The sequence below is a fragment of the Gobius niger genome (genome assembly GCF_951799975.1).
Source record: "Gobius niger genome assembly, chromosome: 11".
Classification (NCBI taxonomy): Eukaryota; Metazoa; Chordata; class Actinopteri; order Gobiiformes; family Gobiidae; genus Gobius; species Gobius niger.
Genome location: NC_136862.1, coordinates 28,203,443 through 28,275,531, shown reverse-complemented (window position 1 = coordinate 28,275,531; position 72,089 = coordinate 28,203,443). Strand labels below are relative to the sequence as shown.

Sequence of the window (72,089 nt, the reverse complement as noted above, 5' to 3'; positions counted from 1 at the left end):
CCAAACAAGTTCAGATCATTCACCTCACCAAGATGTTTCTTTTTTTTTTGCAGTGCACAGACACATATTTAAAGTGGAGGCAGAGATGTTTTCATGACAGAAATAGGACCAGGGTGGAATATTTGACAAATATCAGCTTGTTTTTAGAGGTGAGAGCTGTCACTGCAGCTCTGTGTGTGGAGGTGAAAAGGAATGGCTTTGACTTTCTCTTCAAGGAAGTCAAAGGTTTTGATTCAGGAGTCAATAAAGTGTTCAGACCGGTGCAAAGCTGTGGTCTTTTTGTTTATTTGGTGTTTTATTTTATCTTATCACTTGAGTAAAAGTGAGTTTCCTGGTCAAATATTACTCCGGTATAAGTAAATTGCTCAGTCCCCAGACGTCCCTGTTCGATTTCAGCGGAGACAGTATGGAGACTTTAGTCTTCATGTGGTCTCTGCATGGTCTCAAGCAGATGTGCATATATTTGTTGTCCAAAGAGACTCCATACAACTCAACTAGTCTCCAGATCAGTGAGACAGGTCCTTTGCATGTGCGTTATCAGTCTGAGTTGCACAACTCTATATTAAACTATACCGGAATGAGTTGGTTTGCTATAAACAAACCGGAGTGTGAACAAGCGGCAGCTGTAAAGTTGGTAAATAAGTTGGATTAAAGGGACTTTTCAGGATTTTTGACATAGGGCCTCATTTCCTAGTTATCCAGAGTGTTGCTGGTGCCTGGAGGTTTTTTTTTTGTAATTCATGCAGTTCACAGTTTGAAGAGTTTCGTGGTGCTAGGCTAATGCAAGGCTAGTGCATTTCTATGGTATCAGCTAGCCTGCATTAAAAACAGTCTGACCCGCTCCACAGAGCACCTGAGGAAAATCACTTATAATGCCAGACTAACCATATAAATGTCTGTGTCGATAGAGTAATTTTTGGAATAAAACTGACCTTACATCACATGAATGATCGCATTTTGAGGGACTATTTTCTAGCAGATCACTCCGCCGCTGCGTAGCTTATACAACCACGAAGCTGATGCTGCTCAAATATAAGGGGCCCGATCTTGTGCATCAAAACAGAGATGATAGCGTGACATTTTGCCTCAGTAGGAGCACTTTGCGATCTTACCACTCCAGACTTAGCGCATTTAAGTGGGTGGAGACACACATTTTCCTCCAACCAGATCGACTCCGCGTCCAGGAGAGTGGTTGTGTGGTTGTGTGGGGTGAACATGTGCTTTTGTTTTGCTTCGCGTTCACACCAAGTGCGGGCCGATCCGCGCCACAGCGGACGCTGTAGCTCTTTTTCTCTCTAGACGTGAACATGGTTTAGCTCACGATGGGGTAAATAAAGTTTTTAGTTTGACCTGTGAGAGCCTAAGGCTTAAGAAAGAACGCAAGACAGCGCAATGTAAAGGAGGAAGTGAATGTCAGCCGTGTTTCCATCAGTGCAGTCACCTCCTCTTGTGACGCCCCCTCACAGGTGGCGGAGGTGAATGGCACGATAAGCGCCGCCACTCGGAAAATAATTCGCCAAGAGCCTGTGCCGCCCCGTGCGCCGCCACAAGATCTGGCCCTTAGTCTTTTAAATGCGAAATGGTTAAAATTATCCAAAAACACATATGCATATCTTTACACTCGTATATCTATGATGCACTACCCCAGACACCACCACACAGCGCTGCCGCGTGGCCGACCTGACAAGTCTATCAGATCAGGTTAGCTACGTCTGGGCACAACAGGATACGTCACAGGCATGTCAGGTAACACTTCTGAGGAAGGCGGCAGTGCGACCCCTGAAACATCTACTACTTAAAGTCTTTCTGTAAACAACTAAATTATACTAAACACAAATGTTGTGAATAATCAATCAATCAGATTTAAAAACATAGGGATGGTTCCTGAATTCACCTGCACAGCAGCCCCATGGGAATAAACCTATCGGGCTAATCGGACGCTCCCTCCCTTCTCTCCCCTTCTCTCTCCTGCTTCCTCTGTTGGATAACACTGGGCCAGATTAGTTGCAGATGTTTATATGTTGTGACCCGGCGGAGGATGTTTTCGTTTCGTTCGTTCCGCCTCGTTAGCGCCTCTCAAGGACTCGCCTCCGCTCAGATAAAACCTGCCCTCTCCCTTTAGGTGTCTGGAGCCTGACCCAAGTTTTACCCTCGGTGGCCCGGTGGCTGAACGGCCGGCAGACGTGTGCAGCCCTCGTGTTCGCTGCGCCTCCACAGAATCCAGAATAAACTCTGTCCTCGTCCTGTTCTCTGCCGTTTCCTCTGTTATAAAAGTCTCCCTTTAACAAGCTGCTTCAGGCCAACGCTGCTCGTAATTGTAACGCCGAGATGCTTGGGAGTTCTTTAGTAAAACTTCATCAGCAACATTACCATTAACTGTACCAGATGTGTAGACAATATTATTATGAAGTTCAATCATTCAAACCAGCTGGATTCCTTTGGCTCTGAGCCGACGTTTAGACTCGAACAACGTGGCTACTTCAGAATTCAAAGTCAAAAGTAGCAGTGTTTTGCGAATAATAACTCAACAGCTTCAGAAACGCAAATCTCTGAATCAGCACCTGTGACAATGCAACACAATGAGATAGACCAGGGGTGTCGAACTCCTTTGGGTTGCGGGCTGCATATAATGGCTGTTTCCAATAAATGAATAATAATAAGCTATGATTTGGTCAAAGCCTCAACTTGACTGTAGCTTCATTAACAACAACAGCTTACACTTGTAATGCACTTTACAAGCCTGTGTCACAAGTTCCTCAAAGTACTACATGGTAGTCATTATTCATTCACTCGGTGGTGGTAAGCTGTTATTGAAGCCACAGCCGCCCTGACTGTCCATTTACCACATGGCTATATAATGTGTTGTTCATATCTAACGGCTCTTTTTATGTCAGTGCCCTCTGCTGGACACGTGTGGAACTCAATCCTTTTTTTTAAATTTAAGCTGCCCCCTAGTGGCTGGAAAGAGCATTCTGGTTATTCTTTAAAGAGGGGGTATTATGCTTTTTTCAATCACATAGCACCAGTCTATATCACACTACAATGATGACGGAACCTTCTGTTGGTCTGTAAATGCAGTAAATTAGAATAACTGCCTTGTATAAAACTGCTCTCTCAAAATGGCTGTAGTGAATGTCTTGAAATAGGCCTCTGTCTCTTTAAGAACCTCTGAGCCTTTCAGTCACGCCCCCTCCACACTCTGTCTGTGGCATCAGTGGGGAGGGGGTTCTGCTGAGGAGCAGTGGTTGGTTACTCGGCTGGTGACGAAAGCTCGGAGGCGTCTCCGGGAGGTGGGGGCGTTCCTAGGAGGACTCAGGCAAACCTGTCCCTAAAATGGCCGCCATCAGAGTTTTTACAGATTACTCAAAAATACATGATGTAAAGCTTGAAAAAGTCGATTTTGCATGACACCCCCCCTTTAAAATTCATAACTCCGCACAGGAATGGGCTAGAGACGTACTCTTTTTTTTTTACATACTCTGGAATTTATGCTCTACTGCAAACTGACCAAAGAGTAAATCAAGTTAAGAATTGCTCCCAAGGCCATAGTGCGGCTCGGTGGGCTGCTTGTCCAGAGGAATCGAGGGTCCGTGTTCAGATGGTGATATGCAAACCGTACGTCTTTCTTTTTTGATGCAAGTTCGCTCCGCTTAAGTTAAGTATGTTCCAACATGTGTTTGTGCTTCACCTCACATGAAAATATCAGTTGGACTTGAGTTGTTAGCTGCTACACTAAATAGTTGGTAATCCCCCACTTCACTCAATATACTGATGTTCTCTGGATTATTGTCTCTATCTATCTTGTTAATTTAAACCGCCTTACCATGAGCATTCAACAGTGTCGTCGGATTCTCCTTGGATTGTGCCGCTGGTAGGGTCTCCGATAGCAATCCGGTCCTGAATGACGAGTCTGACAAAGAGCGGTTCAGAAGCCCCTTATGAGAGCCCAACTGAGCAGGTTGTGTAGCCCGAGGATCGTGAGGCCATCCTCCCGTGGGGTCGTCCTCCCATGGACCCACCACCAGCAGGAGGAGCCATAAGGGTGGACAGCTGCCCCACGACCTGGCAACGGGTAAGTGGAAGAAGATGGATGGATGGACAACTGCATCACAAACTGCCATAAGGAAGCTCTCTAGATGAGAAGTGAATCTTTATAAACTCGAGTCCAGTTGTTTTTGTTTTCATTTACTACAAGACTAAATGCAGCATATATTCACCTTATTCCAGAAGTTCACCTGGTCGCTGCCATGAATTGTGTCCGCCCTTTCACTCCTACATAGGACTGGAGAAGTCAAGAAAAAAATCAGTTACTAATCGGACACTGATCCGTTTTTAGGACGCACAGAGAAACCCCACAGAGTCGACTTGTTGGTGCAAATGGACATTCATCCATCCATCCATCCATCCATCCATCTTCTTCCACTTTTCCGTTTCCGGTTCGTGGGGGCAGCTGTTCGAGTTGCCCAAATCACATTGCACCAGCCCCTTATGGCTCCTCTTGCAGGTGGTGGGTCCACAGAAGGACGGCCTCACCATTAACAGGGCCTGTTGGTCTCTCATAAGGGTCTTCTGAACCGCTCTGACCCGTCACCTAGGACCTCTTTGCCATGGGAGACCCTACCAGGGGCACAAAACCCCCGACAACAGAGCTCCCAGGATCATTCGGGTGCTCAAACCCCTCCACCACGTTAAGGTGGCGGTTCCAGGAGGGGGCAAATGGACATTTTACACAAATCACTCTAATAAACATCAGATTTTAGCGGCGAACATTTTCCCGTGTTCTCCGCTTATTGAATGGACTTCGCTCTCTACCGGAAGTGTCAATACAATAGAAGTGCTGATCTGTGGCAAAAAGAGGCGTGATAAGGTGAATACTGTATGTAACTTCACAGTACATATAATCTGAGCATGCCCAATCTCATCTTTTTGTGGAAGCCATAGGGTTGAGCCTGGTTAGGCCTTCGATGGGTTGAGGATGAGCGACCCGGTGCCTGTTTGAGCGGTAGGTGGTCTTCACATGAAGCTTACCACCACAGAATGGAGTGAACCAAAACCTGTCCTTTCGTGAAACGCTTTGAGATGACTTGTGGAAAGTGCTAAATAAAATTCCCTTCCCAACACAGTGCCGTACTGCAGATCAGCCGTGTGCACACTCTGGACGGGCCCGCAGATGGGGGCCTCCTGCGCTGTACACTGCGGTCGGCCACTGCTGCCTTTCCGCATTACTCATTATGTAGAATTGCGTCACTGAACGGGTTCGCTCTCTCTTAAAGGTCAGGTTTATTTGTGTTTGGGGTCAGAAACACTTCCCCCTTTAACCGCGTCCTGTGGTTTTAGATATCACGACTCTCTTCCTCTATCATTCATCACGGCGCTCTGGGCACGGGCTACTTCCTGTGTCTGAGCACCGCGCACAATCCATTCACTCCAGGAATTACACCGCCGTAAATTTGACTGGAACAGCTGAGGGAAAAGAGAGAGAGAGAGTGGAATGATTTTACATAAACAAAAATCTTTGCTCTGTTGAAAGATTCTCTGGTTTTCCCTTCCACTAAAACATGTACAGTAGGCCAGGATGAATGCGATTGTGTGCTCATTAACATGCCTGACCCCAGAGGTTGCCAGTAAAAAAGTAAATTTACTTTAGTACTGTACATTTAGTACTTTCTACTCCTCTACTTTCCTGTAAAGCAGGGGTGGGCACGTTCACTCGGTGGAGGGCCGGTTTCCTTCATCGCCAAAAGACCAAGGGCCGGACCCTCCAATTGAAACAGCATCACTTTCTACATATGCCAGTGTTGTACATCATATACACTGTAAAAATGCCCATCTTAAATCAGATAAAAGACTTAAAATCACTTGAATAAAGGCTTTTTTTTTATATTAAATTTGAGTCGATTTGAACTATTCTAAGATCAGATAAAAACGGTACCCTGCTAACCATGAATGTAAAAAAGAAAAGATGGCCGCCAGCATTGCCATTTGTTCCAACGTATTACTATGTCCTATCCCGAGTTTTATTGTTTATCTTTGGCCACAGATTCACATCAAGGAAGAGGGTTTGTCCCCGTCATGTCGCAATTTCGTGTTTTTGAAGTACAACGCAGTATTGACTTGTATTGGAGTAACAGTCGGTCCCGACGGTGCACACGGGACTCAGGTTAATTGCACACATTGCATTGTAGCCATTCTCATCTGTTGAATAAATTGAATACAGACTTTTAATACTAGTCTTGAATCAAGGGCAGATTAGGTCGCTTTGTCCGTCCATGGTTTAGTCCTTGTTGTTTTCTGGCAAAGATTTGGCTTGAATGGAAAAATGGGCTTCTCTCTGAGTGAGCCGTGTCGGATAAAGCAGCTGTAATCCAACGTCCGAAGCTCTTCCTGCCGTTATCACCGGTGTCTGAGAGGGACTTCCTCCAGCACTGATAATACAGGAGCGTGCACGGGAGCCCCCAGGAGCGCGCACGAGAGCCGGCTGGGGTGTATGTGCTGAACATAGTAAGCTGCGTTAGATAAGGACATTTCCAGAACCTTCTAGTACAAAACGCACAAGCTTCGGAAAGGGTGAGAATTGTATAAACCAGGGGTGTCCAAAGTGCGGCCCGGGGGCCAAATGCGGCCCTCAGACCAATTTATGGTGGCCCTCGGCCTCTTGCTGTATCGGTACACATCACCAGAGATGGACCTTTTTATCTGAAATGTAATAATTCTATACAATTCTAACCGAACAACTAACATTTTACTGTGAGACTGAGCTGGCATGAAGGTTTTAAGCTTAAATAGAGGTGGGGCACAATTTAAACCTCGGCTAGTCGAAGGTTTTGCGGCACTAACTACCGATCTACGGCCCTTCACCCCGTGTACGCTTCAATATGCGGCCCCCCATGAAAAAAGTTTGGACACCCCTGGTATAGAAAGAGTATCAACCCAGTGCAGTCGATGATGCTTGAAAATCTCTACCACAATGGAGTATTTCCAAATGACTGAGAACCTCATTGACCATCAAACTGTCCTTCAGTTGGGTCAAAACAGCCATAGATACAGACGGCATCTCCGGAATCGCCCATGTATGGTCATGTTTGAAGCAATTGAGGGGGAAAACAAAGAGGAGAAATTTTTTTTAACTTTCTATAATTACTCCAAAACTACAATACCAGAATTATGAATATAGTTTTCTACCCAATAAAGATACAAAGTCATGGAGAGGTGCAAAGCTGCTGCGTCATGCACTTATTGAGGTGTGACCCCTGGTGTTGTTACTATGAACACTGACAGACAAATATATTGTTTGTTGTTGACTGACATGGATGTGTATGTTTGCTATGTTCTATTCTTAAAAAGCGGCGGCTGCAAACTCAATTGCCATCTTGGGATAAATAAAGCTTCCTCAATCTGATTCAACAGTCCATAAATAAATAAATAACCGAGAGTTCTAACATGATGCTTCTACTGAACAAAAAACATCCATATGAACCCGATTAGTAAGTTTATATTCCGCCAGAAAACGGCTAAACAGAGTGAAAAACAAAGCTTCCTTCCCCCTCGCCGAGGCCACGCCCCCTTGTTTGACACGATGAGGTCTGTTGGTGTGAACTCAGAATTTAACTGCGCTCTCTTATGACATTATTTATGAGATTTTAAGTAAAACAACACTGTTTGGGTTTATTGAACGAGTAGGTTCGGGCCATATTATGTTGGATTTTTACCAGAATCACAGCTTAAATCATTCTTTTTTCCTTTACTGTCATTAAAATATCCCGCCTGACAACTAGAACACTGAAACTCGGAAAAAAACGACTTTCCTGTCTCCGAGTTTAAGTTTAAGTTTAATGATTTTATATAGCCCAATATCACAACAGAGGTCGCCTCACTGGCTGCACCAAACATTAAAGCAATAAAACAGAGCAATAAATATGACAATTTAAAGTTCAGGTGAATGAAGTATCCTTCCGACCTCCGAGGACAAATGGAATGCAGCACATATTCTATATGTAACTTCTAAGTGAATTCTCAGGCAGTGCTGCTTCTTCTCGTTATTTTCAGTGAGTTATGTTTGATTACATGATAGGCAGTGAGTTACTGATGGACAGTCACTATCAACATGCTAAAAACATTGCGTCGGAGGATACTTCTGTGTTCAGCGCTTTGTGACTAAATGTCTGTGAAAGGCGCTATATAAATAAAGATCTTCTTCTTCTTCTTCTTCTTCAGCATGGTAGATTTATTTTTTTGTCTTGACGGTGATGATAAACACTCAATAAAAAAACAAATGGCACCAATATTTTGAATGAGCTGCTCAAAAGATTATGTGTACAGTCTTCGGTTTAAATACTTTTTAGTCGTTTTTTGGTGTTGTATTTTGATACTAGCCGTTAGCCCTGAGATAAAAACTCTTGTTTTCTCCAGTAACATTAAGTATTTACATCAAATGTAAAGTTTTTTTATGTTGCCAGTGACAAAATCACTGCACACTGCAAGACAACGCTAATCCTTATTGGGGAACTCGTGAAAGAGGAAGGTAAGGCAACTTTATTTATACGGTGCATTTTGTACACAAGGCAACTCAATGTGGAAGGACAGCGGTGTGAGGTCATGTGTCACTCGTGTGCATAGAGCCCATTTGTGTGAAGCCCCGTGAAGCAGCTGCTGTTGTGATAAAAGGTTCAATTTTGGCCATCCAAATCCATAAGACAATATTTAGCTGAAAACACTCCTTATTCTATTTTTTTGTCACTTGAGACAGATGGTAATGGTAAATGGTCTCAACTCACATAGCGCTTTTCCACCTACATTAGGCACTCAAAGCGCTTTACAGCAAGGATCCACTCACCCATTCATACTCTCATTCATACACCAATGTACGCAGACACTGGTGGAGGTCCATGTGAAGCAACTCAATAAAAGCTTTCAATTGCACAGAATTCTGGTGCAGAGGAGAGGGTCAGATGGAGGAACAAAAATGCAAAGTGCCGTGTCAATCCTGAAAAAGATGCCACCAAAAGATTGTCAACGCAGCATTATCGGCGCAGTGGTTAGCGCTTCAGTGTGAAGGTCCCGGGTTCAATCCTTGGCAGGAACGGGGCCTTTCTGTGTGGAGTTTGCATGTTCTCCGCGTAATGATCACGTACAATAGATACAATACAATAGGACAGGATGTATGAGAGTGGGGGACAACAGATGGAAATGAGCACATGGCTACAACCCGGCATAGCCTGTTCACATATGTATTCATTAACATGCACTGTCCCGACCAAAAACACAACAAACAAACTATTTGTGAAATCCTGCATTAATGTCAGACATCCAATTACATAAATCATTGAATTGGGATAAATCAAGGCAGCTGGACATTCAGTGGAGTTTATCACAAAACGTCCAGCCGCCTTGATTGACCACATTTTGTTCATAATCCTTATCGCTGTAATCTTTTAATATTAAATATAGAGTATTTTGCTCATTTCACACATATCCTGATCCTGGCACTGTTCCTCGGGCTCTTTGAGGATGAAAGGCGAAGCGTGGACAGAATCGGGCGAGTGTTGTTGAGATGAAAGACGGCAGGAAAGACCAAAGGTCAGAGGTCAAGAGCTGGGAGGAGAGGTGGTGATCTTACTTTGTCCCTGTGTGGTCTATGGGCCCATTCTGAACTGACATGTCAATCTGTCGAGCTCTGTGTGCACTTGAGTCACTTTTAGAAGTCACTGTACAAACTGTATTTCACAAAGTATTGTTTGGAAATATCAAGGTGTTTACATTTTTCACGTTTTCTTTTTCAGATTTCTTCATTAAAACACTCACAGTACTTATTGTACTTTAGTGCAGGCCTATTAATCTTGCTTGAGTAAATATTTTGTCTACTACCAGAGGTGGGTAGAGATCCACCCCTGGTAGCAGCAGCAGCAGCAGAGGTAGCAAGGAAAATATAGCTGCAAAAGTAATAGTACAGTGAGCAAAGGCAAGAGACCACCAGCAGTAGTGGTAGTGGTGATGGTGGTAGTGAAGGTACTGTGACAGCTACATACTATCTTGAAGCACTATAGGCGTATCCTTAAGCTTGTTACAAAGAGCTCCAGTAGCAAGTGAGGCCACTCTAATATCTTCAGTCAAAGTCCTGCAGTGCCCAACTACTGCTCCTGGATCAGGGCACACTCCTCTTTCTGGGCGACCTTCTTGGACGCTCACAGCTGATGTGGCCCACCGGTTGAACAGTAGCGGCAGCAGTACTAGTACTTCATTAAACACTACAGTGGTGGGTCTCATCAGCAACGGAGATGGGACAAACTACAGGAGTGGGGTGGCCCGCCTGATGCACACAGAACAATCTCTCTCTCAATGTGGAGAAAACCGAGGAGCAGAGTGAGAGCGGCTGAGAAGATCGTCGGCGCCACTCTCCCCTCCATTCAAGACATTCACTCCACCCATCTCAACCACAAAGCCTTCAGTAGAGATCCCATGCACTTATCATAGTCAGTACACAGTCAGTGTACGGCCTTCAGGGAGGAGACTGCGGAGTCTGCTGGCCAGGTCCAAGAACAGCTTCATCCACCAGGCAGTCTGGAAGCTGAACTCTCTCTCCCTTCCCCTGTCCAACTGGAGTCACAAACTGTAGTCAGTTCCAGCCCATTGACAGGAAAATCATCTTAATCTTTCGTAGCAGCATTATAGGCTCATGCTCTCGTTTTTGTGGACGAGGGAGCTCGTTTTCCTGAGATGCGTCTCCAGTTAGTTTGTGTTCATGTGCTTTTTATTGCTTATTTTATTTTTATTGCTTGCAACATGTTAAAAACTTAACACAGGATGTAAAGAGGATACTTCTGTGTCTATAAATTAAGATGTTTTAGCCTTGAAGCAATCATAGTTGTTGTTGTGTTATAGCGCTTGTCTTGATTTAAAATTTCCTTTGTTTTTTTTTGTTTTTATCGTATTTTATGATTCATTCAGAATGTAAACCAAAACCTTCCCCATTCCAAACTGAGGGGGAAAATCAAATACAGTATTAACTTCCATAACTCAATTGTGCCTCTCAAAGTCAAATAACAATGTTGCCACTCACTGCAGAACAGGATGACATCACGTGACAGCAGTCGTTAGTCAGATTTGGGCATTATCTGTATTGTCTTTTTGCACATATTTCTTCCGTCTGGCCTGTAGCGGACAGCTTTCCGCTGCACTGAGCACTAAACAATGACAGAGAAGGATTTGGGGTGTCCAAGATGGCCACCTCTGATTGTGCTAAAGACAGGGGCGTTTCTGGGGGAGACATTATCATAATAAGGCTCTCTCATTTACACACAGTCTCTCTACACTAATGCTGCGCCCCCCATCTCCAGTCCCCCCGCGTCCCTCCCACTCTGAAGGGGCTCTCCTATTCACAAGGGCCTATTGTCCACACCAGCAGGGACCGGCCAGACAAAAGACCAAGCCAGGACTAAACCAGGACTAAACCCAGACCAGACCGGGGCTCTCTCGCTTACATTACAAATACCGCCTTTTCTGATGCGCTGTCCCCAAAACAAGGCCCCACTTCACTGTAAGACGATGACCTCCTTGTGAGAAGCATCCTGCTAAATGACCGAAAACATCCTTCATTATGAGAAAAGACGATGAGTTTTAACTATTTTTTCCCAATTAAAGATTTATATGGAAAATGGTGAATTCAAGTGCCATTGTATGCAATTTTCTCATTGTGGCATGGCAAGAATTTGTTTGTGTGTCTTCAATTTTTCCTTACATTATTGTCAGTAATTTACAGAAAACGTTTAGAGTGACAGCCTGCATTTTCCCTTTTTAAGGGGAGACACTACAGGCAAAACTCAATTTTTTCAGTTTTCAGGTTTTGGGCCAAATTGGTCTCTGAACATATAAGCTTTCACCCGGAAACAGAAAATATGCCTAATCTTCACAATAACATGTTTAAATATTGCGCTGATTCAATGTTCCCCCATAGACTTATATGGGAGAATGCAATTTCAAGGGCCTTTTTCTAAAAAAACATATTTTTCTGTCATTGTGGCGACACTATGTCCACGTCAGTCGGACCTAAAGACTTCACATTTTCCAGCCTTGGACTGAACAATATTTGGAAGATTTTTTCAGAGGGATTTTTTATTATTTAATCCCTAAGTCCCATTTATTGAGTTTTGAATGTCAAAAAATAAGGCGAAAATTAAATTTTTCCACATTTTTCCACTAAAAAACAGCTTATTTTAAAACTAAAAAAGAAATCCAAAATCCCCTCTGAGAAAGTCTTGGCAACTCATTTATCAATAAAATGAAACCATAAGTTTGAATGTAGCTCTATCCATTATTCAGATTTCGTCGCCGAAAAGATGCGAAATTTGGGGCATTTTTAGGCACAAAACACCTTGTTCTTAAATGAAAAGATAAAATGACAGAAAACTTGCAATGTATTTTTTTCTCACATTTATGCCAGTGATCGACAGCAAAAGTTTCAAATTGATATCTGTAAATTAAAAAATGTTCCCTATTCGCCTGCAGTGTCTCGCCCTGTGAAATAAATGTGAACATACCACGGTGTTATTTAAAGATATGTACAATAGTTTATTACTTTAATATTCTATAATATTCACAGGAAATCATCAGGCACTTGGCCGCCTACAGCAACTTCAACACAGAACTCCTGAGTTTATACAGACTCTTCTTAAATAAACAACAGTAAAATAATCTTATATAGAGATTTATAATTAACATCACTTTCTTTTTAACAAAATAAATCTTTATTTAGGTTAAAAAATGTCTCTTTAAAACATCTGTCACAACGGCGTCCTCTTCTGCTCCTCCGGCGGGCTCATAGTGCTGCGTTTACTTTGCAGTGTTTCTTTTCTCCTGACATTGTTGTCCAAAAAAACGTCTTTTTGAGTAAAATCGACAAAAGAGTTTGTGATTCCCATCAATTCAGTGCTGCAGCCGATGGTCCGGGAGTATGGTTCCAAAAATGTGGTCCCAAAACAATTAGGTCCTTTGGCAAATGTCCGTAGCATTGGAAGTAAACAGGAGTTGACCATAACAGGCTAAAAGAAAGGCTAAAAGAAGCTAATTGCTATGTTAGCTAGTTAGCATTTGGAGAATTCGCGGCTAGCAAGAAGCACCATTGCGTTTGGTCCGATTAGCGACATCTTCTAAATAAATAATACCAGCAAATTACAAATACAAAAGTAGCTAAATACGTTTTTTTTTTTGTTGAAAGAGTGTCAATGGGTCTTTTGCATGTCTTCCAAATGCTAACGCTAACGATGCTAACCTTGTCAACTCGTGCGTACTTTTCAATGCAATATCGTGTCGTAAAAAGGCCTCTTGCGATCGAACGTCTGCCGATTCGGAGTTTTATCTTCGCGCCGCCTTGGCCTGGGTCCGCGGAGGCACGTCGTGATAGGCCAGGAGGCAGGGGTCCGTGGACAGGGCGTCGTGGGTGAAAACGGAGTCGTTGTCGGAGGAGCAGGAGCTGGAAGTGTCCTCGCACGAAGGGGAGTACTGCTCGAACGGCGTCGACAGGTCCAAGTACTGAGGAGGAAAAAACACAAGTGTAATTACGACACACGTTAATTGTTTTCTAATAACATTTCTAATGCCTGATACGCTAATGTCAAGTTTAACCAAGCCGAACCAATCCAGCAAAGCCAGTCTCCAAGCAGTTGAAACAATCATCTTGAAATGCGATGTAAAACCTGCCTTCGAGCGCTGTGCGTTTGGCCACTGAGTCTCCGCTCACTAAAATGCTTTATTTGCTCCAGTTTACTAGCCCTCCTGTGCGATCTAATTTACACTGTTTTGACATCTGGGCTGCACATTTCCCTGGCAAACATATGAAGATGGAGAGCTTCGGCTTTTTTTAAAGAAATGTTCCATTAGCTTCAGAACGGGGTGAGCGTCATACAAGTCACTGCGTTTAGCGACATTTTTTAAAGTCTCGTTAGGACCAAAACACAGTCGTCGTTTTATTTTCCTTTCCAATTTCCCTCACATATAAGGGACCAAATTGCGTGATGGAGCATATTGTGAGGTGGTAGTTTAATAGTTGCCCCTCTCTGCTTTACTAATAGGTCGCGTTCATGGGACGCCATTGGAAGCTGAAGAGTTTTTCGTTTAGAAATTGAGACAGTGACCATGTTTTGACGTAGTTGGAGGTTCATTAAAGGGGCTGGATGCAAGTTAGCCATTTTATACTCACTACTGCCACCTCAGGTTATACGTATAACTGCAGCTTCTATATTAAGCTCGTGCATGACGGCAATTTGAACCCGAAGTAACACCTTTCTGAGTGACAGTGCAGGATTTTAGAGGCAGTTGTGGTGGATATGTCTGGGCTCATTCTACACCATAGGACATTGTTGGAACATGTAGGGGGAGGAAAATACATACAAAAATACATACATTTTTAAAGTTTCAGTTAGAATCAAACATTTTTTAACTCCGTATAGTCCCTTTAATGTTGATTAAATGATCTGAAGTAGGCTCTGGTGAAATGTTATCGATTGAATAAATATATCTTGGACATTGGCAACCTGTGTGTGCGATGCTGCTTTTTGGAACTTTTGGTGTGTGTTGCTTCTCTTTTCTCAATTAATGTGATCTAAACACATGTACATGTAAATGCTAAAATATTGTCACTCCTTTAAAAGTTTCCCGGGGGAAGACCTCGAAACCCCCCCTGTATGTTTATATGATGTACAAATCGTTTATGAGTAGAAAGTCGTCCCTCAGTTTTGACCACCGTGGACGGGAAAGTCGCTGCCATTGACATGGAAATATGCAAACATCCTCCCTATAGAGTTTATCCTTTTATGTCCTTCGTTTTGATGAAAATTTAATATTTTATTGCCTATTTGAAATGACGTCATCACGTTCTAAGAAAGTTCTAGAATGCAGCCTGTTTACTGATGATTCTTAGACATTGCACTTGTAGCTTGTATTAAAAAAATACATTTTAATCCAAATGAATTGAATAAAAAATAACTTGTAAAGCTGGAAACGTACCTCGTCAGAGATCGACAGCAGCGTTCGGTCGAGCTCCTCCACCAGCTGTTTAAAAGTCGGCCGTTGCGTTGGAACGGCATGCCAGCACTCGCGCATCAACATGTACCTGCAAACCACAATGGTATTTAATCAAGATTATTCAGATAAATGCTAAATTTGTTAAATATCTTTTTTGTCAATCCCATAAATTATACTGGCCAAAGCCCTCCTCAAATTGTAGACGGTGAACCCGGCCCATTGTGGCTTCCAAACGGATGCTTACAGTTCGTGTGTGCAGTTCGACGGTTTGTCCATGCGATGTCCCTCCTTTAACAGTTTGAAAAGCTCTTCCACGGGAATGCCAGGGTACGGCGAGCCTCCGAGGGTGAAAATCTCCCACATCAGCACGCCAAAAGACCACCTGCAAGTATGAAGATGCTATTAATAAAAGCTAGATTGGATTGAGTGGATTTTCTCTCTCGGCAATTCGAGACAATTTAAGATTTTGGAGAAGAACTTACACGTCGCTTTGGTGAGTGTAGACCCGGTCGAACAAAGCTTCCGGAGCCATCCACTTCACAGGCAAACGACCCTATAAATAAGGAAATTAATACAGGTTTTTTTTTTGGTGGGGAGGATCTGCAAATTTATATTGTTATTGAACTTACGTTGGTTGTTTTCTTGTAGTAGTCGATCTGGTGAACTCCTCGGGCCAAACCGAAGTCGGCGATCTTCATAACGTTGTCTTCGGTCACCAAGACGTTTCTCGCCGCCAAATCTCTGTGAATGCACTGCAGGAAAAGCACACAACATTAAATCATGAATTACTTATCACTATTCTCTACTACTATATTAGAAGCACGTTTGATATTGCTGGCTTTAGGGCTGCACAGTTTTAGTCATGACTTTCCCTAATCTAGTTCAGTTTTAGTCTTGTTTTATGTAATGTAATTTATGCTATTGTAATTTAGTTTATTTTCGACCTGGTTTAGTCCAGATCTGACCTTGATCTACGCCCTGGTGAATATACTTGGACGGTCAAAGATTTTACGAGACTTAACTTGGTGTGAAAAGTTCGAGAATCACTGACCTACAATACGTTGCTTCAAATTTCAACTTGTATTTAAATGAGTCAAACTTGTACATTCAACAAACTGGTTATTCATTTCTAGGGCAAGTTTACTCTTCATGTCTCAACAAACAGGAAGCTAGAAAACGTCTGGCCATATTTGACTTGACGCGCTGCTTCTTAACGGGAGGAAGACTGAAACGTCTTGACCATTCATGGCTCTGCTGCGTCTATGAAAACACTTCTATGGACTGCGGTTCTGGCCCTAAAACACAGCCCTGCTCTGAAAGATTCACGGCCTCGATTCTACAGAAATGAAAAGTCAACAAAAGGAGCGAGGCGTTTTGAGAGAATTACCGCTTCTTTAAATAGAAGGTTTTTTAGCCGTTTGGGGGGGGGGGGGGGGGACCGGAGCCAGGCGGCGTGAGCCCACAGAGAAAACGCATGGATGTCATTAAGTTTATTTTGGTTTTTGTTGGAAATAGACTTTGGGATTTGCGGCGCGGACCATAATGGAGGGTTCGGGACTGAAGGGTGCATTCTTGGAGAAGAGAAAGAGCCCTCGAAATTCAAAGCTACACGCAGGAGCAGAGCGTTGTGAGATTTATGACAACGGAGGGCAATGCATGCTGGGATAATGATCGGAAGTACGCATGAAGCCATGTGCATGGAGAGTCTAATGTTATAATGAGTTTTTGTCACATTTTTGTCTCATTATTTACGCTCTTTTCAAGAAGCTTTAAGGTTTGGGTAAAGCCAAACTGGAGAAGATGTGGTAAAACTTTTATGAACCAGTGGATAACTTTGACATTTGAGGATTAAACTTATTTGAATGTACCAAAGTGAAACGCTGATTGTTGACATAAGTAGTTTGGTGACATATTGGTTACGCAGATTTATTTTCCGAGAGCATTTTGAATATCGTGAATGCTTTAGAGACACATACCCGTTTGGAGGCGAGGTACTCCATGCCGCGGGCCACCTGGTAGGCGCAGGAGAGCAGGTCTTTAAATGTGAGCTGTTCCTCGGGCACTTTGGTGATGTCAAAGGTGTAGTCCATCCCGGGGGGTCGCCTGGCTCGGAGGTACTCCCGGAGGCTGCCTTTGGACGCGTACTCCACCAGCACGTACAGGGGGCCTGGGCGAGGCAAGTGTGTTATAGACAGTGGTATCTGCTGCGTATAATCAATATGAGCAATCAGAAACCGTTAAACGATACTAGTATGGTATCGGAAAAATGTATAGGCAGTATTGGTATGGAAAAAATGAAAGTATCGAAAGCAGGTCCCGAAAAAAATCTTCCCAATTATTGCCTAATTTTCCCCCCCCACATTTATCTTTCTTATTTTTGGTCCATTTTTTTCTAGTTAATCATTTTTAATCATTTTTCATCACCTATTTCCCCCAAATCTCTTCTTTTTTTTTACACAATTTTCCCTCGATATTGTAAAAAAAATTGCATATCTTCCACACCTTATTGTTCTGTTTCCTGGTTCTAGATGACAAATATTTTAGTATAGGTATCGAAAAAAGTATCGTCCAGGTATCAGCATCGTAAACCAAGTATAGAGTTCGGGAAAGTCTACAGTTACCATGGAGATCGGCCATCTTTGCAGCTGTTAGCGTACATTTCCATTGACTAACATTAGTTTAAAACAGTATAAAAAGTGGAGAAAATAGCCGTGGAACAACTCCATTAGCTGCTGAGTTACTGCTGGTAAATACATCGAACACACTGTGGTGTCCAAGTGTTTTAATGTGAACAATAACTCCAGTATTTTAACTTTTAAAATCTCCATCAGTTTACAATTGCTGCTAATCCCATAATGCTTAGCGATATGACGTCACATTCCCGAACTCTATTGGTACCAAAACAAAAAGTAAGCCCTATGTAGCACTGATGCTAAAATGCTAAAACATTGCTGCACTCTGACGACAAACTCATCCCCGCGATCAGGCTTACATATGACAAATAGTATTAGTTAGTATTAGTATAATAGTGTATTTTTACTATTTTATTTCTATCTGTTTAAAAGGATTTTCAATTTCAAACCAATCTCACCGTCTTGTGTGCAGACTCCCAACAGGTTTATGATGTTTTTATGTTTGTCCATGACTTTCATCAGCTCCATTTCGGAAATAAGGTCGGCCAAGTCCTTGTCGGTGGCGTCGTCTGCAAAGAAACATTCAAAACAGTTTAAACATGTCTTGCTGTTGCTATTGGCGATGCGAATTGCTGGATCAGTTTTCCCTGTTCACCTTTGAGCATCTTGACGGCGACCGTGGTGGGCTTGTCCGACAGCTCCTTGTTCAGGCCGTACGCCTCGGCTCGAACCACCTGCCCGAAACAGCCTTCTCCCAGAGGTTTGCCCAGAGTCAGGCTAGAAAGAGGAGAGAAAACAAGCGTTTAAAAATATCCAGTGGGGCAGACGGCTCAAACACTGCTGTAATTTCAGCTTTGCGGTGGTTTTGAAAAAGTGAAACCGCAGGGGACGGACACGAAAGCTGCCGTTTATACAAAAGTAGAGAAGAATACACACAATTACAAAGGACCAGACCAGGGCTAAAAAGTTCATGTAAGGTTATGGTGCAATGTATATGTAGGTTTATGAATATATTTGAATGTGAAAGAAGTAAGATGTATATTATTTTGTAAGGAAGTAGAAATCTCAAAAGGTTTTATTACCAAACAGCTTCTAAATATTTTCAAGTGAACTTAAAGCAGATGTATCCTACATAATTAGGGTTCCAAAGATTCTTTAAAGGTGCATTATGCAACTTTTGATATGAAAAAAAAGTTGAGATTTGTGCGTATTTGAGCTTGTAGTGACCCAGCTGTATGAGTGGTTAACACGGCGCCTTTATTTTACATCACAGTGGTCTCTACAACACGCCAGGCTCAATTGTTTTGTAGGTTTTCTGGTGAGAGCCTGTCAGCAGTGAAAACCTTCCATGCAATTGATCCTGGATACGCACAAATATCAACTCTTTTTCACATAAAAGTCGCATAACGCACCTTTAAATTCATGTAAATGTCAACAAAAGCCAGTAAGGAGTGAGGTACTGCGCTAGTTGGTATTTCGAATTTGCATGGAGCAACTCCTGCAGGCAGTTGTGGGAATGACAAGAAGCTAACACGCTGCTAGCTGATATCAGCTAACAGCGTGTTAGCAAATACATGGTGTTGTGAATAACACACTTTGAGCGCAGAACAGGTTGTGATTGAGAATGCGGTTTAAAAATGTTTTGTGTTCCTTCAATGACCCAATAAAATCGAGGAAATAATGATCTGAGCACTTCAGCAGTTGAAAAAGAAACAGCCAAACCGAACAGGATTACTCAAAACTGTGTGAATGAAGCAAAATACTACTCTGGAATGTTTTGGACAAAAGAGCAAAGTTTTCGAATTTCGAATATAATAGGGGCACCACACTGAGGCCGATGTGAATGGTATTGTACAGTATTCATTAACACAGCTGACATTCAATGAGAACTATGAGAAAGAAGAGTAATGTGTCTCGTACAAACGTTATAAATTCGCTGCAAAGTTAAGTTCAGATCCTGCCAAAACTTTTGCGTCATGTAGTGTTCTCACAGCGGCAAGTGAGAAAGGAAAGAGGGAAAGGCGCAGAGAGGGAAGACACGTCAGACCTGAAGTCTGCAGGGGCAGAGCAGAGAAACTCAGGTCTGGGGGGAGGGGGGCACCAACCAAGGCAAAAACCAGGACTAAACCAGGACTTACTTCTCTCTCTGGAACTCCCACTCAGGATCATAGGGCAGCTCGAACTCCATCACCCCGGCCAACATGGGAGAACAGCTAGAGGACAGGCGCGCCACTCGCATCAAGGAGGCGCTAGACTTTCCAGACGAGTTCGAGTCCACGGAATACTGCGAAGAGAAGAGCAGAGAAATATGTAAGGATTGGATTGATGCGGATGAAATGAAAAGTCCTGTGATTTTGCAAGTTACCTGTCTGCGCAGAGGAAACTTGGACAGTTTTTGGACGGGCAGGGCGTCGAAAGGCTCGTGCCTGGGGTGAACCTGCATCCGGCACAGCACCACAATGACAGCCGCCATGACGAGGGCCACGAAGCCGCACGCGTAGATGATTATATCCGTGTATTTGGTCTCCATCGCCTCCATCGCGTTAGCTTCCTCCTCTGGAAACAAACAATGATCAGGTTGTTTCCGGATAAACAGGATTTTGAACACACCCAGGAGCATCAACCATTGCAGGTCATATACATTGCTTTCAATCTAGGTATAGGCGTCTTTTTCATAGGAGCAGGACAGAGCAATCCGAATAAATGGATTACCTGATAGTACGGTGAGCCACGCAGACTGGTGAGCGAATCCGATGGAGTTTCCCGCCAAACAGGTGTACTCCCCGGAGTCCTCCAGCGTGACCTTAGCCAGATGGAGGACCTCTACTTCGGACATGTTCAAGCTGCCGGTCTAAACAGAGCAAAGAGACGAATGGTTACTTACAAATGAATCAACGCCTTAACTGGACATTTGCTCGTTGCCGTATTGACGTTCAGACTCTGAGACATTGTTCTAAGCCAGTACCACTCTGGCACTCGCTTCATCGTCCGTCTAACCTTGATGACTTGCACGTAGGGCATGCCGTCCGGGCCATAGCGACTGCCGTTTTTGGTGATGTGTTTGAGCCACTGGATGTGCGGCTGGGCGTCGCTGTAGACTTTGCAGAAAAACTGGACGTCCTGGCCCACAATGGCGGTGGTGTTCGCGGGTAGACCGGCCTGGAGGATGGGCCTGTGCGGGGAACGCTCTGGAGGAGGAAGAACAACAACAGGAAAATAAAGCAGCGGGAAATGGGACCAGTGCTAAGCAAAAGCAAAACAAAGACAAAGCTAAAGAAGTCTAGAGAAGGTCCAAACCGAGACCAAACCAGGACCAGGTTGAGCTAAACACACGAGGTTGGAAGGATTGAAGGGTTTAACTTCAGTTCAAAAGTTCAGAGGTGATCACAGAGAGGAGGCATATGAGTGAAATGAGGTGGGTCTAAAGGGATTACACTGTGGAATGCTTCTTCAACATGAAACAGGACTAAACCAGTACCAGAGCTGGGAACGAGGGCTGACCAGCTCTAAACCAGTGCTAAAACCAGTGCTAACAGGAGAAATAAACTGTGAACAAGGTTTCAGCCAAGACTAAACCAATGAGCTATGGGGACAGGTCTTTTCTATTGTGTAGCTTCCGTCAAGTCAGGTGGTAAAAGCTTTTAGTTGCTTACCCAGAACATCCAGGACGTAGCTGTGCGTTATCGACCCATATTTGTTCTCCACGACACAGGTGTAGTTTCCCCGATCAGACGGAACTACGCTTTCCATCACCAAACTCCAGTGCTGATGTCTGAGCTACACATTTTAAGAAGACAAAGTCAAAAATTTAAACCTTCACAAACCACCATTTTTGTCTTGTTTGTTGTGATGCCACCGCCTGCTTACTTTAATGCCTCCGATGCGATGCTCTCCCCGGAATTCACGGCCGTTTTTAAGCCAGCGTATCGTGGGCATCGGGCTCCCCATGGCGGGGCATCTGAACTTGACGGTGTTACCAGCAGGGACGGCATAAAGGCGTTTCTCCATTCGCTGCATGTGTGTCCAGTACGGGCCTATTCAGATACAGAGGAGGTGGCAGTTGTGATCAGAATGGGAAGGTCTATTTTGAAGAGCTACGAGAAGAAAACTGTAGCAATACTATGTGCTGCATAGGGTCCAAGTGTACCTCGTGAAATGTAAACTTGGTCGTTCTCGATTTCCGCTGACGTATCGTCCAAACCGTTGTCTTCGTCATCGTCACCTGAGCCAAGAGCGTCTGGGGGAGAAAATGTCGCAAAGGCTCAACACCAGAACTGATAAATCTACGACTGAAATGGACTTAACCAGGCCCAAACCAGGTCCTCACCCGTGACAGTGATGGTGAAGTTCCTCAGCGGCGTCTTGGTTCCTCGAAGGACGCACACGTAGACCCCTGAGTCGTCGTAGTTGACGTCCGAGATCTCCACGGACGTCCCTCTCATCTGGACCCGGGGCGTGGGCGAGACCCTCTGTCCGTCTTTGTACCAGGACACGGCCATCCCGGGACGAGAGCTGAGGTCACACCGGAGCTTCAGCACGTTCCCCGGCTCCAACAGCAGGTGCTCCGTGGTGTCCTCAACCAGGTCCTCCAGAACGTCTGTGGACAGGAGGACACATTACTGCAACTAATCCACTACCACTTGCACCACAGCCACTACAACTAGTTAATACAACTAATATAGTACAACTTTGTTTTTATTAGGCATATTCAAATTTTAAACTAACCTGAAGACGTTTCGGCAACTGTCCGGTCCACTGTTTTAGAGGCAATGGTCCCTAATAAAAATAGATCTTACAGTTATCCACAAATAGGCCAAAAAGATTAATAAAAACATTACAAACAGGTTAAGGTAGGCCTGATTTACCTGGCAGCACTTTTAGCCACGCGGACTCCATGGCCTGAACAGTCTGCCCCTGGTGGACACTTTGGGCCAAGCAGATGTACTCCCCGCCATCTTCCGTCGTGATGTTCGTCAGATGTAGTGAGTACAATTTAGAGCCATTATTCTGTAAAGGCTACAAGAAGAACACATTTTTGGTTAAAAGTATAAATGACATTGTACTCCTTTTTAATGTTTTTCGTGTACAGCTGTTTCTGAAGGCTATGCTAAATTTGCTTAGTGACGGTCACGCCGGCTATATACTCAAGTGAAAACCCTATTGAACAATAATGAAAGGGGCAACTTAAAATTAGCCTTGCTTTTATCACGGTTAGCTTAGCATTGCTACCAGAAATGCTAGGCTAATCAGAAATCTATGGTGGCCTAGCCTAGCATTCAAAAATCCCTGAAAAAGGAGAGCTTAAAATATAAATAAAAATAATTAGCCTAGTTTTGAAATGTAGGTAGCTTAAATGCATTAGCCTTGCTTTTGCCACGGCATCAGTTAGCTTAGCATTGCTACCAGAAATGCTAGGCTAATCAGAAATCTATGGTAGCCTATCCTAGCATTCAAAAATCTCTGAAAAAGGACAGCTTAAAATGTAAATAATAATAATTAGCTTTGAAGTGTGGATAGCTTAAATACATTAGCCTTGCTTTTATCACGGCATCAGTTAGCTTTGAATTGCTACCAAAAAAATGCTAGGCTAATCAGAAATGGATCCCTGATAAAGGACAGTTTAAAATGTAAATAAGAATTAGCCTTCCTTTTTTTAGGAAGGCTATGTCAATTAGCCTAGCATCATCTATTAACCTAGCATTGAGGTGTAGGTAGCCTTTGATGCTAGCCTATTAGCCATTAAGTCTACACTGGTCAAACCCTGCTTTAAAAATCAAATCTTTTGTAGGTTTGTCTCACCGTCAGAGCTCGAAGATGGAAGCGTTCGCCCCGGTTTTTCTCCAAGCTGCTGCTGGCCTCCGCTTTGAGCCACTGCACCTGGGTTTTGTCCGGCCGGTGGACCTTACAGAGCAGCTTGGCCTGTCCGCCCGCCACCGCGGTGCCATTCTCAGGGAACCCGGGCAAGATGAGGGGCCTGGTGACCCGCAAACCTGGAGAAACATGGAGGCAAAGAGCAGACATGGTGAGATATTGTCAATATTAAAAGCATTTGCAGTGCGTTTGATGTATTTAGAACATATTGACTCCATGCAGTGTTCACCTGTAGTTTAGACCTCATATTCTGCAATGCATGAGATTGTGGTGTTTGTAAATTAATTCAGTCTTCACTTGCAGTCCCAAGTTTAAAATCCAATTATAATTGCAGCTTTTACTTATAATAGAGAGAGACATCATTACATTCTGCAATCTCAACCACCTATTACATTTAATTGAATAACTAACGTCACTAAAACATAATAATAATGCTCATTCAGCGCACGCAGCATTGTTTTGAGCGAATCCCGGTACTCCCGTGTTGACTTTGGCCGCCGAGTGAATTTGTCTGCAGTCAGATGAGGTGCTGCTTGTAGCGACAGGCCGCGTGGGTGTCATTCGGCGTGTAATTATTTTGGGAGCACGCACAGATTTACGATCTCTGGAGACATGACAGGAAACGCCCGCACGACTCGTTGAAAACCATTTAATCACAACAGACTTTAAAGAGACCCGGGGCGCATTCCTTCCATGAAATGCTCCAGAGGGATTCACGCGGAGACGAATGCCCGCCAGGGTTTGGACCTGGATCAGTCCCTGCATTCTGCCCTTCCGTTACAGATCTAGGTGAAATAAAGCGCCGGAGCCGGTTTAATCTCGACTTTAGTTCTGGAGTAAATGCTTGGGTGATGATTTGCGGTTTAGTTATTCTTTGCCAAGTCCTGTTTTCTCGTTATGTTGTTATGATATTACGGGTTTTACAAAGCAATATGTCAAAGCATCGCAGTTCAACATGCAGTTTGACTATTACATATCACGAGTGCCATTTTGAGGATTTCCCCCATTCAAAAGCTATACAATTTAGTTCTGGTTCGCCATACTCCATCATTGTGAACCCAATGTCCAAATGCATCAAAGCCTATACGCTTTATTTCTTAATGTTAGTCGGCTGTCACAGCACTTTCCATTGCTTAACGTTGACAATAAAAACAAAATGTCTGTCCTACCTAAAAGTAGGAATGACGTAAATTCTTACTTCATGATTGTATCGAATTGAATGAGTGTTCATGTTTTTCGGTGCTTTTGACTCAGCCTTCACCCAGTGCTCAGGGCGACAACCTGTGTCTGGAACCGTGGGCATCAACAGTGGAGTACCCGGGGGGGGGGGGGGAACTCATCTCCCTGTCCTGTACCAGAATCTTGGTCAGGAGCACCTTGAATCGCTCGAATCATTTCGAACTGCACAACAGCCTGGGGACCATGGCCGAAATTTTCGCATGGATTTGGAAACCAATCACAGAGCGAGGAGGGACGGCGAGACGATGACGCGCTATTCGATATACGGAAGCTTGTAGTTTATTTACGGATATAAATATGTTTTATTTACGGATCCAACATGACAGCAGCAGACACAATGGTATTTTTCGATCAAGCTTTAGACCTTGTTCTAAATAGTTTAGCTCAAAAGTTTACAGCGTGTACGTCATACGTCATCTCATACAATGATACGATTGGCTGTGGCCTCGTGCAGACGCATGAGAGACTCTTTTTCTTTTTCGTATCGCCCAATAAACGACTATGGACGATCGTAAACCACACCTCTCCTACGAGAAAATGAATTGGTGGTCCCCAGACTAAATATCACTTGTGATTTTAGTCTGGTGTTAGCCAGGCTACCTTGCTGATGGGTTTGGGTCAAAACTGTGTAAATGTAGTGATACACAATATTTCTGATTAACTATCGATAAAAGCCCAAATGAATGACTTTTGAGAACACTCATATTTGAACAGTTGCTCCTTGGTGCGACATTTTGAGTTTCATATGGAATTTGTTGTCATTTTTGTCCACAGGGCCCCCGGCGTTACCTCTTGCCCTTGGCTCCTGTAGTGTCTAGACTCACCTCTGGCGGGAAGAACATGCAAACTCCACACATTAAGCTTACTGTGAGGCAAACGTGCAAAACCGCTCAGCAAAATCTTGTCTTGTTTGTCTCGTTTGTCCCAAAAGTAACGTATGCACAAAGATAGTCGACTCCCAGTTTAAGTCCCTCCGGCCCCGCTCCTTCTCCCTCCTCTCCCTCCCGGCGAGCTCACTTCAAAGTCGGGCGTTTCTCCTTGAAGCTGCCTCTCCTTTCTTTGATAGCGTTCGCTCTTTCTTTCCTTTCCTCTCCGGGGCTTTTCCATCGGCACTCCAAACGGTAGCGCTGCCTTTAAACTGGCTCCTCCAGCCCTCAGATACTCAAGCGCAGACGGGGACCGAGCCAAGGCCCTCAGGGAAGATTTATCTCGCATCTAAATATCCCTCAAATTCAAGTAACAACCTCCTTTTCACTCTCGCAAAAGATAGTGGAGTTTAGTGAGTTTTCCTTCAGCATTTCTGATACAAAAACGCCCGATATTAGTGACTTTTGGGCTTTTATAGACAATGGCAGGTTTGAAATTCTTGCTGTATTTTGTTGTCATATTGGAATAAATGAGCTATTACTACAACTCCTATCGTAGCGTTTCCATCCGGTCTTTTAGCTGGTGTATCCTCTGTGTGCCTTCGCCGATGAACTCGCGGAGACCTTGGGGTGGCCTGCCCTGGAATTGAACCCGCGGCGGAGTGTGAATTGTCACCCAAAGGCGATAGGGCAAACGCAACACAAACCAAACAAAGGCTGCGCGGCCAAAACTACGGCAACGCTCCGCGCTATTTATAAACCGTGTCCCGCGGAGGAATCCTCGCAGTCAGCGCTTCTCGCAAATGAACCTCCATTCAAAACGGGAGGTACAGGGAGGTACAGGCCGCTACTGTGCGACGTGGAGGTGTATAAGAGGGAGCTGAAACTGGGGCCACGAAATCAGGGACTGAACCAGGGCTCAGTGCGCATTGGACCAGGGTCACTTTTAGCATCGAACTAATGATTTCAAACGATATTACAAGCTGGTTTGGTAGTTAAAGTGATAGTCTGGAAGTCTAAATGTGTAACAAAGGTCAGAAAATGTGCAAAATTGAGCACCGGGTCTTGCATTTTGATGTAAAGTCCCTACTTCACAGATCTCAGCAACTAGTCAGAGTCTGGAATCCTGCCCCGTTGACCAATGAGACGAGCTTTTCCTGTGAACCAGCCTGTCAGGTCCAATCAGGAGGCAGGGGGAGGAGCTTACTTTGGAAAATTCTCGTATTGCAAACTGAGAAGAGCTTTCTGGTTAAAGAGGGGAGGAATTTGATTGTTTGCTTTAAAATTTCACTCTTGCCTCACTTTGCAAACTTACAGACTATCACTTTAAACTCGCTGTTTAAATGGAGGAAACTAACTTGATCCGTGTGTCAACCATTGTCGTTATAACTTTGCTAAACATACGCTGTGTTGTACATGTTTGTGATCGAGTCCTGAACTCTGAACTGTAGTGTAGCTGTTTTTTGGTCACATGATGTCTGAGCTTTGTGTGTGTGTGTGTGTGCGTGTGCGTGTGTGTGTGTGCGTGTGCGTGTGCGTGTGCGTGTGTGTGTGTGTGTGTGTGTGTGTGTGTGTGTGTGTGTGTGTGTGTGTGTGTGTGTGTGTGTGTGTGTGTGCGCGTGGACTGTCTCATGTGATTTTTTTAATTGTCTGCTTTTGTACCTGTCCTGGATTGTCTAATCTGGACTGGATAAGGACTAAACCTTTGCTCAGAGCAGGACTGAGCCAAGCCTGGACTGAAAAATGAAGACGAGACACTACAGGCGAAAAGATATAAATTTAGAGATATTAATTTGAATGTAGTGCACTATCGGCTGAAGATCCCCCTGCAGACTTTCGTGGTTAGTATCTTCCACAAAGGAAATGACCCTATTTTGGATTACAAGATGTTTATTTTTTACTTTAAAGGGCGAAAACTAACCAAACATCTCAAAATTGACCACTAGGGCTGGGTAAGGTTAAACAATTTTTCCCGATACCAGTACTTTAACAATACTTGGTTTTCTATACTGATACCAGAATGATACTTTTCCCGATACCTATAGATACAGACGGCATCTCTGGAATCGCCCAGAGATGCATTTTTGAAAACAGTTAAGGGGGAAAACAATTTGGAGAAAAATGTATATTTTCTCTAATTATTCAAAACTACTTTAACAAATGCTGAAATATGAAGATAGTTTCTACTAAATAAAGATCTAAAGACATGGGGAGGAGCCAAGTGGTTAAACATCCCATAAATGCATGAATAACGGAGAATGCTAACTTGATGCTACATGTTAGCATCGGGCTAATGCTAACGGTTAGCAAGCGCTAGCTACAACTGCCATTTTTTCACTTCTACTGAACAATCTGCTGAGAAAATATCCATATGGGCCTGATTTACACTTGAACCTATTTGTATGAGATAAATAAGTTCATATTCCACCAGAAAATGGCAAAAAAGAGTAAAAAATTGTGTTTCTCTAAAGATTCTATTTTCCCCCTCGGCGAAGCCCCGCCCCCTTCTATGACGAGATGCCGTCTGTATCTATACTAAAATATTTGGCATCTTGAACAAGAAAACTGAACAAAAAGGTGTGGAAGATGCAAATGTACAAGTTCATTTGAAAAAAATTGGGGGAAAATAATCATCTGAAGCAACCAAGTCACTTCACTCCACTCTCTCTGGACCCAACAGGCATCAATACTTGGATCTCTTTTCTGTATAGTTCACCTACTATGTTGTTTTTTGTCCCTCTCACCGCCGCTCGAACCCCACAGACCTGCCCTTTTCACTGAACGCACCCGGCAGGAAGCAATCGCACAGAAAATTGCCCCCCAAAAGCACGGCTCATTTCCCCCAGCGGCTGCGAGGAACGGCCCGGTGAATAGATCCCACTGTGGGGGCTATCGGAGCTCTCTATCAGCGACTCGCACCGCATTGAGTGTCACCGTTTGTGCAAAAAAAAAAGAAAAAACATGCAGGGTGACTGCCTGTCTCCGGACCTTTTTGAGCGAGAAACACGAAACTTTTGAGAGGTTTGAGTCGTTTTTTTTTACTTCTTCTTACAATTAAAACAGTGCCGGGTTAAATCTCAATGTCCTGATGTGCAAATCCTGCAGATGCATAAACCACAAAGGGAATCGCGATTTTGGAAGGAGAAAAAAAGATCTTATTGCGAGTATTGAGGTTAGATTTGCGATCTAAACTGATCTTTTTCCTTGAGTTGTTGCTGTTGTTGCTTTTTTGACTTGTTTTTTTGCATTTTTTGCCACTTTTTCGGTCACTTTTCTGTGGCTTTTTTGCTGCGCTTTCAACCTCATTTTTGACGCTGTTTAAGCACTTTTTTCTAGAAGCTTTTAAGACTTGGGTAAAGCCGAATGGGAGAAAATGTGTTACAGCTGGGGTTAAGAGTTTAAGCAAAACGACCCAAACGGAACTGGATATTCTGTTGTTTGTCTGCTTCAAAATACACTCAAATCTAACTAACTTTCAATCCACAGTTTTTACCTTTGGACTTGTGCTCCAGGGCCCTGCAGCTCACTGAGGAGAAGAGGCAGAACGGGAGGACGATCGACACCAGGACTGGGATCAGGTTTGGTCCGGACATGGTTCTAGAGAAGCACCGACGAAAGTCTACTTAAACCAGGACTGGACCCAAGGCTGGAGACCGCCTCAGAACCGCCGCCCTGACACTGGCATCGGATGGACCTCGGAAAAGACCTGCACAGAAAAAGAGGTGAGGAAAATTAGAGCTTAGGTTTAAGACGAAGGGACGGATATCCGGCTGCTTCTAAATCTCTTCTTTGAATATGTTAATGATAGAGAACCCACAGAGATGATATAAGTCCTGGAAGCTCATGGTATGCATTTAAAGGAACAGGCTCAGAGGGCTACACCCGTTTCTCCGAGTTCAATGGTGAAAAGTCTTAAATCCCACACAGAAACTAAAGAAACCAAAGAAACCAGTGCAAGAACTTCAATTTGAGAACATCTTGCTCCAAAACCAGGACTGAACCAGGTCAAACCGAGTCGCCAACTAACCCCAAAATTAGACAAACCAAGAGCAAACAGGCAGATGTATAGATGGCAGTTACTATCACCACACACTGGGGGAACACGGCGTCCATCTCACCTGTCCCACACGCGCTCAGGTGAGCGTTCAACTCAAACTGCCCTCAATGAGCCGTGAACAATGTGCATTAGGAGGCTGTTCGGACCAAAACACTCCACTGCCGCCTAGGAGCAGACATCCCCTAGTGGGCAACGTGGCTAAACACAGGCCATGGAGAAATACACTGTGCAGTAATCACAATCGGATCTGAATCTTTATTTCAGTGGTCGCTAATAGTAACTGGTGGTAGTATAGGGCTGGATACAGTTAGTGTGGTATCAGGGATCGGAAAATTGGGTTGGGAATGGGGAGAAAAAATTGACAAAATACATAAATATACATAAAATAATTATAATAAATAAAAAAAGAGTGACACGCAGGGTGAAAAAATTGGGGGGAAATTGGGAAAAATGTAGGAATTAAGTGGAAAGTGTTTTTTTTTTTACCCATTTGTAGTTGAAGTAAGTTTTTTGGTTGTTTCACCTCAAATAAGTGATTTAATGTAAAAGAAATTCAATGGAAGGAAAAGGCATGAATTAATAATATTAATCTGCTTGATGTATATATGTATATATTTTAGTATAGGTATTGAAAAAGTATCATTCAGGCATTGGTAACAGTACCCAGTGTATACATTGGACACCCCATATCACAATAGTTTAATGATATAATGTAGAATGAGGCTGCTTTTACCGTCAATAGGGTTTACACATACATCAGTTTCATCCTAAATGGAGCCCATATCGTTCCAGATTGAAATAACAACTCCACAGTGTCACTCAGACAGACTTTGCCGCTCACTACGGAATGTGACGACATCACGACATGCACAACACTGAAAGTGGAAAAGAATTCTCTCCTGGCAGGGCTGTACACTACTGCACGAGACCTGCAAACCACTACAGCACAAATAAAATATTTCTAAAATGGTTTTTCGTGCTCTTTTATGTCCCGGAGTTTATGACTTAAGGGCTGTGTCTCAGGAGTCCTCCATTTGACACATGAGATCGACACATTTTTAATACTTCAACCTAAAATTAAAAGTGCATGGAACTTATAACTGTGCAAAAGCTCAGTTTTAGTTATTGTTTTCCTGATTTACTTCCATCCTAGGCTTGTGCTTTTGGAAGTTGACACTGTTTGCCCGACATGATTTATAACTTTCGGAAATTCAGCTCTTTCTATTTATTCTAACCCAAGTACTACACTTCCTTGTTCAACTTTCTGTTTTGCACAATGTATTTCATCAGCACGGACATGGAGTGAGAATTGTTTGACGACCACTGACAGGCTACCGCGTATCCGATCTCGAGGGAAGTTACTTGACATCAGCTGCCCAATGAAACCAACAAACATGCACTTGAAAAATGCTATTAAAATGTGACTGAAGCAGATAAAGGGCAATATCACACCCAAGGGTTTTGAAACGCACAAAATACGGAGCCAACGAGTTCGACTTTTCACAATGAGATCTTTCCTACGGCTGGAAAAGTGGCCCGTTTGTAGCCGAGGGTCCGAGAGACTGAGGAGCGTTGTGTTTTGTGCGCGTGTGTTTTTTGGGGAGGTCCCGTCGTGGAAAAACCAACATGTGGCGAGAGGCAGGCGCCAGCTCGGAGCAGCGGTGCACTTTTAATGAACAACTCTCCAATGAATGGGCCTATTCTCTGCCAATTAAAGCCGGGAAACGTCCTATACCCAAACGGAATCCTCTCCACAAATGCTGCTCAGAAATTAGTGAGGGCCGCCAGTTAGCAAAGTCCTCAACGACTTCAGAAATGTATCGAGTATTGTGACGAAAAGGTTTGTAGAGGTGTAAACGACAGGGTTTGAAGCTTTTCAACAAAGTCAGATCCTATGAAGCCCAGGTGAGTGAACATCTCCTGCATAACTGAGGCTTAAAAAACATTCTTTTGGGAACCGCGGCAACGATATTGTACGTTTTAAAAATGTAAATAATCTCTACATGCGGAAATTTGTAACAGAACGGGCTGGTCATGATTTCAAATTGGCCTGGAGCTCCCTCTGCAGGCAGTAGTGGGAAAGACACGTTATAAAACAGCCAAAAAATAAAACATTCAGCTAACGGCATGCCAGTCAATCCATGGCACCGTGACGAACACATCTTTGGGCGCAGAACTGTCGAGAGGTGCCGACGAAACAACCTCAGATTACTCAAAACTGCGTGAATGAAGCAAAATGCTACTCTCTTTTTTATCTGTTTACATCATGACAAAGTTGATGACCAGAACGATGTCGACAAATAGTGCCATCGTAATCCAACAAGTGGACATTTTGGGGGGAAAAGTTAATCAATCTAAAACGACTGGTTATTCAACACAACAAGTATTGAGCTATAGAACAAATCTGCCAGGAACAAATTGCCAGATCCTAAAGGTGGCCCGGACTGACCCAAGAACTAACCCAGTACCAAGGACGGAATGGAGTGAGCCAGAACTTAACCAAACTCGGACTGAACCAAGTGCTCTCACCGGGACTTCTATCCAGCCCATTTGCCTGGACAGCTTTTCCTCTCCCGTTGCTGTGACCTCGTGGGATTCGTGGTCAGAGTCCAGTCCTGCGCACGAAGTCCAATGTCTAACCCCAACCTCTGTGCGTCTCTCCCGGGCCGGAGCTGGCCAACACAATGTGGAATTGACATGTAAAAAAAAAAAAGGCTGTGGCGCGGCTGCTCTAGTTTACAATGCAAATGACAAGTCAATACAAGGAGCTACATTCTAGCCCCCCCTCCCCAAAAAAAACCCCTCCTCCTCCTCCTTCCCCCCCCCCCCCCCTGTCTCCCCTCTGTACAAACTAACCCATCTGCTTCACTAAATAGCCGAGCCTAACGCTGCATGTAGCAATTAATACGAGGTAAACCTGTGTTATTTTGACAGACGGCTGAAGTTAAACGACAAATCAAAAGTGGACATTTCCAACAGGCTTTCGCGTCCGGTAAGCGATCGAGCAACCTCTTAAAATAAGATCCCATGGAAGTTTGTGAGCAATAATAAAACATTTGAGCAGGTGAGTTTTCTAATAAGGCTGGACTTTTGACTTGCAACTGCATGGACCGAACCACAATGAGACTGAAGGGTGCACTAACTGGTGGAATAATAAAAAGCTCACTTAAAGGAACAAGGAGCTGCATTAAGATAGTAAGTAGGCTATTTTATAACAAGGTAGAAGGGGCAGGGCTTGACGCAAAGCCAACTAGCCACTGGAAGGTCTATATTTTTGTTTTTCGCTTGTAGGCTAATCATTTCATTTAGCCTTTGGACAGCTGAGTGTAGTAAAACATTACCTGGATCTGATTGTAAAGTCTACATCAAAATAAAAATAAACATGCCATCCTGTTCTGTTTTTGTTACACTTTTATATTTTAGAGGTTTGCGGCTGCAGAGTTTGATTGAAAAGCCTGTAATAAATGAGCAAAAACTCAAATTCCTTGACTACCAGCCACACTAATCTGTAATCGATTCCGAATTTATGTGAACGATAACTGAACTGCAATATTTTTCATTTTAATATCTTGAATGACCTATTGTTATGGAATGTACCAGGAATCCCAGAAATCTTAGCGGTTTTGACGATGCCAATGACCAAAACCATCAATGAACTTCTTTTATAAGCTAAAAAAATTATAGTCGTACCAACTTGAATCACTGGGAAATGGGCTACGTTAAGTGAATGGCAACTTTTGAAGAAGACCACAGTGGCGAGTGGGCAAAAAAAAAAAAGTGAACGTCAATAAGCGCTGAATGGCTAAATTGTAAATGCCTTAGATTCGAGACGTGAGTGAGTGATCCCCGACGCTGACTCTTGCCACTTAATGGGACAACGAGCCTGTCCCAGAACAACACGCAGCGGTTCCAAGTGTGAAAAGCTCATTTTGTTTAGGTTTAATCAGAGCTGGAGCTCCCGGGGCGCAGCAGCTGTCCCCACTCACTCGCACCCCGCGCACCCACCTCGTCCCTTGGGCTACTCCGCGTCCACGCGCCTCGGTCTTAAAGTCCACATTTGTACCGGCTGGCCTGGCTCGTATCCGTCACAAAAAACAACACCAAACAAAAACAAAAAAAGTCTCTGTATTTCATGTATCGCTTCTTATCCAATTGAATCGATGCGAGTTCCTTTGAGAAATGTTATAGATCCATTGAAGACGAGCACCAGGAGGCAAAAGGGGCAAAGTCCGGGGCTCGTATTGCCCCAAAACACGGAACAACAATAGCAAAAAACAATGTTGCAGAACTATAAAAACATCCACTTTCTGCGCTCGGGAACTCGCCAAGAAGATCCCGGGAATGAATGAGTCTCTCCGGAGATCGCCGTGCGCGACTTTCACTAGCGCTGGTGTCCCGTGCGCCTTTACGCGGCACGTCCTCAAAACAGTCTGCTCCAGAGCTGCGCGAGGCTGGTGTGTAAGTGGAGAGCTCGTGCAGCGGCAGAGAGGGAGAGAGAGAGAGAGAGAAGGAGAGAGGGAATGAATGACGCCGACGCACACACCGCTGAGCGCGCGCACGGAATCCACGCACACGCTGCCTAAGTGCCGCTGCTGCGCGGACAACAATGGTCTGGAATGAAATGGGCAAGAGGGAGAGAAGAGGAGCACGAGGAGCAGAGGGAGGGACACAGAGACCCCCCCACCACCACCACCCCCCTTTTCTATGATAAGAGCCGCGGACACTCAGCCACATGTCCCGCTGGAACGCTGTTTTCGATCGGCTCTGTGAAGCGGAAGAATAAGTTACTCATGAAAGCATTTCAATGATAATTTCTTGAAAATGTAACTTTAAAAAAAATATTACAACTGACCCCTGTAGCTTCTGTAGACACGCACAGCTGGCTTTATGGGGGCCAAATCTGACCCTATGTGAGAAATTATGACCATATAGGCCTAATAATTGTTGTTGTTGTGACCATCTTGGGATTGCATGATTATAGCCAAATGCTAAAAAAAAAAGAGGAATATCAATTGGATACAAGTTTTCCTAAATGAGATAATTGTGGAGTCCTAATAACACACCGAAGTCCATCTGTCACATTATTGGCTGAATTTTCGAAGACATTTTCACAAGGGTCTGTTTGAACATGGGCATTAGATTGGGGACATACAGTACATATAATTCAACCTGGATAGACTCAAACAGACAAAAGCGGTGATTAGGAAGATTTATTGACATGTATATTAGTTTTGGCGATCAGACCCTGGTGGTAACATCGATGCATGAAAGTCAGTTTGGATGAACAGCTTGGAGTTAGGGATGTCTTCCCCCGGAGCCTGGACACTGGTGCTGGTATGGAAGACCCGTGAAGCTGCAGCAGGTAGAAGCCGTGGATGGAAGAGGCGGAGATGGGGTGGAGGCGGGTCGCAGCACAGCTGGGAAGCGTATGATCCATGATTGCTGGGGCTTAAAAGCGGGACCGAGGGCGAGGATTGGCTTCTATGGAGGTGCGGCTCTTACCCTGATGGGCTGAGGTGGAGGTGTGGCCGTCTCAGAAGCGACCATTGGCTGGAGGTATGTGATGCTGAAAATCGTCTCCCAGGTTGAATTAACGCCTAGGCTTCATAAGACAAATTATCAAAGAAACTTAAAGATAAAGAAGACTTAAAGTTTTTGTCAAAAGCTGGATGTTGTCCTACGTTCCAAGCAACTAACTATTACATTTCCGACCTCGGCTATGGGAGAATGCCGTGAAACAAGGCTCAAAGTCAAAATTACAACTTGCGAACTCGGAGATGATCAGAGTGGTTCGACTTCAGATACGAGCTGAAGAAAGACTGCACCTTCGAGAAAGTGTATCTCAATGATGAAACTCAACCACCTTAACAGAATAATAAATAAGTAAATGATTATTTTAGCGGGTTTTGAATCATACTCTTGTTAACAAATATTCGTATAACGTCAGCATCGTATTAGCTAACTGTTAAAGCGTTAGCCCTGTTGTTTACATCTGTGTTTATCTTGGAATTTCCGAGCTCCGACCTGGACAAAGTGCTTCATACACAGCCTGATCTTGGACTATTGAATGAATGCCTTTTATTACCACTGCATAAACAATGACAACAAATAACAATCTCTTTTTCAAATGTTTTGTGTTAGCTATGCGTGTTTGCATCCTTTTGTTAATTGTCATCACACGACTTCGCAGACATGCCTTATCATTTGAAAACTCCCGCCGTCTTCAGCCCCTCTGTGACGCTCCTCAGATGTCGCATGTATCTCCTGCTCCATGCTAATACCGGGAGTGTTTTGTCTGCTAATTGCAGCCAGTGTAAACAGAGCGTTAGGCAAGTCATCTTAAAGCTGCCGGTCCCAACACCTCCGCCAACGACCCCCCCCCAAACACTCCTAATTACATCAATAAAACGGAATGAGGAAATCACATTAACGCCCGCAAAACAAAACTCGCCTCCTTCTGACAGGCCGTAAATCTGCCTTAAACATGTTCCGGGGCGACCGGGTGAATCCAAATTGTAGTAGTCGCAATTAGGAAATCACAGAGAACTAAATGTCTTCATTTGGGTTGTTTTTATTATGTTTAAAGTTTTAGGGCTGTGACAAAAACAGTCCAGACTCCCCGAATTTGCCGTCTCTTTATGATAAAAAGTGCCCAGTAGCCAAGGGTTTGCAGGGGTTTTCTTTGACAAAACATGTTGCTTTAAATCAGCGCTCCAACAAGGACCGGATGTTCTGCGATGGTAAATGGTCTCAACTTCTATAGCGCTTTTCCACCTACATTAGGCATTCAAAGCACTTTACAGCAAGGATCCACTCACCCATTCACACTCTCATTCATACACCAAGGTACGCAGACACTGGAGGCAAGGTGGGTGAAGTGTCTTGCCCATGGACCCAATGGAAGTGCACCTTCAGGAAGCGGGATTCGATCCCCCGACCTTCCGATCATGAGACGACCTGCTCTACCATCTGTCGCCCCAGTGTCTTGGCCCATCGGGGGCTCCCATCGGAGGTGGATCTCCATAGCCTGTCCGTCCATGGGAGTGGATCCTTCTGTGGTTCTCCCCGGGGTTTCTCTTTTCTCCTCCTGGGTTTTTGAGGACGGGGGAAAACCCACACGGCTCGTCTCCACCTACTGCTGACACTTATTTGACTTTATGTTTGCCTGGAGACTTCATTTGCCTGAACTTTAAATTGTCATATACTATTCTGATTTATTGCCTTCATGTATAGTGCAGCCCTGTGAGGCAACTCACTTGTGATATTGGGCTATACAAAACCATTGATTGATTGACTAGTTTGTTTGTTTGAAATGTAAGAATTAGTTGTTTTACACATTTGATTTTAGACTTACATTATAACACTGATGCCTCAGACCATTTCCCCAGCGTTAATTAATCATGTCCCTGTTCCTAAACTGAACCATTAAAGGGACTAGATGCAAGTTGGTCATTTTTATACTCACTACTGCCACCTCAGGTCTTATGTGTAACTGCATGTTCTTTATTAAGCTCGTGCATGACGGCACTTCAGACCCGGTTTCGGTTTATTCCGGTTCGGTTTCAGACTTGAATTAACACCTTTTTGAGTGACAGTGCAGGATTTTAGAGGCAATTGTGGTGAACAGGTCTGGGCTTATTCTACACATTAGGACATGGCTGGTTCATGTAGGGGGAAGAAAATACATAATTTTAACTTTTTAACTTTAAAGTCCCTTTAACCAGACACTGTGGTCGGTATTACACTGGGGGGGCCCTAGTGCATATGTTTTTGTTTGTAGGAAACATCGAAGTACCTGAAGGAATCTTGCGCAGGCATCGAAGAGCACACGAACTTGACACAAGAAAGGCCTCCCTCGGCACGAGAAGAATCGAGCCATGCTGGTGAGGTGACTAACCGCTGTGCCACCGCGTCCTCACCTCTCTCTCAGCAGTATCTAGCGGTAGAGCTGTGCGGCGCAGGGCAGCCCGTTATCAGCAGCTGTTTCCGTTTTGAGATAAAGTCCACAGTTTTATGGCTCTGGACCCAGATCTGGCCGTTCACGCTGCGTTACACAACCAAACAACTGGGACACGCACAAGTGACGGCCCCGAACGTGCAAAACCAGATGTGTGGACGCCAGCAGCTCCCATTAACAGCTCCCATTTACTTTACTTATTCATTCATGCAACGTTGTTTGAGGCCTGAAAGATGCAAAAAGTGTTAGAGTACTTTGAGTAAAAGTAAAGACACTTCAGGTCCCATATTATCTTATCAATCGTAGCCCAGTCAAATTTTTTACTTAAGTGAAAGTACTTGTGCTGTAGAAAATACTTGCGTATCCCAAGATGGCAACAAGTCGGTTTAAATAAGTGTAATAAGTAATAACTCTAAAGCATGAACACATTGTCCACCAAATCAATGATTAGAAAGAAATTACAACCTGTCATGTGCGCTTTAAGATCTGTGTGCGCGACGTTTATTATATATGACGGCCGCTTTGGCGATTTGCTCCTCGTGACCTTTTTAAAATAGTAGATTTGTGTCCATTTGTTCCCTTGTGCGTTCCGCTCTGACAAACAACCCTTATCTCGCTATAACTTCCACCAGGACTCTATGAACTTTGACTCATGCTGTAAAACTCCACACGGCCACATCCAAGTAAATAAAACACAACACTGAGACACTCACGCTGCAAAACTATAGTAAAGAAAGAAAAACACTTTACTCAAAGACAAAAAATAATAATATAAATCCAAATTTGTTGACAAAGCAGTTTCCGGTGCTTCTCCGTGGCCTAGTCGATCTCTGTTACTGTCTGCTGTCTGATGGCGTCCATGTTTACCATTGACTTTAATGCAATCAGTTCATTCTTATGGAGATGCCCCACAGGTGAGACAGGAGACACCTCTGATTCACAAACATGAGCTCTATATCTTGGGCTAAGAAAACTCTGCATCTCTAATCATTTACATGGGATTACAGTGTTATGGTCCTTCCACTTAGGTTATTACCTATAGACATTGGGTTTTACATTGGTCTAATTGACAGAACACCTTACATGAAACACACACATACATCTTAAAGTCGACTTCTTTTCTTTATGTATTAATTACTGTGAAACTGCAATGTGTGGGGTTGGTTGTCATCAATGTTGTTAATGAGTTTTTTTGTACTTAACATGAATTAAAAAAGAAAATGAAAATACTTTTTTTGTTTCTTGAAATAAAATAAACAATTTTAGTTTTTCAGTCAAAGCTTACGCATGTTCTTCCCACGAATGTGTTATTTTTTTTGCGTACTGCATGAGTTGTAAAATGTTTGAAAACAATGCACGGAAATGGCCTCTACAAAAGGTACTGTTAAAATGCATATAGTCATAAAAACATATGGACACATCAACAAAATCAGCCATTTATACCCCATGTGACAAACCAACGTAAAAGATATTTCAAAAAGATATAATCCGTTAAAAATCATCCCGTTATTTAATTTCTTTTGAGTGATTGAAAACATTTTATTGCAGGAGAAGCAGGATTTTAAACTTTAACAATATCAAGTCACATTTTCACCTAAATAAAAGTAAAATGGAACAAGACAAGCATACCCAGTTTCCCCTGTTGTATTTTCGCTAAAACTGGACTTAGCTTGGACTGAGTGGCGGGAGCACAAACGACTAAAAGCAAGGTATCCTAACCTGAGTCCCATCTCTGGGTTGCTCACCTGGGTCGCTGGTGACGTATGGAGCCTGTGTTATCAGATGAGGCCCAGAACAGTGGGGGGTGTGAGAGGGGGGGTCGTCCCGGGGGCAGGTATAGGGTCACTCCCGGAGCCCCCTGGTCCTGATGGGCTGATAGCGCAGGCTACAGCTAATCAAGCTAATGATGCTTAAACCTGATATGAAATGTAAATGGGTGGCTGGAGCCTGTCAGCGGCTAACAGACGGCAGAGGGGTGGGGCGGAGTGGGGTCGGGAAGGGATTGCTGGGGTCAGGATCGGGGGGCACAGGGGGGAAAGTGACACGGGACAGAGGTCACAGTGGGTCCAATGATACTCAGAACACTCCAAAGTTCGGAGGCGGCAGGAGAACATCCACAGAGGCAAAATTAAGACACTTATGCTGTTGATAAAACTGATACTGCTCTGGTGGCTACTACTACTACTACTACTACTACCCTACTACTACTACTACTACCACTACTACTACTACTACTACTACTACTACTACTACTACTACTACTACTACTACTAATACTACTACTACTACTACTACTACTACCACTTCTGCTACTACTACTACTACTACTACCCTACTACTACTACTACCACTACTACTACTACTACTACTACCACTTCTGCTACTACTACTACTACTACTACTACTACTACTACTACTACTACTACTACTACTACTACTACCACTACCGCTACTACTGCTACTACTACTACTCCTACCACTACCGCTACTACTACTACTACTACTACTACTACCACTACCGCTACTACTACTACTACTACTACTACTACTACTACTACTATTACTACTACTACTACTACTACTCAATTGCGCCAAAATGAAGACCTCAAATGTCATTATGATAAAGCATTACATTTTATTTGAGGCATTTTTTTCCAGTTGTATCAGTATAGAAGCAGCAGTAGAAGTAGTATCATGCAAATATTTAACTTTTATAAATATGATGGATTATTATGCAGAAGTAGTAGTTGTATTAAAAGTAGTCACAGTAGTTTGCGTAGTAGCAGTAGGGAGTAGTGAGTACCATCACTTTTATTTTACAAACACATTGTGGATAATTAAAATTTGAATCAATTTTCAGGTTAAATTCCTGGGTAGGTCTTTTTTAAAATTTTAAACTAAAACTCACACTGCATGCTCTATCAGTGCTCAAGTACATTTTTTTTCTTTGACCAGTAACTATTTAGATCACTACCTGTTTTCAACACAAGTGAAGCTTTTCTCACAAAGGATTGGGTAAAATTCCGTCCCATTGTAATTTTGGATCATTTGAATGAATCGGTGCCCATCATCAGGTCTTAGGTAAAGTGTACGTTTTTGGTTAGCGTCATAGAAATATCGATATGAAAAATGAGTCTTTGAAATGAACAGATCCCACAGAATCGGCTCCCGGTAAAAAAGAGCCATAAATCTCATGACTAACATCAGGTCTGACCCGGGCCTTGGCTGTTGTGGAGACTTTAGCGTTGCTGTGTGAAGTTGTTAATGATTATGTGATTGTTTGCATCAGAATGAGACCAGCTCACTTTGGTCTTTGTCATAGACCTGGAGGAAGGGGGTCCTGAGGGGGTTACACGGGGGGCCTCAGATCTGGACTACAGTAGGCCTCAGAACAGCCCGGTTAAATATTAAAGAGAGGCCCAGTCAGATGTCGCAGGCCACTTGACAAAACGGAATAAAGGAAAAGTAATGATGAATAATTACAATGAGTGGGTTTTTTTGTGAACAACTTTCTGTATCAGACAAATGATACCTGAGCTTTCACTGAGGTTCTCTGAATAAAACTATACATATTTTTCATTTCGTAATTTACTGACAATTAAACTCTTGACCCCCAATTCATGCTTATAAACATTTCAAAAACATTTGATCAAAACCATACACTCAAAATATATGAAGAAGACAATATGCTCACAACCCCCACCTCAGGGTCCCCCAGAAGATCCCGACCCCCACTTTGGGAATCCCTGATTTAGGGAAATGTAGATATAATTTTGGACATCTTTTTAGTTTATTAATTAACTAGTTCTAACTTTTTTTTTTTTTTTTTTAAATCAAACTCAAATTAGGTATATTGGGAAAATCAACAACAAAAAACGTCAACATGTGTACAAAACTACAGATATGGCCATATTATGTGAAAAAAATGTATTTTGAAAAAAGAAATTACAGTTTCCCATTCAGTGACACTGCAATAAGTGAACTTTTTGGTAGAAAATGATGCGATAATTTGTTTCCAAGTGGAAGGTTTATGCGTTAGCGAGCAAACTGGCCCTCAGTAAATGGGGCAAAAGGGTTTTCCGACAGTGTCTCCTTCTGCAAGTTTATGTAAAAAAGAACTGGACAAAAAAAAAAAAAGTTCATATCAGTGCGTATTTGACCTTTCAGTGACCCAGCAGCTGTACGAGTAGCTAGCTTAGCGCCTTTACTTTCCATCTCGTGGCTCTTATGATGCTTCACAATCAATTTTAATTCAGGTTTTTTAGGATTCATGGCAGGTTTTCAGAATGGAAAGTATATGTAACCATGGATGCGGTTCAATCAGCAGTGAAAACCTCCTACAACGTCCCACAGGCCATCGGGATGGTAAGTAAAGGCGCTATGGTAACCACACAAGCATCCGCTGGGTCAGTGAAAGGTCAAATATGTATTAATATCAACTTTTCTTCTGTTACATAACAAGTTGCATAGTGCACCTACATAATGAAAAGTCATTGGAGCTTTCACCTTGGATTATTCTTATGCTGTTTGAGCTATTCTCAGTTATAGAGGTAGTTCGAGCACTGAAATGATCAGAATTAGTTCAAGCAGTGATGGTGTCTAAGCTAAAGCACTTTATGACATCAGCTGGTGTAATACAATGTCTTAAGCTCTAGAGGAAGCTATTTAGGGAAAACATCTGTACCTTTACTTAAGTAGGCCTATTCATTTGACAGAGCAACTTTTACTTGTAATTGAGTAATATTTTACCTGTATATCTGTACTTTTGCACAAGTAATGACATACTTTGACCATTACTGAATATTATCCAGTGGCTTTAAGTAACACACAAACCCTCTGTGGCTCCTCATTTTTTTTCAACATGGACCCTTGCTGAAAATATTCTTGATGTTGCTGTTTAAAGTTTAAAACCTGTCAGAAAATGTTCTCTTTCATGTCTGACAAAGTAAATCTGAAGAACAAAAACCTAATGATCAGGATGAAAACTTAAGCCCAGAGTCAGATCATGCTCTATTATGGGTCTTTGAAGTGCCACATGATTTCTAAAGGTCACATGACACAAGTTCTTTTCACTCTTGCTACAATGCTCCATCACCAGGTCCCCGTATGACGCAGTGAGTGGATGAAAGTGCCGGTGGTGCCTCCGTTTGAACCCGGCCTGCCCTCTCTGTCGTGGACTCCCTCCTCGACCTCGGTCAAAAGTCCCCTGCGGAGGAGAGGGAGTAACAAGCTTCATTGACTTCAATATGGTTTTAAACTAATACCACAACCTCCTCTGTTTCTAACGGTCATCTGCAATTTTACTCTTTTTAATTAAAGTGTTAGTGATGTAATTAAGTTTCTTTCTAGTTTAGACATGGTTTACACAGAGTTAAAATGTTATTTAGTTCAGTTTAGGTGTTTATTAGACCCACTTTGGTCTTGACTTTATCTTGGTCCACACTGCAAAAAGTAATCTAGAAATAAGTAAAAAGCTTTTGAAATAAGTGCATTTAAAATTGATTTGAGCAGGTAAAAATCACTTGAAATAGATGATAATTCTAAGATGTTTTTTATAAATGCACAAAAATAATTGCGCAAATGACTCAATATTTTCTGACGCTATTCTTGGTGTGACAAATCTGAACCACCTGCCTGTTGTGCTTATTTTAGGATGATGTGGGAAACCAGAGCGCCGGAAAGAAGCCTCCGCAAACAAGGAGAGAGCATGCGAGCTCCATGGAGAAAGGCCGACGTGGTCCGGGGAAGCAAACCTGCGACCTTCTTACTGTGAGTTAAGAGCACAAAACCACCAGTCAGCCACACCTACAAGATCCCACAAGGTTCAATACTAGGGCCCAAATTGTTTGTAGGTCATCAAGCGCCCTCACCGGTTTAAAAACTCGATGCCAACCCAGCTCAACCTGACTAACCTTTATCTGCTTAATTTCAGCAATACATTAACAACAATTAACTATGTGCGAGCGTTCCTTCCCTCATTTGAAAGCTCAGAACCTCCCGAGTTCAGTGTACTCTGGAGGTTTAACAAATGGAAGCTTGTACTGGCCCTAATTAGGACTTGATTGCGAACAGTTCTTTTAGGTTCACTGCAAGCTGGTTTAGGAGCTTGCAACCCAAACTGTGGTACTATTTTTTCTTTCTGATTGAATGAAAAACAACACAAAAATGTCAGGACCCAAAAGTTGGCTGTGGAACCATTTTCAATGAGTTGTATGTTTTAGTTGAGACACACAGTTGCACCGATGTTAATGTTTTCATGTAAATCTATCAAATAATGAATAAAGAACTTTTGGATTCCTGCAATAGGGGGATGTCATTTGGCGTTGAATGCTCGTCTGAACAAGTTCAAGCTGGTAGAGTCCAATCTAGCGGCTTTACACAACAGAGGAGTCATAAGTAGACAGAAAGTAACACGGACTGTGTTATGCAAATAAGATGTACCCCATTTGCATAACACAGTCTGCTGTCTGTGGAGATAAATGGCATCAAGCAGGTGCGCTCTCACATGACTATCCAGGTAAGCTAATACTCTAACTGTAAAAAGGTAAAAGGGCCGCTCCCAAGTTGATACTTTAGGTGTTTTCAATGTTTAGATCAGCAGTGAGTGTTGGACAGTATAGTATGAAAGTATCAAAAGTGTGATTCTGTTTCGACAAGATCTCTAACAGGTCTACTTTTTATATCTAAGAACAATAGTCCGTACTTTTCAGAATTTTCAAAAGTTTCAGTGTTTTTCGTCTTGTAGTGTCCCTGTGGTCCCGTTTCATCCCAGCAGGCTGGTTCGTATCTCTGTCCTCTCTACATTCTTTGTTTGATCCTTATCCGATGGGGAGGTCCCGTGGTCGCCCTCTCTCCAACCCCCCTGTGCTCTCCCTGTGTCCCAGCTGTTTACACCGGGACGTCCCATATCAGAACACCCCCGCACCCCCGCAACGTTACCCACTCAAGCGCGAACCCTCTCTGACCCTGTACCCGCCGACGCACCCACCTGGCTCGGTTAATTATTCCTCTGGCCGTGAGGCAGCGGCTGGAGTAACCGTGTGTAGATAACGTTTACATTCACTTCCATGTCGGATTACAATGGGGAGTGATGTAGGATCACGTAGAAAGTAGTGCTTGAGGTAGTCGTAGTAGTAGTAGTTGTAGTAGTACAGGTAGTAGAAGAAAGTAGCTCCTCAAAATGTCACCTTTACAAACATTACCTTCAATATTACAACGGGGAGTGATTGACTATTAGTATTTGTAGAAAATGTAGAAGCAAGTACAATAAATATATTTCACTTTTGCAGAGACAATGGGGAGAGGTGGATTATGCTCTGGATTATGTTCTAAAAGTGGTCGTAAGGCTAGTACTGTATATGTTTTTCCAGATGGAATCCGTGAGTTTTGACAGACGCCGCAGAGACAGAGGTGGCTCCATGTTTTTCAATGGGATTAACCTGTTTGGACAGCGGTAATGACACGAGGGAGGGGCCGGCCGATCCGGGCTAGAATGCGAGGCGTGAAAGTTAGCGCTCCTAAAACCAATGAGTTAAAGGCCAGATCTCATTAGAACAACAGTCTTTGTCTGTGCGTTAGCGCCGAGCTCAACGACCACCGTAAAACTCTTTCAGAGGAAACGGTCAAGTCCAAGTGACACGGATTCGGCTGGAGTTCAGGCCAAACACTGAGGGGGAGGAAAAAAATCTGATTTTGGGCCATTCTCTTAACACGTAAACCAGTGTTAATTTCGTCTACTAAAATATTTTGTCTTAATTTTAGTCAAAGTGATTTTTTTGCCGACTAAAATTGGACTAAAACTAAATTAAAACTTTCTCATGAGACAAAAAATATGACTAAAATGTCCAGATATTTTAGTCGACGAAAATCAGACTAAATAAAAATGAAAAGGAGAGACTAAAATCATCCAAACTTCTATTGACCGTCTGAAAGAGCCTCAGATCATTTAAATTCACTGCCAAATAAGCGGGTCTGCGCTTTAAATATAAGTCGACTAAATTAGTCTTCATTTTAGTCGACTAAATTGACATGCAATTTTAGTCGACTAAAACTAGATTAAAATTGAAAAGTTTTTTTGGACTAAATCTTGACTAAAATTAAATTACATTTTAGTCAAAAGACTAAGACTAAAACTAAAATAAAACATGTTGTCAAAATTAACACTGACGTAAACTTTCACCGGGAAATAAACTGAATCGACAGATCTTTTCATTTCATTGGGTTTCTCAAAAATGTTCTTTCTCACGATCAAGGCACAACATCACTCTATAATTGATTTATTAAGGTTTTTAATCCAAGAAAACAAGACAAAATTACGATTTTAACTGATTTTTTTTAGCATGGAATGGTCAAAAATACAGTAGAAAACTCACAAAAGCATTCTTTTTTGCATATTTATATTAATGATCAGTAATCTGCAGCAAAATATTTGAAGGGAATAATAAATAATTAATGTAATTTTGTGCATATGCATATTTCAATAATGTTCTGAACTGCACCTTTATCATCTCATCTCAACTGCTACTTCAGCGCTATCTATTTTTGAGTGTTTGTTGGGTTTTAGCAACTTCGACTGTAGTATTTTTATTCCATGTTAATTTATCATCAATTGTTGTAGCATTTGAGTATCATTTAAAGCGACCGGTGCAATTGCAGGTTTTCCCCCTAAAATCTAATGCATCATCTTTTTAGTTTTTAAGATCAAGGTGTTTTTCGGTGCACCGGTTACAAAAACAAATTTCAGTCTTATTAATTTTTTTCCTGGCAGTTCTACCCTCAGCATCCTCCTGCCCCTACATTCACTGTCTGTCCTCTGCATCAGCACCTCACCCTCGTTCTACTCCTTGCCTCAATAGTTTCTGTATTTGAAAGCACAGCGCGGGACCCCCACTATGAAGACATCAAAGTGCCATAGTGGCTGCTGCTAATGTCCCCGCCCCGCACTGTGGGGGTGTGGAGGTCTGTGTGTGTGCATGTCGGATGGGGGGGCTGCAGCCTCAAAAGAGCAGCTCCTCCTCTACACTCAGTTCTGACTAAAAGCTCTATGATACAAACAGGAAGAGCACTCATATGCACACAGTCAGAGGATGGGGTTCCACAAGGGTCAATGCAAGGGCCCCACGTGTTTGCTATATTCAAGAACAATAGTCAATTCTTTTTTTATCTTGAGGGAGGTATAAGAAAGGCTAAACTGGTGCTTGGCAGGAGCTACAATATGATGGAAGGAAAATCACATGGTCAGACGAATGGGGTTCCACAGGGGTCAACACAGGGACCCCACACCTTTACTATATTAACATCATTATGAACAATATATATGTTTTGTTCAGCTTAGTTGAAGTGTAAATTATTCTACTAATAAAAGTGTTGTGGGGTACCATTTCCATTCAATCGATGGAGTGTAGGTGGCGCTCCTTCTGGTCTCGTCCTTCTTGGATGCCACGAGTACACACAGTTGTTAGTCATTTATCTTGTGTTGGAATGTTATGCAAATCATGAGGGCATATATTATCTCACATGTCATTTCCCGGGTCCTGCAGTATCACCATGCCTCCACTCTGCTTTGTTTGACATTGCTTTTGCTGCCACTATCAGCTGCTGCTTTTGACGGACTCACTGAATGGACTCGGTTGGTTTGCTCTACAAGTAAACAATGCGGAAGTCTTTTTAAATGAATAATGAAACTTTTGTTAATTATTTACTTTTGACCAGGCATCTGTCCCACCAACCTTTGAGGTGATATAACTTGTATGTTAACTTTATTCTCCAGGGGAAATTAAAGATTTTTTTTTTAAGTCAACCTCCCCATGTGGATCCGTGTTCCTTTTGGGGTGGAAAGTCATTTGATTCTTTTTTTTCTTTTCAGATTTTTTGAAAGATGTTTAGGGGTCGCCCAGTGCAGAGGGAGTTTTACAATGTTAAAGAATATGAATACATATGCTCATTTTTACTCAAATGCAACTTTTATTTGCAAAAAATGAACCATTTTATTTTAGAAATACTTAATTATTATTATATTATTGCATCTATTTGCAAGCTGACAAGAGATGAAGCCCATCATGAGAACATCCTCTATGTTCGTAGCGATCATCGTGGGACGGGAACAAGGCAGGAAGGCTGATCTCCAAAATGTAAAGACAAAGTTTGAAGTGTACTGAGTTTATCGTCTTTACCTTGAAGCACTTTGGTCAACCTGACTGTTTTATAAGTTAAATAAAGTTGCAGTTCCTCAGCAGTCCATGTGTCCAGGTCATATCAAACTGATCTGAACAGGCGCTGAAACTGTCCAGTCCCTGAAACATAATGAAAACCATTAGAATACATATAGATGCTATAAACGGAGTAAATTGTGTTGATTGGGTTAATGAAGAATTTGTAAAAGTTTCATATAAGTTAAAATAACCACATCCATTCATATACTTTAGCATAGTAAAACTTCCTCTGCGCTGTGCAACCCCTGAACATCCTTAATAAAATCTGAAAAAAAGAAATCACATGACTTTCCACTCCAAAAAGAACACGGATTCACATGGGGAGGTTGACTTAAAAAAAACATAAAACATAATAACTAGACTAATATGGCATGTTTGTAGATCCAATCATTTCTATTTAATGATCAGGTTCAACACTCATCAGCTTTCTTTATGGAGATTTCTTTTAACAACTGCTTCTTTGCCATATCTGAGATCATGACATCACATTCAAGAACGTGAACGCAACCTATTCTAAATCCCTTTTGAGCGGTGGGCTCAGGAGTGTGAACTAGGCTAACTGACAGCCCCACTGCCCCGTCTGTCGATCAGTCTAAGAAAGCTGTGTTTTGTACAGCTGTTTACATTTGGTCTTATGGTGGATGGTCCCTGTGCATTCTGTTGGCCTGGTTTAGTCCTTTTTCTTGCATTCACACCTGCTGCTCGGCCTCTGGGATCAGGCTCAGTCCCGGATTAATCCCGGGGAGAATGCAAAGAGAGCTAAACTGGTGTGAAAACGGAACTGCTGTTTGAAGAAGAAAACATGAGAGTTATAGAAGGTAAATCTGAGAGATGTAAATTGTAAAAACAGAAGAGAAACTGATTTTTCCACTCCACACAGAAGACAACTCACAAACGGGGGCAATGCCTGAATCTCCGTTGTCAACAGTTTTGCACGCCTTTTTTTTAAAAAGTTGACCTGATGCTGGTCCAGGGTGGTTTCAGAAGAAGTATGAAGGATCCACATGGTTCTGTCTGCTGTCAACCTGTTGATTATATTGAAGTCACGTTAAAGCCAGGTTAAAAGTCATAAAGACACTGAAACTCAAACTATAGGGAATACCTTTGCATGGAACTTTCAAGCCCTGGTGTCGACTATTTTATCTCATCCCCCGAAATGCTTTGAATTTTCTCCTCCTCTTATCACTTCTCCCGTTTCTTCTCCATCCCTGCCCCTGGCGTCCAGCTCTCCACCCCCCCCCATCTCTCTCCAAGCTCCTCTCCTGGGCTTGATCCTCACCCTAATCCCCACCTCCACCCCCCTACTCTCCTCCTGGTCCTCCCAAGTCCAGTCCTCTTATTAGATCAGCTCCAGGCCCTCAGCGCGGATTCGGCGGGCCCCTATTGTGCGGCCCCTGATGAAGAGGTTCTCACTGGGAGGATCAGGCCAGGGGAGGGGCCGGGGCCAAGCCTGGATACTGCTATTTTCCCCCGCTTTGTTTGAGCAGGTCTTATGGGGTCACATTGTTGGGGAGCTAAAGGAGGGATTCTTTTTTTCTTCTTCTTCTTCTTCTTTTTTTTTTAGGTGGACTGGATTTGCTGCACAATGGGATGTTAGTCTATGAGGGGTTTAAGACTAGACCTTATACTTTTTTGTGAAGCAGAGGGGCGGCGCGTTCGGGGCCCCCACTTCAGGTCAGGACGCGGGAGTGAGATGTTGTGACAGGCAGCGAGGGCAACATCTCAATAGGAGCCAGATAAAGGCGTCAAAAAAAAAAAAAAACAGCTTAATTAAAAACATGCTAATTTTCTGACAAGTATTTCAGGAATTTGGTCATTTCTCCAAAAGATGTTTGTCCAGTGAGATTTCATCAGATGTTCCCTAATTAAGTCATTGTTGCTACGATAGATGCTCTGTTGCTTGATGCAGGCATTTCTCACTTCAGGGATGGGATTTACAAGTCGAACGGGAGCCCAAACTCCGGGATCCGTTCAAAATGACATGCTGTATCTATATGTAAAGAGAGCTATTGTTCATTTAAGGGGAGACACTACAGGCAAAACTCAATTTTTTCAGTTTTCAGGTTTTGGGCCAAATTGGTCTCTGAACATATAAGCTTTCACCCGGAAACAGAAAATATACCAAATCTTCACAATAACATGTTTAAATATTGCGCTGATTCAATGTTCCCCCATAGACTTATATGGGAGAACACAATTTCAAGGGCCTTTTTCTCAAAACACATTTTTCTGTCATTGTGGCGACACTATGTCCACGTCAGTCGGACCTAAAGACTTCACATTTTCCAGCCTTGGACTGAACAATATTTGGAAGATTTTTTCAGAGGGATTTTTTATTATCTAATCCCTAAGCCCCATTTATTGAGTTTTGAATGTCAAAAAAATAAGGCGAAAATTACATTTTTACAAATGTTTCCACTTATTTCCACTTATTTTAAAACTAAACAAGAAATCCAGAAAGTCTTGGTAACTCCATCAATAAAATGAAACCATAAATTTGAATGAAGCTCTATCCATTATTCAGATTTTGTCGCTGAAAAGATGGGAAATTTGGGGCATTTTTAGGCATAAAACACCTTGTTCTTATATGAAAAGATAAAATGACAGAAAACTTGCAATGTATTTTTTTCTCACATTTATGCCAGTGATCGACAGCAAAAGTTTCAAATTGATATCTGGAAATATACATTTTTTTCCCTATTCACCTGCAGTGTCTCGCCTTAATATCTACACTTGTGCAGAGCCACGGCTTCCCTGGGCAGACTGACGGAAGCAGGACAATCCGTCTGACCACCTCTCACTCATACTCCACATTCATACAGAGGCAAGGTGGGTTAAGTATCCCAAGGACACAATGACAGTCCACACTGATCCAATTGGGATTCACAATAGCAGCCGACACAAGCAGGCGAGGAGAGTTTATAGAGCACGATTCCGAGGCGATCCAGAGGGCTTCACTGTTACACAGGGGCGGACTAGCCATGTGTCCATTCTGGAAGAGCATAGAAGGGCCACTGGCTCTAGGGCCACCGGTCCGGCCACTCACTTTACCTTACCCTCGCCCCCGGGCGTGACCGAGCTTTACCCGAATTTAAAAGCTTCAAAGAAAAGCATCAAAAAACAAAAAAATGTGCTGGAAAAGCAACAAAAAAGTGACAAAAAAGTGACAAAAGCACAACAAAATGTGACGAAAACGTGACGACAAAGCAATGAAAAAAGCGATGAAAAAACAACAGTAACATGAAAAAACCTCTCGAAAAACAAGAGACGAAAAACACAACGAAAAAGTGACAAAAAAGTGACAAAAATGCGCCAAAAAGCCACAAAAAAAGTAATGAAAAAGCAACAAAAACATGACAAAAATGCAGCGACAACGTGACAAAAAGTTACAGTCATTTTTCTAGATTTTAGCTTTCAAATGAGGCGTTACAGAGTTGCTCTCCAGTCAAGAAGCCTTTTGATTTGGGTAAAGCCAAACTGGAGAAAATGCTCTCGGTTAAGGCAGGGGGTAAGGGGTTAACATATGTATTTGTGGAAGTGTCGCATCTACGCTTATTTGGGCCAGGCTGACCAGAGTCCAGGGCTGTTTTTCAGTCCCAGTCCGCCCCTGCTGTTACACAACAAAACAAGAAGGTCGACATAATCAATAAACACAACCACAAAACATAGATACAGTGAGAGGAAAAGTATGCCATCATCAATGGAAAAATGAATGAAGTGTATCAAGAAATTTAGCAGCAGAAAAGCTTGAGGCCATCTGTCCAACAGTTGAAGCTCTAAATGGTGCTGCAGCAAGACAATGACCCAAAGCACAAAAGCAAATCAACTTCAGAATAGTTTCAGAAGAATAAATACGCGTTCTGGAATGGCCCAGTCAAAGTCCTGGCCTAAACCCGATTGAGATGCTGTGGCATGACCTCAAGAAAACTACTCACACCAGACATCCCAGGAATCTCAATGAACTGCGGTGGTTTTGTTCCGAAGAATGGTCCGAGATTCATCCTACAACTGCAGGAAACGTCTGGATGAAGTTATTTCTGCCAAACAAGGGTTAACCAGCTATTGAATCCAAGGGTTCACTTACTTTTTCCTCCCTGTCCTGTGAATGTTTTACATGTTATGGCCAATAAGAATATGACAACATGTAATTGTTTGGGTGGTGTTTGTTCAAGCAGACGCTGTTTATTCATTCTTGTGATTTTAGTAAAGATCAAACCACATTTTATGACCAATTTAGGCAGAAATGTGAGGAATTCCAAACGGTGTATAGTCACTTTTCCTCCCACTGTGTAAAGCAATGAAATGATCGCATGATGCTGATATTGCATTATCTATATATGTTTGTGATATATTGTGCAGTCTTTTATCTATCTTTGGAGCCTGATGTTAACCCCTTGAGCGCCGACCCGGTGGAAGTGTTAATCTGCGGCTGGGATTAGCACTGGGATGATCCTGTTTGCCTTTCTCACATTGGCCTGAGGAATGCCGCACTGTCCCCCTATCTTTGTCCAAGCCAGGACTTCGTTACAGGACGGACCCCACTCAGAGCCGGGATTAGAACTGGGACCGGGATTATCCCGTTAGAACACACCAGCTGTAAGACCCGGTCCATGGCAGGATCACGTCAAACGGCAATTGTCTTTCTTAATCCTTTTCACTGCGCAGAAAAGTCGGGCTCGCATTTGAATGAGTGCTTTCAGATGTATCGAATAGTGATACAGTCGGTAATCAACAGCTGCTCCACAGGCTAATCCTCCAGCGAGGTACTCCGTCGCTCACGCCTGGAGAAGTCATGATGTTACGCGAGAGGCAAGGAGAGTTTATTGTAGAGCACAATTCATACACAAGGCAATTCAAAGTGCTTCACTGTTGCATAAACTTACAAGATTGAATCAATTAATAAAACATCAAGATTAAAATGTCTTACTAGGCGGCGTTCACGATTTAGAATGTGATGATGTCATAATGTCAGGTAGAGGGCGGGGCCAATCAACTATAAGATAAGATAAGATGATACTTTATTGATCTCACAGATGGAGAAATTGCATTCGATGAGAGAGCATCCGACAGCAGCACCCATTCAGTGCGCACCAGTCTTTTTCCACTCTTTTTTTTCTTTGGTGAAAGATGGTTGTGTCGCGGCCGCCATCGTCACTGTTTTGGTCACAGGAGGAGCACTGGTTGATGGGAAATCCGTAGACGATGACCACGGCGGTGGAGCTCTTGCGCTTGGCCACGATGTTCTTGGCCACACAGGTGTAGTTGGCCATGTGGGACAGACGCGCCTGCTTGATGATCAGGTTGTGGTCCACGGTGATGTAGAAGTTCCTGTCCTCGGCCGGGTCGATGATCTCGTTGTCCTTCAGCCACTCCACCCGCATGACTTTGGAGGATGGAGAAACTGTAGCTACCCTCTGTCTCCTCTGATCATCTGAAACGGTGCACTTATGCATTTATGGGATAAATACAGTTTTTGTAAGAAATGGTTGGATTCTCAAACCTGTGATATTATTTTTATGTCTGAAAGTCCTTTCTATTGGACAACATCACACTCATGTTTTTGCATATTGTCACCACTTTTTCACGTTCTTCAGAGAAAATAATTGGACATTAGAACTTTGAACTAATGACAGTTTTTGTTTCACGTGGATTCCTCCAGTAATGACTGAGATATGAGCCAAAACACAAAGACATAAAAATATGCATTTTGTCATCTACCACAGTTACCATAGTTACCGTCAGTTGCCCCCACCTCAGTTCTAAACTATTGCTGGGTTTCAGGTGACATCACAGCGTTCTAAAGGCCTATACTATTATATAGAGGAACAATTCTTTTGTTTTAGAGGAAAGTTTTGGTCTTGTACAGAGAGATCATGGACCCAGTGACAGATATTAATGATATTTTTTAAAATTCGTATATTTTCTTTTTAGTTACGACTTGTGAACGTGTAATGCTGTTAATAGGAAAAACTGGCCCCTGCCCCCCACTGGGTCCGATGACATCAGCAATTGGCTCTTTAGAATGTTGTGATGTCACATGAACGCTACCTATTACAGTAAAAAGCAAGAGTGCAGATAAAACACTTTCAGTTGTCATATGCACGAATAAAGAGAACAGTTTTCAGCCTGGATTTGAACATTGTCAGAGTTTAGTCTCACATCCTCCTCATGAAGACGGTTCCAGATTTTAATCCTGACTTTGGGAACCACCAGGAGACCCCTTCCTGAAGTTCTCAGGGCCTTCGATGGTTCATATGGCTCAAACATGTCAGAAATGTACTTTGGTGCTAAACCATGAAAAGACTTGTACACAATATTTTCTATTTATAATAATAATATTCTCTTGAGTGACAGGAAGCCAGTGCAGAGACCGGAGCACTGGACTAATATGTAGTGTAGTGTGTGCAGCGTTCTGGATGTACTGCAGCTGTCTGACAGTGAGCAGCCGTTACTATTCCTTTGATCTTAGCCATGTTTTTCAGATGGTAAAAAGCTGCTGATGTTATTGCTTTGATGTGGCTGTTTCCTCCTAGATATTGAACCAGATATTTTGGTTTTAGAGAGAGAGAGACTCAAGGTGACTGATAACACTCTCTCTTTGTGACTGTGGGCCAAAAACAATTATCTCGGTTATGTTTGAGAAAGTTGATTTGCATCCACAAACGAATCTGTTTGATGCAGTGACAACTATATTCCCTTCCTCTGCTACTCGGACCACTAAGGGAAGTCAGAGTAGCAATAGTACACTCATAGTACACTCATAGTACACTCATAGTACACTCATAGTACACTCATAGTACACTCATAGTACACTCATAGTACACTCACAGTAATCTGCTGAGGTGGGTAGCCAAAATATTTACTTGAATAATGTTAGTTTGAACGTTTTTTTTTACTGTAAATAGCGCTTTTTGAGCATAAAGTTCTAGTTTATGTTTGAGAGTTGTTGTAATCTGACAAAACAAAACATAGAATGGTGCAATAATCCATCACACACTTGAAAACTTGAAATCAGACCCTAAAAAAGACATGTACCTCCTCATTCCTCATCTTGAGTGAATAAAAACATACAGTACTGAAAGAAAAGCTCCACTTCACACTGTCCCTTGTCATTTTCCATGACCACGTCCCTGCATTATCATTATTGTTATAAACGCCCCCCCATTCAAAGACCCAACTGTCCCGTGTCGCCCAGGGCGCGGCGTGTCCCGTCCCCCGCCGCCGCGTCATAATGTCTCTATGTGAATTTGACAGCTCGAGTCCGGCCCATTCGTCGCGGCGGTCACTTTTTTTTTCAGACGTTTTGACAGTTTTACCGGGGGGAGGGGGGGGGGGGGGGGGGGGGGCGGTGGTCTCACCCCTTTGTGGCGGGGGCGGCCCAGAGCGGGGATGATTTTACGGACCCGAGCTTGTCCTCTGCTCTGAGCCATTTGCACAACAATGCCCCTCTGTAGAATGGGGCGAGGGGACGCTCAAATCACAGGGACAAAGATGCCGTGATGTGGTGATGACAATGTTTGTCTTGGGGAGGGGGAAAGAATCACTGACTATTTTTTATTATGTATTGCTATATTTGGTCGGGACAGTCCATTTTAATGAACACATAAGAGAATCGTGCATGTAAACACACCACAAATCGGATTACAGCCCTAAAACTCTCTTGGTTCTTATTCTGACTATTGTACATGTTTTTAGTGGTGGAGGAAATTCATATTGTATAGTATTTGAAGAAGACAGGGCATATCAATGAACACATCCAGTAGCTAACATATCCAGTAGTAGTCATTAGTGTTTTATTTTGACTTGTCTGTTCTGTCCTTGTGATTTTGCTTTGCTTCCCCTTTGTTGATCACCTGCCCCGCCCTAATGTGCTTCACCTGTTCCCCGCTCCTTGAGTATTTAGACCCCTCTGGCTGATTGCTAAGAGCTCTTACGCCAAACCGGATGTGCGTCAGCGTCCGCCATGGCAAGTTGCTTCCGAATTGGTCTGTCAGTTAGGAAGGAGTTAGGAAAAGGAGCCTCGATGCTAACTATCATGGCCACTTTAGCATAGGGACCTCTGGTGCTAACTAACCAGTGATTAGGAGCTATGTGCCATCCCACAAGCCACTGCGCCAAATCCCCCCTCGGCCCCACCCTCGAGTGATTGATGCGCAACCACTGTTGATTGACAGGAGCACATTTAATAATAAAAATAATAATAATTAAAAATTAAGATTCTGCACAAGCCAAACTTTATAAAAGTGATAAATCCATGTTGTCTCCACAGCTCAGTCACATGTCAGTGTTAAAGAGTAAACTCAGGAAACGGATTAAATGCTTTTGTTTTCATTTAGTAGAAACTTAAGCCACATGGATCATTTGCATAATGTAGCTTTAAGAAACAGCTGTTCAGATAAAATAACACTAAAGGGAAATGTATGGATCATTTGGATTTATTTTTCTCCTTAAATGTCTTTGTTTGGACACTATGTTGTTGTTGGACACTGTACAGTAGGGGGCGACATGCACGTTTGTTTGGCCTGCACTCCACCAATAACTTTAAAGAAGAAGAAAAACAGCTGTTGGTGATGTCACTTCCCTTTCCCCTGTTTAAGGATGGACGGATTGTGCAAATGCAGCTGAAGGTCTAGTTCACTAACTGCATAGAGGTCTAACAGTCGACCCCATGAAAGGTTAAGGAGTTAGTTGCTAGTGTTAGAGCTTAGAGGCTACAATTTAATGGTTTCAGACACAGCCTCTGTTTTCCCTTGTCTTTGTTGGATCATCGTCGTTCATGTGTCTGTGTCCTGGTTCAGTTTTGTGTTTTTGGTTTTTGCATTTTGTCCTTGGAATCGTCCATTAAATTTATTTTCAGTACTTTGGTTGGCTGATTGCATCTGGGTCCTCATTCCACCTCCAAACCACAACACTTCAATAGGAAAACATTATTAAAGGCACAGCAAATGACCATCACAAGCTTAAAGGAACAGGCCACCGTTTTTAGATACCGAGATGTGCTTACCTGAGATTAGACGAGTTGATGTGTCCCTGTCTGGTCTTTGTACGTGCCCTCAGTCACTCAAAACGACCAAAGATGTTGTTAGCATTTGGCCTCTCCCAGTATATTCCTATAGCTCCAAACGGGGGTGAAGTTAAAAGCAACCAAGCTCTTTGCATCAACTCGTCTAAGCTCAGGTAAGAACACATCTCAGTATGGAAAAACGATGATTGATTGTTTGGGACCTTCTTGCTGTGAGGCCAGGACCGCCCTGTTTGTGGTTGTTGACTCTTGGCTGATTTTCAGTTGTCGCTGAACAGCCTTGTCAACAGTTTAGTGGATGTCTGAAGTTAAAACAGCGGCCATAGTCCATTAGAAGTAGCTAACAAAATGCTATGTTTACATTGTGTTGTTGTCTTTGGGTTTCACAGCCTGATAGTTTTCGGGGCAGGCAGAGCCGGTGCTGGGGCCCTAAGCAAAAATCCACACGGGGGCCCTACAGTAGCCCATGGTTATTCAAACAGTTCCCCTGCGCAGTTGTGCAGGACAGAACATAATGACCTCAATTCAGGCCCTGCCCCTCTGTGTGAGAACCACTAACCACTAAGTCGGTGTCAAATTTGACAACATATTTTAATTTAGTTTTAGTCTTAGTCTTTTGACGAAAATGTAATTAGATTTTAGTCTAGTTTTAGTCAAAAAAAAATATCTTCAATTTGAGTCTAGTTTTAGTCGACTAAAATTGCATGTAAATAGAGTCGACTAAATTTAAGACTAATTTAGTCGACTTTGCATTGATAATATTCACTATAATCATATTTAATCTTGTTCCTCTGCTTCATGGAGCTGCTCCACATGAACAAAGCTCAGAGCTGATCCTTTGGCAGAGAATTTACATGATCTGAGGCTCTTTCAGACGCTCAATAGAAGTCTGGATGATTTTAGTCTCTCCTTTTCATTTTTATTTAGTCTTATTTTAGTCGACTAAAATATCTGGACATTTTACTCATAGTTTTAGTCTCATGAAAAACTTTTAATTTAGCTTTAGTCCAATTTACCATAAATAACACTTTGACTAAAATTAAGACTAAATATTTTAGTCGACGAAATTAACGCTGCACTAAGCCACTGAGAATGGGATCTAGGACTACACTCGTCTATTTCCCAACTTTTTAAAATGGTAAATGGCAAATGGTCCCATTCTCTCACTGCTGGTCCCTGACCCACAGTTTGGGAACCGCTGATTTCAAACTAGCTGAAACCTGCACCTGACGGTTATTTCTCTCTGACCACTGAGAATTAGCCTGTGAGTCGCCCAATTTGTTTTAGACCGTGCACATTCACACATCCGCACATCCACACTGAGCACCTCGATCCTGGGCTCTCCTTGTACTAGATCCAGTGTGATCCAGTTGCTAGTTGTAATGAGTTCAAAAACTGAAACGAGTTAAAATGCAAAGGACACATTATTCCCCCACAGCGACAGATGCCATTTCTGCGCCTCCACTTCGGCTTCATTTTTCATGTGAACTTGGAAGCTCATCTGTGGATACTTTCTGCGGTCGCCATCTCAAAGTAAAAGTTCTCCAAACAAAAACGAAGCGGCCTCGCGCCCCCGCAGCAAAATGACAGAGCGGAGCCTGTTCCAGCTTCTCATTTTGTCATCTTTGTTTTTGTGGCGCGTAATCATGAGAAAGCTCTTCCATGTGCCGGGCCTGTTGTTACTCACAGGGCCACCTCAGTCTGCAGCCGGGAGGTCAATAAATAAAGCAGTCAATCACATCTGAGAGGGAGAGGAGAGAACCAGCTCTGTTTGCTCGCTGTTGTTTTGTTAGCGTCTCACAACAAGGTGCTGTGGGGAAAAACAGAGGAAAATGAGGGGAAATATAGGGAAAATATTAGTAATAAAAAATCTGCAAAACAAAGGCGAAAAATGAGAAGAAATTGTGGCAAAAATAAGAAAAAGTTGGTAAAATTGGGAAAATGGGGCAAACATTGAGCAATAAATAGGGATAAAAAGGGGGAAGAAATTGGCTAAAATTGTTTGTCTCTGGACCAAGCATCAAAACTTTGATCTAAAACAGTTATGTCCAAACTATGGCCCGCGGGCCAACTGCGGCCCTGGCCCACTTTTAATAAGTAGCGTTCACGTGACATCACAACCTTCTAAAAAGCCATAGTTTAAAATTGAGGTGGAGCAACTGACAGTAACTATGGTAACTGTGGTAACTGACAAAATGCATACTTTTATGTCTTTGTTTTTTGGCTCATATCTCAGTCATTACTGGAGGAATCCACATGAAACAAAGTTCATCGTCTCCTCTGTCGGCACATATGAACTAATGTACAATTATTTTCTCAGAAAAACGTGAAAAAGTGGTGACAATATGTGAAAACATGACCGTGATGTTGTCCAATAGAAAGGACTTTCAGACATAAAAATAATATCACAGGTTTGAGAATCCAATCACGATCAAATACTGAAGAGGAAAAACATTTGTCAATTTTTGTTTTGGAGATTTCTTCCAAAAACTGCATTTCTCCCATAGAGTTGTATTGGCCCCGCCCTCCACCTGACATTATGACATCATCACATTCTATATCGTGAACGTCACCTATTGGCCTGCTGCCATTTCTAAAAATATAATTTATACATATACTGTATATATATTTGCAAGATGCAAGTTGGTCATTTGAATACTCACTACTGCCACCTCAGGTCTTACACGTAACAGCAGTTTCTATATTAAGCTCGTGCATGACGCTCCTCAGACCCGAAGTAACAACTTTTTGAGTGACAGTGCAGGATTTCAGAGGCAGTTGTGATGAACAGGTCTGAGCTCATTCTACACATTAGGACATGGCTGGAACATGTAGAGGGAGAACATTTTTAAACACCGTATAGTCCCTTTAATTCAATATATATAAAACAAAAATGAAAATCCATTAATATAAAGCTGTGATGAAGGCTGTTATTTTTAACTTTGCGCATATTCAATAAAAAATGTGCTAACTTTAATACAATAGAGGTGAAGTTATGTGTCTGACTCAGTGCGGCCCAGTTGTTTGTATATTTTTCTATGTGGCCCTCGGTGAAAAAAGTTTGGAAACCCCTGATTTAAAGATATAATTCAGTACCGGCAGCACCTAGACTTTTTTTTCGTTACCAGACTGGTGTCGTATCTCAAACACTAAAAGCAAAAAAAATAAAAATAAATACAAATATATGTGCCCCATATACATGTTCAGTCTTATTATTTGCCGATCTACTGTTTTTGTTTCTGTCTAGTAGGAAGCGGCGGCGTTACCCTGTTGCACATTCCTCGACCACAACCCTGACCTCCCCGGCTCTAAAAAACATCCCGTTGACTGAGATTTACGGCCCGCACTTGTGTTTCCGCAGACAAAGGCCAAAGTCAACGCTGCCCGCCGTAAAAAGCAACGTTACCGTAATTCTGGGGCGTTTACGGGCGCAGCGTTAGCCAAATGAGGCGCTGTCCCTCCCCCCCGCGGACCGTAAAAGGCTGAGTAACGGTAGCAGCAGCAGACAGACCGGGCCGAGTCCAAGGGGGGGCTGGTTTATGAGGCCATTTTAGCCGCGGCGTTAAAACCTGCCATTAGGAGCTGAGTACAGGAGACACTCTGCTAAACAGCTAAGGAAGGGAAAGGGTTAAAACGAAACACTGCTTGTTTGTACTTATTTCATTTTTACTAGTAGTGAAATTAAACTAGTTTTTTGAATATGCAGTGGTTTGTGAAAAAACAAGAAACTGAACATTTTTATAAGCGTTCGGTTTATAGGGCCTCTAACTTAAAAAACTTCTGTCTTGAAAGCTTTCATAATACCTCCTTAGTGCCCGGTACTAAGGGACTGGATGCACTTCGGGCTAATCGGGGCTAATCGGGGCTAACTGGGCTAGCTGTTTGCTAATGATAACAAACACAAACAAGGGTCAAACGGAAATGGTGCACATCATTTAGTCATCAACTGAGAAAATGAGAAGCGAAACAAAAATGAGACTGGTTTGACAGGTCTTGTTGAAAAACGGATCAGAGTCGAATCTTTAGCCTAGTCGGACTAGAGTTCACATGTAAACGTAGCGCCTGTCCGGCCCCGGATATTGAGCCTGGGACCTTCTTGCTGTCAGGCACAAACACTAACCACTGTGCCACCGCGCCGCAAAGAAAATCATTACATTATCTTAGATCAGTGTTTTACAACCACTGTGCCGTGGCACACTAGTGTGCCATGAGATATTGTCTGGTGTGCCTTGGGAAATTATCCAATTTAACCTATAGATGTTTTTTTTTTTAAACAAATGCATTATTATCCACAAATAATGTACTGCTTTTGAGTGTCTATGCTGTCTAGTGATCGGCAGAGTAATATTATACTCTTCCATATCATGTAGTTAGTGAGACTATACAGCGTTCCTAGCCAAGACACTTTGATGAGAACATTTTCTGCTGGTGGTGTGCCTCAAGATTTTTTCAATGAAAAAATGTGCCTCGGCTCAACAAAGGTTGAAAAACACTGCCTTAGATAAAATAATATAAATAAATCCATACAATAATTTAACTACACTAACACACAACAAGGTATGAGTTAATCCCAACACTTGGTTAAATAAGTCCTGGTTCTATCCTTGTTTGGTCCTGGTTTAGTCCTGGTTTAGTCCTGGTTTGGTCCTGGTTTGGCCCTTGTTTGGTCCTTGTTTAGACCTGGTTTGGTCCTGGTTTGGCCCTTGTTTGGTCCTTGTTTAGACCTGGTTTGGTCCTGGTTTAGACCTGGTTTGGTCCTGGTTTAGTCCTGGTTTAGTCCTGGTTTAGACCTGGTTTGGTCCTGGTTTAGTCCTGGTTTAGTCCTGGTTTAGACCTTGTTTCGTCCTGGTTTAGTCCTGGTTTAGACCTGGTTTGGCCCTTGTTTGGTCCTGGTTTAGACCTGGTTTGGTCCTGGTTTGGCCCTTGTTTGGTCCTGGTTTAGTCCTGGTTTAGACCTGGTTTAGCCCTGGTTTAGACCTGGTTTAGCCCTGGTTTAGACCTGGTCTAGTCCTGGTTCGTCTCCAGGCTGCACATCAGTTTTGTTCAAATATTTTAACAATGCAGTTTTTCGGGGAAAGGTCTTATCACAGCCGACCTCTGACCTCCTCTGGATCTGGTCACATGATCCGGCCGCTCCAGGCAGGAATGGGACGCACCCGACGGGGAACTGTCCTGTGTCCATCACAAAAACCCTTAAGGGGGAGACACTGTAGGTGAAACCATTATTTTTTGGACTTTTCATTGACCCAGTGGCTGCATGAGTGTTTTGCTCATACATCAGGCACTGGAGGCGAGGGGGGTGAAGTGTCTTGCCCAAGGAAACAATACATTTCTCCCTCATATTCATGTCAGTCATAAAGCAACGTTTTCTAATTGTCTATTTTTCTTTCTTTTTTTTTCCTGCAGAGCCTTAAGGGGGGGATAATGAGAGGCCTAATGTAACAAATATACAGTAATACTCTGTAGCAGTGGTTTAGGTATAAGAAAAAAAGAGGATTTTACCTGAATTGGCTGAATCTGATCCAGTTGCATGGTGGGCTTTTCTGTCCCTTATTTGACAATTACCTTCAATTAGAATTTGGCTAAAACAAAAATATACATTTTCACAGCAATAGTTGGAATGTCCAACTGTGGAAGCAAAAATATCTTATTCATTCCAAAATGGTGTCGAGCTTCGTTAGTGCACGAAATGAGCATTTGTTTATGAGATAAGATAAGATAATCTTATATTGATCTCGTTACAGTCGGCGTTCAAGAAGATCACTCAGAGTGTGCAAAAACAGACAGGAAAATGTGCCACCAATTAAATAGAAGAACACGAGGCATCTTATGTACAATAAGTAAGCAAAAATCTTAGGGGGCAGAGTTACAACAATAGGGGAATAATAATGAATAAAAATTGGATAAAAATTAGAACAGGTTATATAATATCTGGGTGTAAAGTTATTTTAGCATTTATTTATAGTCATCACTTATTGATTGTGTCAGTGTCCGATTTTCCCTGTTTCTGCGCAGGTTTCCCCTTCCACTACAAACATGTGCAATAGGTTGATCCTCCAGCCGGGATATCCCGTCCATATCGATATCTGAAGAGAAGTCCCGGGCGCTGGGTGGTGGTGTGCATTTTGTATAACGCAGCTCTAACAAATGACACTGTCTTGGAGTGAATAGGACAACATGAAGGGGATAACCCAAAAAAAAGATCAAGTTGAAGGTGAATCATTTTGAGCTAAAACAGCAGTTAGAGCATTTATTTATTTTTGCATTAATCATTTTAGTGTCTATTGTGTAAGTCTAAACCCAAGGCTGAACCTTCATTTTACTGTTGATGAACCTCCACACAGACGTGGCCTGGAGATGGTTGTTTGGTTTATCCTTCACTCAGCCCAGGATCCGGCCCGGTCCAGGTGGGCTCTTCTGGGACTCTGTTGGGGGGGGGGTGTCTCGGGGTCAGAGGTCAAAAGGTCGAAATGTCGCGGTGCACATGGGGCCGACCTGAAGGGTCCCTCTGTTTGAGAGAGCCACAGTCCTGTTCACTACAGCCCAAAGCAAATGACCATAATGCACTAAAATGGCCTCCGCGGAATCGCCACACCTGTTTTATGCTAGAGGAAAGGGGGTGCTCATGGGGTCACAGAGAGTGGTGGTCAGTTATTTCTCCATTACAAGTAAAAGTAGAGCGTTTGCTTAAAGAGGGGGTATTATGCAAAATCAACTTTTTCAAGCTTTACATCATGTTATTATGTCACTCCCTCATTAAAAACATGCCTGAAGTGTTGCCTTGGCACATTCACGTATTTTTGAGTAATCTGTAAAAACTCTGATGGCGGCCATTTTAGGGAAAGCTTTGCCTGAGTCCTCCTAGGAACGCCCCCACCTCCTGGAGACGCCTCCGAGCTTTCGTCACCAGCCGAGTAACCAACCACTGCTCCTCAGCAGAACCCCCTCCCCACTGATGCCACAGACAGCGTGTGGAGGGGGCGTGTCGGAAAGGGTCTGAGGTTCTTAAAGAGACAGAGGCCTATTTCAAGACATTCGCTACACCCATTTTTAGAGAGCAATTTTATACAAGGCAGTTATTCTAATTTACTGCATTTACAGACCAACAGAAGGTTTGGTCATCATTGTAGTGTGATATAGACTGATGCTATGTGACTGAAAAAGCATCATACCCCCTCTTTAAGGGTGCGTTATGTAACTTTTTATGCAAAAAAAAAAAGTTGATATTTGTGTGTATCTGACCTTGTAGTGACCCAGCGGCTGTACGAGTGGCCATTGTGCTTGACCTTTCTGTTCAAAAGAAGAACCGTCTGGACACAGCTGCTTGCAACCAATCATTTTACCAATATCAGGCCAATCACGGACCGAAAGGCACCAAGAGAAGGAAGTGGTAATGTTTGTTCCTGCGTCATATCCAGCGTTTCTCTACTTCGTTGATGCCGTCTGTCAATTCGGCCCACCGTGAAATCGCTGAGATCACGCTCGCTCCCAGACAACATATCTTTGAAAAGGCATCTCAGTTTGGCAGGACAGGCAAAGCGGTCAGCGTGGAGCCTTCACTGTCCATCACAGTGGTCTCTACAACGCTCCAGGATCTATTGTTTTGTAGGTTTTCTGAGGGGGTCCGTCAGCGGTGAAAACCTTCCAAACAATTGATCCTGGAGCGTCCTCGAGACCACTGGAAAGTAAAGGTGCCATGCTGACCGGTCATGCAGCCAGTGGGTCACTACAAGGTCAAACACGCACACATAAGACGCTGCCTACCTTTAAGGGGCGTTGTGTGAGTGCACTACAAAATGGCGTGACGATGCGAAACACTGTAGAGGGATTAGTGCGGACATCGGGACAGATTCACAGTTTTGTGCGGAGCTATGCCACCTGTGTAGGAACGCGGGCCGGTGCTTGTATGTAGAGCCTTATGGAAATGGGCCCTTTGTCTCTGGGAGGGGCCCCCATCGCTCCGGGGCCCCCGCTGCAGGTGGATGGGCCCTATTCACTGCGCCATTCACTCACGCTGACCTTCACCGGGGGGACCGGGGCAGGAGGGGCCAACCCAGGGGGAGGTGAGTGTGTGTGGGACGGAGGGCGCACTCGGACCCCCTCTCCTCCACCACCTCCTCCTCCTCCTCCTCTGGAGCTATGGGGCCCGGCGCATTCACAGATGCACAGACACCACGCTCAGGACCTTTGTTCACTGTCCACCTCCGGACGGTGCCACTTCCTGTCCCCCCGTCTGCGCTGGGGTAAAGAGGGGCCGGTCTCCGCGGTGATGGAATGAAAATAAAAGCGCCGTGTGACAGCGTGCGACTTTCAGCCGTGTTCTAGTGTTGTTTCCAAGTGCACGTTAGCTTTCAAATTATAGACAATTTATTAACCTCTTAACTCCCGCCTGAACCGAGAGGATCTTTTTCCTCACGTCATCCTTTTTTTGTTGGGTATTCAACTCATTTTTGTCATTTTTTTGTCATTTTTTGTCACATTTTTGTAATTTTTTCGTCAAATAAAAAAAAAAAATGTGTCAAGTGTTTATCACATTTTTGTCATTTTCGTACATAATTTTTTGTCATTTTTTTGTCACATTTTTGTCATTTTTTCGTCAATTTTTTTATATTTTTTTGTCAAATATTTATCACATTTTTGTCATTTTTTTTGTCATTTTTGTCACATTTGTGTCATTTTTTCATCAATTTTTCATCACTTTTTTGTCACATTTCCGTCATTGTTTTCTTCTCAGTTTTGTTGCTATTTTCACACCTTTTTTCCAGAAGCTTTTGGACTGGGGTAAAGCCAAACTGGAGAAAATGTGCTCGGTTCAGGTGGGAGTTAAGTTTAAGTTTTCTGTTTCTTTTCTGTAAGACTCAATATTTGGTTCACAACAAGATTTTGACATAATTTGTGACACTAAATAAATCCGTATTTTGAATATAAGACCGGGGTTGGCAAATTTGCTTGCCTTGGAGGAGGGATGACTTTCTTCATAGTCAATTGTGTCCATTTGTAGGCCGAAAGTCAAGCATCACTTTCTCCAAATGCCGGTGTTGTATCTGCATCTAAAAAGGGTAAATAATCATAAGAACCTGCTTATCGTTGAGCCGGACGTCATCGTCAGCCGTGACAAGGAGCATCGACATGTGTCTGTGCAGTTAGGAGGGACTTAGGAAAGGATCTGTGTAGCAGAGGAACCTGGGGATGCTCCTCATCAGCCCATCAGGAGCTGAGAACAATCCCATGAGCCACTGCTCTGCCTCCTGAAGGTTTCCGAACTCGGACCATCTCTGCACGAGTGTGAAATGAATGACATTTTTCATTCAATAAAAATGTGAGCTTTGTCCTAAATATATGAAAGTTTAAAGAAGGTCATGCAGTGTCTTAAAGGTTTTATTAAAGGAAATCTATGAACAACATTATGCGCTTTTGTTCACATTTTACAAGAATGAAACTTAAGCCACATGACTCATTCGCATAAGATCTGCTGTGAAAGAACAGACGCTTACTGTCTGAACTACAGGTCAGGATTTGGTGAATGTTTGACCAGAGCGTATCATCAGTCTGTGTAGTTTCATATCGCAGTGGCTCATGATCATTAAACAGCGCAGTTTATAAAGAGTTGTTAAACAGTTCTTTCTCACATTTGTGCAGACAGCAGATAATATTTGTTCGTTTGGTAATTGTGAATTGCAGTGCAGGATGTATATATATTGTAGTCCATTGTGCAGGTTTTGGAGTTTTTCTGAATTAGCTGTTGGTGACGTAGCTTCCTGGTTGGGTTAGGAAGGTTCAGATTGTCCTGACGCAGAAGGAGCAGCTGAAGCTCCTGTTCTGAGCTGCAAAAGGCTCCTCAAGGTCGACCTCATAACGTCGGCCTCAAAGGTTAAGGAACAGGGGAAAGGAGCTATGTGGCCACTTTTCTGGTGCAGCCGGTATTCAGACATAAGTTAAGTTAAACTAAAGCAGTACTAAGTAATGTGTTTACCTTAATAAATCCTTCTCGTAGTCCCTGTGGGGGTAATACAAGTGTGTATGGGATGATTGGAGGGTCTTTCCTCTCCCCCTGGTGTCTCTGGACAGAAAACCATGTTGGCAACTTGACTGCCCCCGGTGCGGAGAAAGCAATACACACTAATGTAATCATGAAGAAGAAGCTAACATGCTAACGGGCAAAGCTAACTGCGGGCTAACGTCACTTTAAACAGTATTTACAGCCAAGTTTGAGTGAAAAAACATATTTCTATTGTATAATTTGGATGCACAGTAACCCTCTCTCCCTTCGCCTTTCCTGTCAGCGTAGTATTTACTCTCCAAGACAATTAATAAGTTAAAAAATCGTAACTTGCTATGACACCTGCAGTTGCGCTTATGGCCTCTAGGGGGAAGAGTTACTTAGTACTGCTTTAAGTTAAGTTTTACTTTATTAATCTCTGTAGAGAAGTTAACTCTCTGCACTTGACCCATCCTCAATGTTGCTGGGCGACCTGTAGGAGCAGTGAGCTGCCAGCATGGGTCGGCGCTCGGGGACCCACCTCTATGATGTGGAGCCAGGCTGGTGGTCAGAAACACCTGGCTGGAGGACTAATCTATTGCTCATGTTTTTACCACTAGCCTAAACAGACACGGGGTAGAATATGCAAACTCCACACAGAAAGGCCCCGTCCAGGTGGAAATCGAACCCGGGACCTTCGAGCTATGAGGCACTCGTGCTAACCACAGCAGCTCCGGCAGGTGGATTACTGTGTATTGTCAATGTGAAAGGCGTGCGGTTAGTTACTGCGGGCGGACAGTGCACTACAATGTGAGGATATTACATTATTCAAACACCAGTGTCAGACACTATGGGCAAGGTGGGTGAAGTATCTTGCCCAAGGACACAACAACAGTGTTCACTTGTGGGACGACCCGCTCTACCATCTGTGCCACTGTCGTCCCCTACACTAATCCACACTGTAGCACATTACACTGGACTACATTTGGTTGGTATAATGTCAAAAATAAAGTGTTCCCAAAATGTCTTTATAGAATGAGCATTTCATTATCAGCCTGTCAGTCATTCGAAGTCAGAATGTGCTGTTCCAAAGAGTGAATCAAAACGTGATGCTAACAAACCGCTGCATCATCTAAGCTGCAGGTCTAAAGCAGGACTGAACGGATCCCTCCTTCGGGACAGTAAACATGATTATTGCGGCGCAGACCAGAGTCTTGGAGCCAGTGCTTTACAGATGAAGAACCCGAGATAAGATCGGACTGTAGCCCTGGGCTCACCCTGGTCGGGGCCTGGTCTGGAGCACGTCCCGGGGCAGTGTTCGGAGACTCCCACCCCCTCAATCACACACAGTCGCTTTTGACCCCACAGCCAGAGGACTGTCCAGGCAAGATTCAACCTTATCACTGGGGTATGGGCTAATATTGAAAGGTCTATTTTAAGAATTTCAAGTATTAGTAATAACTTTTCCCCCCCTAAAAGACCTAGTTAGTTAATAATCTGCACAACATTTCTTTCAACGTTTCTTTTGTGAATAAATATTTTGGCCCCCTCTGCTGAAGAGGACCTCACCTGAGTCGCTGGCGTCGGAGCTGTTTTCATCCCATATTATTCCAAATAAACACAGAGCACTTCCTGGGCCTCCACGGCTCCGAAAACAAACGCTTGCTGAAGCAACAAACTTCCCGCGCGCCGTCTGCAGATCCGCTCCGGCCCACGGTCCACACCACGCGCGGCTCACATTCCCTCACATCATGGGGCCAAACACCCACGCCGTTAAAGGGATCACGTTTAAATACAAAAGCTAAACCTGCAGGTGAATTGTAGGAAAAAGTCTGATTGTGGCCGAATGAAGACACGCTCAGGCCTAAACACAGGAGTACTAAATGGAACGTGTGTATCATCCAAATGAAGCTGCCATTTTGGGGGGGGGGGTCTGTGAACGAAACCATTGATTTGGAAACGTCGTTTATGGCTACACTGGCAAAATGTACCTCATCGTCTCTTCTAGATTGAAACTCTTTGGAGCAGTTTCATATTCAGTGTAATTGTTTTCATTACAGAAAGTTTGCATGTTCTTTCCACTGTCTTGTTCTTGGTGGAAAGGCGTTCTGTGGTAGCGTCACAGCCCCACACACTGGCCGGTCCCATGTATTGCGGCGTTTTCACACACATGAGTGGATTCATGTGGATAAACTCAACTATAAACAAAGTCTTCCCTATGTTATAATTATATTACTAATTTTTGGATCTATTATGACTTTTATGACTCTATTCTTAAAGAGACTAGATGCAAGTAGGCCATTTTATACTCACTACTGCCAACTCAGGTCTTACTTGTAACTGCACCTTCTATATTTAGCTTGTGCATGACGGCACTTCGGACCTGAACAACTTTCTGAGTGACAGTGCAGGATTTTAGAGGCAGTTGTGGTGAACAGGTCTGAGCTCATTCTACACATTGGGACATTGCTGGAACATGTAGGGGGAGGAAAATACTTCTTTTTACACTCCGTATTGTATAGCATAGTATATAGAAAACCTTTAACACCTTTAAAGGTTTTCTATATACTATATCTCAGTATGTAAAAATGGAACAGGCCACCATTTTTCCATACTGAAATATGTTCTTGCCTGAGCTTAGACGAGTTGATGTGTACCTGTCTGGTCTTTGTGCGTGCCCTCAGTCACGCAAAACGACCAAAAGTTGGAAGCTACCACACTCTTCCACGGGCACGCGCAAAGACCAGACAGGTACACATCAACTCGTCTAAGCTCAGGGAAGAACATATCACAGCATGGAAAAACGTTCCTTTAAGTGTCTCTAGTTCTGGTCCAGTCCCACCAACACTTACACACTGCCTCGTGATTAGAATTTCAGGAGAATTTGGTTCAAAAATGCGCATGCACATAGAATAATAAAATGTTCTTCGCAGAAGTAAGAACAGCTCACTGTAAGTACTTTTACAACCTTTACTTCATTACTGTCACTGGAATAGTCTCACCCATCCACCAATGGGACGACGCACTAATGTCCTCACTATACTGTAGAAAGAAATTCATTTTACATATCTGGCAAAAATGGACATGAGGATTCGGACTGCAAAGTGAACCCAATCAGGGGCGGACTGGGACTGAAAAACGGCCCTGGACTCTGGCCCAAATTAGAGTAAATTAAAGTGATAGTCTGTAAGTTTGCAGAGTGAGGAGAGATAGAGTGAAATTTGAAAGTAAATTCCTCCCTTTTTGGACCAGAAAGCCCTTCTTAGTTTGCAAAATCAAGCCCCTCCCCCTCCCTCCTGATTGGCCTGACAGGCTGGTCCACAGGAAAAGCTCGTCTCATTGGTCAACGCGAGAGGATACTAAATTAGATTAGCTGCTGAGATTCGGGAAGAAGGGACTTTACACAAAGTAATTTGTATATTATTACTTACTTTACTTCAAAATGCAAGACCATGTAGTCATTTTTGCACATTATATAAAATTTGTACAACATTTAGACTTCCAGACTATCACTTTAAGGAGAAAATTGAGGGGCCAGATGGGGGGCCCGAGAGCCAGTGGCCCTTCTGTGCTCTTCCAGAATGGACATATGGCCAGTCCGCCCCTGAACCCAATCAAAAATAAATGTTTCCCCCTTGCACTGCACCCTAACCTGCTAATTTAGCGAGTTTGTCTCCCAAATCTTAATGGCCAATTAGACATTTTCAGAAATTCTTCGAACCAGAAGTTGTGTTTCCTTTTCTGTGGCCGGCTGTCTGTTAAAGGCACCACACTGCGTTTTAGGACATTGTTGTTTAGAGGGAACTGCACTCAGGACAAAACTGGAGACTCGTAAATCTCAGGACAGACCATAACATGACGACCACATCCTGAGGCAGAAACACTGATCTGCCCTCTGTTTGTACCAATCATTTCCGGAAAGCACTGTAACAAAATATCTCTATGGGACGGGCTTGTTTTGGTTAAAAAATAAAATAGAAAAACGTCCAAAGTTTTCACACGTCATAGTTTGTCAGTGATGTTGATCTCAGGACTTTACAGTAAAAGTCGATGGTAGTTGTCGCAACCTGATCTGAAATACTTCCCAATTTCCCCTGTCTGTCATTTTACTCATTTAATCCAGTGTTTTTCAACCTTTTTTGAGCGCACGGCACATTTTTTTCATTGAAAAAATCCCGAGGCACACCACCAGCAGAAGATATTTAAAAATGTAACCCTGTAGCCTATATTCAGTCGTTCACATCAAAGTGTCTTGAATAGGAACACCGTATAGTCTCGCTAGCCACAGTGCCACAGTCACCGCCACCTGCCGCATCCATGCATCACTAATTCTCTTGTTTCAAAGAAATGAGCGACCTAATATGGAGTATTTATTACATGGTTACTCTACTCTAGACAGCACAGACACTCGAAAACGGTACATTATTTGCAGAATTTGTTTTTAAAAAAACAACTAGGTGAAATTGGATTATTTTCCAAGGCACACCAGACAATATCTTACGGCACACTAGTGTGCCACGGCACAGTGGTTAAAAAACACTGATTTAATCTATGAAAAAGGAAGTTCGATACGTTAGCAACAGTAGTTAAGCACATGGGTGACCAGATGTCCAAGTTTTGCAGCCTTCGTCCCGTGTCCGCATGGATTTCTCCAAAATACTTGATTTCAACCTGGATAGACTCAAACAGACAAAGCAGCGATTGAGAAGATTTATTGACATGTATATTAGTTTTGGCGATCAGACCCCGGTGGTAACATCGATGTTTGAAAGTCAGTATGGATGAACAGCTTGGAGCTCCCCCGGAGCCTGGACACTGGTGCTGGTATGGAAGACCCGTGAAGCCGCAGCAGGGAGAAGTCGTGGATGGAAGAGGCAGAGATGGGGTGGAGGCGGGTCGCAGCGCAGCTGGGAAGCGAATGTTCCATGATTGCTGGGGCTTGAAAGCGGGACCGAGGGCGATGATTGGCTGCTATGGAGGTGCGGCTCTTACGCTGATGGCTGAGGTGGAGGTGTGGCCCTCTCGGAAGCGATCATAGGCTGGAGGTATGTGATGCTGAAATTCAACCAGGTTGAATTAACGCCTAGGCTTCATGTGTCCAGAGTTTTACAAAGGCTCTGTCCCAGGTATTGTAGTTTGGGCCAATATGATCCCCCAGACCAAAACAATTAATCAATCAGTCGATCATTTCAATTCTGATTGGTGCGTGCCGTCACCATAAGAACAGTTTTATCATTCA

At 43.1% G+C, this 72,089-nt stretch overlaps 1 protein-coding gene across 1 annotated transcript; it reads right to left on the bottom strand.

Moving 5' to 3' along the window:
* Positions 1–12,870: 12,870 nt before the first annotated feature.
* fgfr4 (fibroblast growth factor receptor 4) lies at positions 12,871–34,127 on the bottom strand. Its single transcript, XM_079565946.1, has 21 exons — positions 33,687–34,127; positions 29,118–29,330; positions 23,448–23,638; positions 22,514–22,664; positions 22,374–22,424; positions 21,976–22,245; positions 21,796–21,885; positions 21,516–21,682; positions 21,302–21,425; positions 20,646–20,836; positions 20,361–20,499; positions 20,014–20,204; positions 19,787–19,932; positions 18,304–18,425; positions 18,107–18,217; positions 16,992–17,182; positions 15,645–15,767; positions 15,498–15,568; positions 15,260–15,397; positions 14,998–15,103; positions 12,871–13,524 (listed from the first exon to the last, which is right to left on the bottom strand). Exons 2-21 carry the CDS (start codon positions 29,215–29,217, stop codon positions 13,348–13,350), a joined length of 2,850 nt encoding a protein of 949 aa, XP_079422072.1. The 5' UTR covers positions 29,218–29,330; positions 33,687–34,127; the 3' UTR covers positions 12,871–13,347.
* Positions 34,128–72,089: the final 37,962 nt, after the last annotated feature.

What these genes read in the sequence shown, in the direction of transcription:
- fgfr4 (XM_079565946.1), bottom strand. Translation starts at nt 29,217, where the DNA reads ATGTCCGGACCAAACCTGATCCCAGTCCTGGTGTCGATCGTCCTCCCG. An exon ending in CCTGGAGCACAAGTCCAAAG is followed by an intron (nt 23,639 to 29,117) that starts GTAAAAACTGTG and finishes ATGTTTCTCCAG; the next exon opens with GTTTGCGGGTCACCAGGCCC. An exon ending in CTACGTCCTGGATGTTCTGG is followed by an intron (nt 20,837 to 21,301) that starts GTAAGCAACTAA and finishes TTCCTCCTCCAG; the next exon opens with AGCGTTCCCCGCACAGGCCC.